This window comes from Silene latifolia, chromosome X (genome assembly GCF_048544455.1).
Source record: "Silene latifolia isolate original U9 population chromosome X, ASM4854445v1, whole genome shotgun sequence".
In the NCBI taxonomy this organism is placed as follows: domain Eukaryota; kingdom Viridiplantae; phylum Streptophyta; class Magnoliopsida; order Caryophyllales; family Caryophyllaceae; genus Silene; species Silene latifolia.
The window spans coordinates 263,366,840-263,438,928 of NC_133537.1; the positions used below are offsets into that span (position 1 = coordinate 263,366,840).

The following is a 72,089-nucleotide window of genomic DNA, read 5'->3' on the forward strand; positions in this document are numbered from 1 at the left end:
TATTATTATTATTATTATTATTATTATTATTATTATTATTATTATTATTATTATTATTATTATTATTATTATTATTATTATTATTATTATTATTATTATTATTATTATTGTAATAAGAAGGTGGGGTTTTTAGAATCCTAGCTTATTTTTATTTTTGTTTTAGCATTATTATTATTATGTGACGTACTATTATTAGAAATGAATAAAAGAGGTTAATTGGTTATGAAACCGTTGTGACTTTCCATTTATTATTCTTGTCGAATTCCAAATGCGATTGCAAATGTCCTTCTATTTACATTTTGAAATTAATGGGTTTTATCCTGTGAATGATTGCCTATGTATTCATTTAAAAAATGAAATCAAACCCTTGCGCGTAGTTCGAATAAATGTAAAAGAATAATTGTTCTAAGCAAGAGCTTGTAATGAACTTAGAAGATAAGCATGAGCTTTTTACTTACTCTGAAGGTACAGTTTAGTTTATTCGATGATATGAGGATGAGAAATTTGTCAAAATGCAAGAGCAGAGTGACATTAGCTTATTTCAGCTTGGCCATGGGCCGTTTATTTAGTGCCACAAGAGCGACACGTGAGGTTACGCGAGGCGCGTCTTTGTTCCTATTCTAGGCATAATACCGCTTTAGTTGGTCAAGGTTTGTTGGGTTGGAAAATTCATTCCCGTCTAGGTCTGTGATTCTAACCGCACCCCCTGGAAGTATGGGCTTGACTAGAAATGGCCCGGCCCAATTAGGTTTGAATTTTTCCCGTGGATCGACAGGTAAAAGAGCTCTAACCGACTTGAGTACTAAGTCTCATTCCGGCTGGGGTTATCTTCCCGATTATATCAATTCCCCAGGCAGAAAATGGCCAAGGAGATGTCACTGTATAGAGCAATGAAGGAGGGACATGTTGTACATTCCCGAAGATTTGGCAGTTGTGGCAATGTCTTACATATTTGATGCAATCGGATTCCATTGTGGTCCAATAATACCCCAAACGTGTGATATTCTTTGCCATCATGGGCCCACTTATGTGAGGACCACATTCTCCATCATGGACTTCTTCCATCACTTTCCGTGCCTGTGAATGATCAAGGCAACGTAGGATTACACCAAGAGGTGTTCTTTTGTATAACTCTCCTTGCATGAGAACGTATTGGGAAGCTAGTAGGCGTATTGTACGTTGTCCCCTTTTGTCCATATCTGGTGGATAGGTACCGTCGAGCTTGAAATTTAGGATTGCTTGGAACCAGGGTTCCTGTGTAATTTCCTCTTCATCGGTGATTTGGTGGACGTAAGCTGGCTCTGACCGTCGCTCGATACATAAAGGCATTTCCACCATGTCATCTGGCATATTAATCAAAGATGCGAGTTTTGCAAGAGCATCCGCAAATTGATTTTCTTCCCGAGGTAGGTGTAGATAGGTCACGTGATCAAAGAATTGGGCAACTTGGTCTATTCTGGCTTGATAGGGTGATAGGCTTTCGCTTCGGATTTTCCAAGATCCCGTAACTTGATTGATGATCAGGGATGAATCCCCATGTACTCGGAGGTTTTTAATACCTAAGCTCACTGCCGCTTGTAGTCCAATGAGACAAGCTTCGTATTCTGCTGCATTGTTTGTCACCTCGAAGTCGAGTTTGACAGAGATCGGTGTATGCTCGCCTTCAGGAGAAATGAGCAACACTCCTATTCCAAATCCTCTTAAGTTTGATGCTCCATCAAAGTAAAGGTCCCAGGAGTCTACATCAGTTTGGAGTATATCCTCGTCTAGAAATAACCAAGTATCTATTGTTTGTGCATCATTGATGGGATTTTCTGCGAAGAATTCGGCAACGGTGCGCCCTTTTATAACTTTTAGAGGCACGTACTTGAGGTCGAACTCTGAGAGCATCAAAGTCCATCTTGCTAGGCGTCCATTGAGGACGGGTTTTTCGAAGAGGTATTTGACTGGATCCATTTTGGAGTATATTTTGACGGAGTAGCTAAGCATGTAATGGCGTAGCTTCTTCGTTGCCCACACAAGAGCGAGGCATGTCTTTTCGAGCTGTGAGTATTTGCACTCGTACTCCAAGAACTTCTTACTAAGGTAGTAGATAGCCCTTTCTTCCTTTCCTACGGTTTGAGCTAGCATGGCGCCCATGGCTGTTTCGGTTACTGTGAGATACAAACCAAGAGGTTGATCTCGTTGAAGTGGCATGAGCACTGGTGGTTTAGCCAATATCTCCTTGATTCGGTCAAATGCCTTCTGACAGTCATCATCCCACATGGTGTGATCTGTTTTCTTGAGCTTCTTGAAGATAGGTTCACAAATCATGGTGAGTTTCGATATGAATAGACTTATATATTGCACTTTTCCCAGGAATCCTCTGACTTCTTTTTCTGTTTGAGGTTGTGGCATTTCGATCAGAGCTTTGATTTTGGAAGGGTCTATTTCTATACCTCGTTGGCTAACGACGTATCCCAGGAGTTTGCCAGATGTTACTCCGAACGCGCACTTCTGAGGATTGAGCCTCATGTTGTATTTTCGTTGCCTTGTGAAGAATTTGCGAAGGTTCGCAATGTGCCCTTCTCTATCCTTGGACTTGACAATCATGTCGTCTACGTATACCTCAACTTCTTTTTGCATCATGTCATGTAGGAGTGTGGTCGCGGTGCGTTGATATGTAGCTCCGGCGTTGATTAACCCAAACGGCATGACCGTATAGCAATAGGTTCCCCATTGAGTGACAAAGGCGGTCTTATGCATGTCTTCTATGGCCATTTTGATTTGGTTATAACCCGCATACCCATCCATGAAGGATAGTAACGCGTGGTCTGCGGTATTGTCCACCAATATGTCGATATGTGGTAGAGGAAAGTCATCTTTAGGACTTGCCTTGTTTAAGTCCCTAAAATCAACACAAACACGGATTCTCCCATCCTTTTTGGGTACAGGTACTATGTTGGCTACCCAGTCAGAATACTCGGAAAATTTGATGAACCCGGCTTTGAATTGCTTATCGACTTCTTCCTTAATCTTGAGAGCCCATTCTGTTCTCATTCGACGAAGTTTCTGTTTCACAGGCTTGAAACCTGGCTTAATTGGGATTCTATGTTCGGCAATATCCTTGTCGATCCCTGGCATGTCTTTGTAGGACCAAGCGAAAACGTCTTTGAACTCGTTTAGGAGGTATATGAAATCGGCCCTTTCGGTAGAGCTCAAGGCAGTCCCTATTCTAAGTTCTTGGGGTTCTAGTTCGGTTCCTACATTGATGGGTTCGGTGTTCTCTATTACTGGCCCTCCTTCCCCTTCCTGTAGTATTTCTTTGGCTACGTAGGGAGGTATCTCAATTGAGTCTGGGTCTTGGTCATCCTCAGTATCATCCTAAACAGAATTGCACTTAAGATAACACAAAGAGTAAGCAGAACCTGATTTATTCATATTAAAGTTTGAGAAAAGTTGAAACAAAGAAGCCATCTGATCTGTGGTCAGTGGCGGTAAAGGGACAGTTGTTGGGACATTTCCCGAACTACTATTACTATTTGAGGCTAAGCTAGGAGAAACAAAGGGAATGGGGATGACGACAGGAGGAGACTCCTTAGTGACTTCGCTAGACTCTGACTCCGACTCTGACTCCGACTCCGACTCTGACTCGAATTCATCGTCTTCTGGTTCTCCTTTGAACATCTCTCCTTCTCCAGTGGCGAGCTTGAAGAATCTTCCTTGATTGTTGGTCTACTTGATTGACTTTCTCCATCCTTTCTGCTGATTCGCGTTTGTTTCTGTGATTAACGCGGTAGGGTTGAAATGGTCGTCTTGAAGTATCATGGTAATGATCTCATCCTGCGCGGCTCTAACAAATCGATCTTCTCCAAACAATAGACTAACAGCTTGTTCATCTAAGCAAGGTGCTTGGCGAGCTTTGACGGTAGGAACCGTTTCTGGAGGAATGAAGTAGCAATCGTGAAAGATCTTGATTCCGGCTAGCTTCCTTTCGAGATAGTGCCAAGGTTCGGGAAATCCGTGAAAGAGTTCTAGACTTCCTTCTTTAACAAAGTATCCATTTAGGGTAGGGAGATAGGGTCGCATTTGGACTCCTACGTACTTACGGTTTTGAACTTGAGCAAGCATCTCGAGAACTTCCTCTTTAGTGGGTTTGTACCCTAGTCCAAGTGGTATCCTTTTTGAGTTGCCTTCCTTGTAGGGTGCGAAGGTGTTTTTTCGGATAGGGTTCAAAGGCATTCCAGGGAAGTATCCCTGGGATCTGAGTATGTGGTTGACCACCAAGTTGGAGTAGGGATCGTATAAGGGTGCCAATTCGCTTTCTATGACACTTATGCTTTGAAAGCCCCCAAGTTCATATACTGGATCTATAAGGACTTGATTATTCGACTTCTTTTCGATTATTGCCTTGATGGGTGACGAAGTGATCGTCACCACTTTGACATTTAGTGGGATCTTGATCTTTTGGTGAAGGGTGGATGTTACCGCTTTGGAAGCGTGAATCCAAGGTCTTCCCAGAAGTATGTTGAAGGAAGCTTCGATGTCCACTATTTGGAAGTTAACCTTTCGTTCAATTGGCCTGTGGCTATGGTTAGGTTAACGAGTCCTACTACCTCTCGTCATGTACCATCATATGCGCGAACACCTTGATTGGTAGGGATCCAATCCGACTCTTTCATGCCTAATTTGTATGCCGTTTTGAGGGGTATCGCGGAGCCATCATGAACCAAGGTCATTGGCACATTCTTCTTTAGACAAATGACGGTGATGTAAAGAGCCAAGTTGTGACTAGCGCCAAAGGGTGGCAAATCTTCGTCTGAGAAAGTAATAGGATTACTTAGCTTCGGTGATTCTTGGAAGACCAAGTTGACTACATCTTCGGGTGTGGAGTTATGTGCTACATTTAGTTTGGCCAAAGCTTGCAGTAAAGCTTGGCGATGTGGGAATGAGCTTGCTACTAGTTGCCAGACTGAAAGATCAGCCTTTGTCTTCTGTAATTGCTTGAGCAAATGATCAGTGGAGTCATCTTCGTTATCATTTGGTGTGACAACGTTGGTTGGACCGTTTTGAGTAGTGCTTTGATATGGACGCCCCGAACGAGTTAGGTGGTCCACATCTTGGTCTTCACCATTTTGGACTATTTTCTTGACTAGGGAGTGTTCAATGAGATACTCGTCTTCATCGTCATCGGCCCATACTCCATTGCTTGTAGCTCGTTCCCTCATTCTCATGATTTCGTCTTCTAATTGTGTGATTTGGTCGACTAGTTTATCAACCACGACGACTATTTCTTGCATAGTGGCATTTTGAGAGAAAGTTAGTGGCGCATGTTCTTTAGGTGTCGCATTGGGGTTATGTAAAGTTGTCACCACGTTTTCCAATTCCCAAACTTGCCTATCCACACTCCTTGCCCATGCGATGAAGTCGGCGATGGTAGGGGAAATGGTAGAGTAGAACCCTTCATTCTCGATCGCGTAGATCTCATCTTCAATTGGAGAAATGAGGTGTGAACAATATAAGGTAGATTCTTCACTTGTGATCACTAGAATTCCAAGAGGATTCTGAGTGTTGTTGGGCTTACCTCCCGGCGGTATTGGTAGTCGACCATCCTCGATCATGTCTTGAAGCACATTTTTCAATTTGTAGCATTTTTCTGTGTCATGCCCCTTACTCCTATGGTATTCACAGTACGAGTTCTCATCCCAGAATTTGGATTTCTTTTCGGGTTCGGGAGTAGGTCCTATGGGTTGGAGTTTGCCTTGCTTCATTAACCTCTTTAGAGCATTGGAGTAAGTGTCCCCAAGATTTGTGAATTTCTTTGGTGGGGTAGTCTACTTGGATGGCTCGAGAAGGTTAACTTCATCGGTTTTGCTAGTGGAGCCGTAAGAACGACTTGTTGAGCCTTGATATCCTCGACCTACCATTTTGGACAAGAGCCCTTTACGGATGTCATCTTCAATCCTCGTTCCTAGTACGGTTAAGTCCTTGAAAGTTTTGATGTTTTGGTACCTCAAATGATTGGCATAGATGGGTTTTAGATTATCCACGAACTTCTCCACAAGGGTAGCCTCATCCAGGCGTTCAACTAGTTGGGTTAGTCTTCCTCCACCTACTTAGGAAGTCGGTGAATCCTTATTTGTCATTTTGGGTAAGAACCTCTAAAGTGCGCATGTTAACTTGGATCTCAGCATTATCCGCATATTGCTTAGAAAACTCGATTGCGGCATCTTCCCAAGTGGCGATCTTCTTGTGTTCTAAAGAGTAGAACCATTGCTTTGGGATGGTGTCAACAGATGAAGGAAAGATCCTTAATAACATCTCGGGTTTGATGCCTTTGATAGACATGTAATCCTTAAAGGCACGGATGTGGTTCAAAGGGTTTTCGTGCCCCTTGAATTTAGGGATATCCGTCATGTTAAAGTTGGTTGGCAATTTGGAATTTACGGCCTCATACTTGCGGTTATTCTCCCTATAAATGTCATGCCCTTTAAGATACATCAATTGCTCCTCTAAGTATTGGAGTCTTTTCTCAGCTGCAGTCATTTCCACGGGAGGGTTTTCGTCCCTGAAGTCATTCACGAAGTCGTCCACTACTTCACTTTCTTGAGGAGGCAACCTCCCCTCTACGGTGTAGATCCGGCCCTCGATGGTGTCAAGGCGATCATACACTTGGTCTTGGGTAACTTGGATTTGAGCTAGCGCGGCTAGGATTCGATCATTACCATCTTGAAGTTGATTGAAGTTTACGTCACTTGTTTCAGGCATCTTGAAAACTGGATAAGAGATCGACGACGAATCAAAACACGATCGACCATCCTAACACACTAACTAAGAGAAGAAATGTTTTGACTTGTGAAGTGGGTGTGTGCCACTTGTGTTGAGTGAGTTTTGAAGAAATGACAAAGTTCGAAAATGTATGTCCTAGTCAACTATAGTGTAGTTGTAGGAGTGGACTCGAAGTGAGGTTTTGAAATGGGGTTGGGCCCGAAATTTTACTTGACAAACGGACAGAGTTTTGACTTGGTTTTGCGCTATTTAATGCCCTTTCTCGAAATTTTCATTAAAAAAAGGGATTTTGATTTTACAAAAATCGTCATGGTTTCGTTTAGAAATGGTGATCACGTAAGGTACGAACATTTATACAAGCATTATAATGGGATGCTGAGTGCATTTAAAAGGGTTTTGGTTTAAAGGGTGGGTTGCCATACCGAACAATCAAACCCGAAGTCTGTGGAGAGGCTCGTACCGAACAAGAGTAAGGCCGATTCCTAGTCCATTTCCTCAAGTAGTGAAGGTCCTTGATACAAACAAGAGTAAGCATCATGGTATGGATGACGTCAATCGCTATCCATCATTAGGCCCAAATAAGAATTAGGACCGTTTAGACGGGACGATTGGTCGAGTGGGTTGGGTTGGGCCTAGAAAGGCCGAATAAAATGGTCTAGGAAGACCGAGTTATGAACACCGACAATTGGCTTGTACAAAATATTCCATAACCTTGTTCAAGTTTCACCATTTTGGCTACACGTAAGTGTATTATCCCCAGCGGAGTCGCCAAACTGTGGACATGGGGCCACGGGGGCGCTTGGGAAACAAGCATTTGCATTTGTGGAGTCGCCACCAATTTATTGTGGAAAATTGGAAACCGTTCGAATACCTCGTGCCATGTCAAGACACAAAGTAGTGACATGAACACCAAGAACTCGTTACCCTTAGCATTCTATGTCTAGAATGACTCTCGTGGATGCCAATGAACACGGTTGTTCACAGAGTTCTGGAGTAAGGGGTGAGGGTACGTATTAGGAAGCTCTTTTAATCGAACACCTAATCCCGCCCGCCTCGATAGCGGCCTCTACTAATGATTAGGGAAGTTATTCATACTCGATATATTGTCGATTATATGCATGCAATGCAACATCCAAGTTTTAATCCTAGCATGTGAAGATTAATGCTAAGTCGGTGAACAAGTAATTTAGCAAACAATTTAGTCAAAGTAGGAATTTATGTTCAATTACATGTGAAAACATACAAATGATACAAAGTACAATGATAAATACAATAGGAAAATAACAATAATAAAAATTACAATAATTACAATGGGTTGAGCGATTTATGTCGAAAATATCTTTAAAACGGATAATTTGAGAAAAAGGAAGAAAAGGATGAATTAACGAACAAAATTAGGGTGATAATACGAATAATAGTTAATTATACGTAAGCTAGTTAAACAGTCAAGAGCGTAACGGCGATTCGAGGCGTAAATCAACACGGAACAGCACAAGAGATGAGGCGCCCTTTGGAAGAGGCGCAAGCGATTCTTTGCGTCACATTCCAAGGGTGAGTTCTGGCTGTGAAGCCGGAACTGCAAATCGTTAATGTTAATCGGTGAGTTTAAGGATTAATTATGATATTCGACTCGGATGAAAGTGATTTAATGGATTAACTACATGTGAACGAGTCATAAAAGCAATAAAACATGGATGAGACGGAATTATGATGAATTATTTACATGAATGAAAGATTGATTAGTGACATGAGTGAACTAAATAGGTTAAATATGACGAATTAATGACAAATTAACGACGAATATGCGATGAATATGACAATAGACAGATGAAAATATATCAAAGATCGAATTCCAGAAACTCAATATGAACAAATCGAATTTCTACAGCCCGGATTGATTTTAATGACGAAAACCCGCAAATATGAGATTATAAGGGATTTAAGTCGGGATTTAATGATTAAATTAAACGTATTAATGATGATGAATTATGTACATGTGAAATTATTATGCTTTTATGTCAAGAAATTGAAGAACAAACGAAAACAAATAAAAGTAAGCGAATTTACAGAGGATGAAGGAAGAAGAAAGGAAGCAGGAACTGCGGCAGCCTCACGAAGAGGCGCAGCAGGTGCTGCGTCCCTTCGAAGAGGCGCAGCAGTTGCTGCGTCCTTTCTCGACGGTTATCTTCTGGTAATCCGAAAAAAGGGTTTTAAACGAGGTTTTATAAATCGGTTTTAGAAGTGCTTTCGACATAAATCTTACATTAGTGATACAAAAAGTAAAGAACAATAAATAAAGAAGGATTTACACCCTCAGACTTACATGTTTGACGAAACGAGATGAACTAAGTTTACGATTAGTGATGCTCGACTCGAATGTAACGAAAGTGCCCTCGTAAGAGGAAAACGATTAGATTAATTAAGTTGATTAGTTGTGGAGTTGGTCAAATTGGTCGGTCATGCAAACGAGGCTGGTACTCAGAAGGATCCGAGCTTACGTGGTCGAATGTTCAAGCACGTAGACGCCAAAAAGTAAGAACGTGGTCTAGAATGCAAAGGGAGAAGAGAAGGGCGGACACTCGCGTGAGAAATATGAGGAGCGAAGGCTCCTATTTATACTAATCACGTGGAGAAAGTAGGGTTTTCGGAGAGACTTTGGAAGTGAATCTCGAAAAGATATGAAAAAGATACGAAAAACACGCAGAAAAGGGCTTGGGAAGAGGCGCAGCAGTCACTGCGTCTCTTGGAAGAGGCGCAGCACCTGCTGCGTCTGTTCCCAGGTGGTTTCCTCCTGCGGAAGAAAGATTTCCGTGTTTAAATTATGGAATAACGGATTAATTCTATTTTCCTTAATATTTTGTATGAATATTACGGGAAATTGTTTACCAAAGATTAAAAGATTATGAAATATTTATAAAATATGGAATAGAAATATCCGGAACATTCCAGAACATTCTGACTCGGGATTTAACGGTTTATCAGAAAATGAAGACGGTTTTAGGCCCGGACTCCAAATGTACTCTAATTACTGTCAAAACGACCGTATCGGTGCGTAGATGACAACTAAGAGGTAGACATCAGTGTTTGAGCAATCACTTGACGATAAACTTACGAACTGTCACAAATCATTCCGCGTACCAAACATGCGGCCCAATCATCACCGGATGGTTTGCGGGAGGTGCAGAAATGAGGTATCTACAATGGGGTGCCTAAGGATATAGTGTCCGATAGGGATGCGAGGTTCATATCACGGTTTTGGAAAGAGTTGCAGGAAATGATGGGAATTACTTTGAAGATGAGTTGCATTTCATCCTGCGACAGATGGCCAGACAGAGAGGACCATCAAGACTTTAGAGGACATGTTGCGAGCTTGTGTTATGAATTTTGGTGGTAGCTGGGAGCAGAGGTTAGATTTGATTGAGTTTTCGTATAACAACAGCTATCACACGAGTATTGGCATGGCACCATTTGAGGCATTGTCTGGGAGGAGGTGTAGGAGTCCGATTTGCTGGGATGATAGTGTTGAGGCAGTTGTTTTGGGACCACAGATGGTACAGGAGATGGTTGAACAGGTTAAGCTCATTAGGCAAAGGATGAAATCGGCCCAGGATCGACAAAAGAGTTATGCAGATCTACATCGTCGTGACATAGAGTTTTAGGTTGGGGACAAGGTTCTTTTGAAAGTGTCTCCTATGCGTGGGGTCATGAGATTTGGTAAGAAAGGGAAGCTAAGCCAGAAGTTTATCGGACCTTATGAGATTTTGGATCGTGTGGATGAGGTTGTTTATCGGTTAGCTTTACCCGCTGCATTGGATAGAGTGCATAATGTGTTTCATGTATCTCAGCTGCGGAAGTATGTTAGTGATCCATCACATGTGTTAGAGGTAGAGAACATCGAGCTGGATGAGTCCTTGTCTTATCTTGAGGTGCCCAAACAGATTCTTGATCGTAAGGTTAGGAAAACCAGACACGGTGAGACAATGTTGCTTAAGGTTCTTTGGTCTAACCATGAAGAAGCGGTATCCGTCTCTTTTTGATCAGGTATGTGTGGTTACGGGGACGTAACCATGTTTCTTTTAGGGGGGTAGGAGATGGTCGCATAGAGTTTTTGTGTGTTTTATGTTGGTTTTAGTACAGTTAGTAGTTGCTTCGAGTCAGTTTGGGGTGTTGGTTGGGAGTTTTGTTTTGAGTTTTATTTTGAGTTTTGGTTATGTTGTTGTGTCGGAGTGGTGTTAGTGTGTTTTGTTTTGTTTGTGGTTTGAACTTCGGGGACGAAGTTCTTTTTAAGAAGGGAAGACTGTAATACTACGGTTTTATGTGTCTAAGGGTACTCTATCGAGTGGGGCTTACTCTGTCGAGTAAGTAGTTTTTGACGCAAAACAGTAGACTACCTGTAGGGTACTCGATCGAGTAAGCTTGGCACTCGATCGAGTAAGGGTCACTCGATCGAGTAAGTGACTTACTCGATCGAGTAAGTGTGTTTTACGGGATGAGTTTGACGGGTTTTGTTAATGATGCGAGATTAATATAAAAAGGTTTATTATTAGTTTCTTAAACACTTTTCAACATCTTAAACTTTTCAAGTGACGATTACAAGTTGCGTATCTTGCTTCTCTCGCATCATTGGAAAATTCCTAAGCTGCGTTCGTCGGATCATCTTGTTCTTTACATCGTTGCGATCGTCGTGTCGAGGGTAAGTTCCTTGTATAATTTATGTTGGGTTTCATTGAGTTTCTTTAAAACCCTAATTAGGTATTATTGGGGGTTTTGGGTGGTTTATATGAATATGGTAGTAATTGTATGTATATATGTCATAGGAGGAGGTTTCGTTGAGGAAAGATTCTGATTTAGCTGCTTGATCGTCTGTTGGTGTTTGCTTTCCAGGTAGGGTTTCCCTACTCAGTATTGGCTACATAAATTGTTGGTGATTGTTGTTGTGATTGTTGAATAAATATAATGTTGGATTGGTTTTGATGATGTTGATAGTATATTGTTGATTGATTGTGTAACTATCTGTGATCTTCGGGGTGCGTCCCTGGCTGAGTGGAGTCACTTGCGGGAGTGGCTTCATGCCCTTGATTCGCCCCTTGTGGTTCCCGTCACAAGGGGATGTGCACATTAATGAACTTGGTTTATCGCTCGATGGAGATGAGCGGGGATTTGGTGGGAACGGCTGCGGTCCCCCACTGGCGGCGTGGAGTACTTGTTGCGATGGGTACTCTGGCAGGACTACACACTTTAGTGTGTAGTCAGTTGTGTGGAGATTGGAGATGGAGACTGGAGATTTGTTTGAGCTGTTTGTGATATTGTTCCGTTATGGTATTTGTTTTATGTAATCAGTACTGACCCTGTTAATTGTTTTAAAAACTGTGGTGATCCATTCGGGGATGGTGAGCAGTTGTTGAGTAGGTATGATGGCTTATGCGAGGGATAACTGGGATGGAGTCACCACCGGTCTTAGAGTCTTCCGCTGTGTTTTATTTAGTGTTTTGAGTACTTTGGTTTTTGGAAAACAGTTGTATTTCCTTTTACAGTTTTTGGAACCTTGTTGTATCACCTAAACTTTATTATCATTTAAATACGTTTCGTTATTATCTATTTGAGTATCATTGCCTCGGGTAACCGAGATGGTGACGTTTTCATACCTTAAGTGGTCCTGGTAAGGCATTTGGAGTATGGGGGTGTCACATATATAGTCAACTGATCAATATTAATCGGTAATGATTGGCTAACTAGAGTTTGACATTACTATCGTTTGACGGTGGTGATCAGTTGATCCCTTAAGGTCACACCTATAGGACAATTCCCTTAATAGAAAAGTTAATTTATATAATTGTATACCGATACAAGTTAATTAACTCCTTAAAATTGAACAATTTGTTTTGTGAGTGAGAATGAATATCTTATTATAATTTGATTAAATAAGATTCATTTTAGTAATTAATAGATTTTATTACTAAAATTGATTATTGTTTATGAAACAATTAAATTAAGAATGATTGATTAATTATAATTGCAAAATGTTGTGAATTATATTTATATGACCTATTTTAGATACTTGTAATCATGTATTACTAGTTAAATTGTCACAAGTAATTTATTTATTATAAAATGATATTTAAGGGGTTAAATATGCATTAAAATATCTATGGGCATGGTGTGTGACACATGACCTACCTATTTACATTTGACAATACACAAACTTAAAATGGAGTCCATTTTATCACAAGAGGCCGAAAAAATGGAGGGATTAAGGAGTTAGTGGATGTTTTATTTTAATGATAAAATAAACATAATGATTATCTACACTAACTAGCCTTCACCCTACATTTTATGGGTAAGACAAAGGCCATGCATTGGCCATTCTCACCTCCTCTCACCCGGCCTCCCAAGGCTCAATAAGAGCATCTTTTGCTCTTATTTTTCATTCCCACAATTTTTAGGGTTTGGTCATATTAAACCTCTCTTATTCTCTCTAAAATAGTTTTAGATTTCATAAAATTGTTGAACCAAATTCTAATATTACATTACATTATTACTAGTGTAGTAAAACAAATATTATTAGAATTATTAAGGATAACTAGTATATTAATCTAGTTAATTAATATATTAGTATTAAGGCTTTTTGTTTTGGGTGCAACAAGAGGAGAATCTCTACACTTGAGATTTGTTCTGGAGGATCATCCATTATCTTTAAGTTCAAGAACAAATAAGGAAGGTGTCCTTATTTGTGCCCAAAATTTCAAACCATATACAATGTAAGAAACATTGTTTTCTTCTTTATCTTTTCTTTTGTTATGCATGCACTAGATCTTAAATGACTAAAGTTAAAATGTTAATAGTTCACCCTTAGAAATGTCTAATAATAGGTATATGAACCTAACATGAGCATCACTAACTACATAATATTTGTGATTTGCATATTTGTGATATAAAACCATTTCTCATCCATGTGGATTGTGTTACTCATCTCTCTGATTTTGATTTCATTTGTTGGCGTTAAATTGAGATCTATTGTTTCTCGTGGTACCTGTTTAACTACTAAAGACCAAAGTGAATACTTCAATCTCTCAGTCTTGCCTAAAACTATCAGTTGAAGATATAGTGAGCTTGAATTGGGTTTAAGTAAAGAGAAAATTGTTGATTACAACCTTTTAAAAATTATTTTTTGTAAATTACTGCCAGAATATCATTTCTGATGAGAAATTACCGCCAAAACAGTTACTCCGGTGGAAAATTGATGCAAATTTGAATTTTTGTCACTTAAGTTTATTTTTTAAGACGAAAATACCCTTACCTTCATCCTTTATATTTCATTATGTTCATCCCCTTCATCATAAGTATTTCACAACTCCATCTTCTCTCTAGTTCTCCATTTTTTCAATAATATCACCTAATCCAATTCGTCCATTTTCTTCAAATTCTATCCTAATCAATATAATTGAATTCTATTATTTCAATTTTGACTTAAAAATATTGGTGTTCTTCATCATCAATTTTCTCTAAATTGAAAATAATTAGGGTTCTTCATCCTTTATATAGTGTTGAGAAAGATGAGAGGTTTTAGGGTTAATTGAGAGGTAATAAGTAAAATGAGAGGTATAAAGAAATGATATGGGTTAGTAGGATTTCATATAGGAAAGGGTATATCGGTCACATTTTGACAAAATTCACCGGAAACGTTAACTTGGAGCAATTTTCGAAAAAAAGTGATATTATGGCTGTAATTTACAAAAAAAAAATATACTCCCTCCTATTCTACATAAACTTCCCTCTTTCCTTTTTCATCTATTCACAATACCTTCCCTATTTCCTTATTTAGTAAAGTTTTATACTTATTTTAATCACCTTACCCCACAACAATACCCCACCCCACCCCACAACAATACTTATTTTAATCAACTTATCCCACAACAATACTTATTTTAATCACCCCACCCACAATAATACCCCACAATACCTTTTCTCTCTCCAATTACTAAACCCCACTACAATACTTTACCTTATTTTAATCCTTCTCCTTAATTCTAGTGTCCCCCATAAATAGGGAGGTTTATCTAGAATAGGAGGGAGTATAAGACTGTAATTTACAAAGAGTGATTTTTAAAAGGCTGTAATTAATAATTTTCTCTTAAGTAAACCTCCATTTACCCATAAGTGGACTGTCCTCACTAATGCACCAATTTACTTTGCAAGCCTATCCATGGTATCTTTAAGAGCAAAATCAAGTGTTTTTATGTGCTCAACATTTGATAAAACCATCTTCCTATCTTTGTTGCCTATTCTTTTATTATTGACTTTTAGCATTTCACCTACTAATCTTGGTTTGCTAGCAAGTTGCGACATGCTAGAGATGGTTCTTCTCTTAACATGCCACTTTTCACCAGCTTCCAACATAAGGCCACGAGTAAGCTTACAATTTTTTGAGTGTTGAATTAAGAAGATTGCTACTTCTGGCCTTTGACAGTGTGACAGACACTTTTTTACCATTTGAAGAAGAAGTTTATTGTTGTTTTGGTTGTCAGAATTTATGAAAATGAAAATTATCAAGCGTAAAGGTTGTGTTTGTTGTTTTGTTAATGAATGCCGGTAATAAAGCAGATTTCGGATCCCTGCGACTAATTTGGCGGGACTTTTGAATGTTTATTTAAGTAATTTGGTGGTGATATGAATAGCGAAAGCTTAACGAACTTTATCAAACTTGAAACTTATCACGTGATAAGCGTGATAATTTAATAGAAAATAACGAATATTTAAAGGGGATATTTGCTCAAGTTAGACCTATAACTTGAACAATGGTGATTGCTTCGCAAAACCTATTGCTAACAATCGAGTTAATATTTGAAACGCGTCAAACAAGAACGAGGTTTGGAACAAAACACGTCAAACAAGAACGAGGTTTGGAACGAAACACGTCGATCCGGATTTCACAATTGCAACGCAAAAGTTGCGGTTTTTCTTATTCAATATTCATAATCTGACTAATACATTGGCAGCTATTCGATCTTTATAGGACTCGAATAAGGCTGTCTTTTAAGTCACATGAACTATCTCCTAATGATATTATTTGCTAAATAAGATATAATATAAATTAAGGAAAAAAATAACAACTAATTAATCTGATCAGTTTTATTTTGTATCGGATGGGGTATTTGAGATCTTGTAATTTTTGTTGGGAGTCATTTGTGGGTAATACCCACATTTTGATTAATAAAAATTTAATTTTTCATTTGTTGTAGTTTTTATAGTAGTTTTCTATTTCTTTCTTAATACTTGTGCATAAAGCATGGAAAGTGTAGTTGAATGGAGGGGGCACTATTCAGTAATTCAGCTACTCTATAGATGGGCGTACGTGTTACAGAGAACTATAACTTTTAGGGCTCGCTTAGGACGGAGGTAATTATTACGGGAGTAATAGAGGCTAAAACAAGAAGAAATAGGAAGAGATTGGTGATTAGTAGTGACTAATAGTTGTGGAGGGTAGAAAGAGGAGGTGAGAGAGGAATTATGGAGGTAATACATTACTTGACAGGGGAGGTAGCTAACTATTACTCCCTTAATGTAGGGTCTATTACACTATTTTCCCTATTTCTATCTCCAACAACTATCACTTTCCTCTATTTTTTAATTCATTTAGACTCCATTACCAAGTAATAGTATAAAACGATATTGTTTTTTTGTTTTTTTTTTTTTAGTGTAAAACATCCGGTTAGCCGGGTTGGACCACTAGGACAGTAAATCTCTCCATCACGAGTTTTAACACTGCTGTGTTCTCAGGGTTCGAACACGAAACCTCTAATTAAGTTAGAACAACCCTTTACCCGTTAATTTAAAGTGCCCATGATAAATATCATATTGTTAAGCTGCTCCATAAATTATGGCTTTACAAAATTAAAAAATCAGCCGTATTCTTTCGTGCATTGCATAGATGCAAGAAATCCAAAAAAGAAAAAACAATAATAGACAAAGACTGATTACGTAATTATTTGCATGTTCCTCTAGATCTCATTTTGGTTTGTGGGGTGCATCAAAGCCATGAATGCTCTTTAGAGTCTCAATATCTCTAACTTTGACGGAAATAACAATAAAATAACACCACTCTTAAGTCTCAATGCTCCCAATAATCCCCTTATTTAGACCACTTCAAATCTTCTATACGTTAACACAACATTAGTTTTTCTTTTTTTAAAAGTTTTAAGCTGCAATGCAATGTCTTCCTTAGATTGTGCATTCATGTTTTAGTCTGTCACTACTGTTTTTATTTGGTAGATTTCACTTTTCAGTTTTCATGACAAAGGGAAATCAAGCCATAAACTGTAATACGTGTATTACGTCTCAATCATTTATTTACATTTACTCAGGACGGACCCGGCATGTTTATATAGCCCGTGCCAAAATTCTGTAATTTACTGAGCTAACTTTCCTGGATTTTTCCTCCTGTTTCACCAACTTTCATTTCAGATTCATAGTAGATATACTTTATTCTAGAAATTCACAGTTTTCCCTTTCTTTTTTTTGTGGGCAAAACTTCCCATCATTCCTTAAAGGGTGACCCATCATTTTTATGTGATTTGAGTTTTCTTCTGATAGTTTGAAGCCTACTCAAAGTATCTAATCTAACCCACTTCAATTGCAACAAAACTTGATCTTGGTACTTCAATTTTGTACTCTATAACTCAATTTATGATCTGGGTTCCTCTCAAAATTACCAAAAAAACATCTCAACATTTTTAATTTTTTAGGTTTTGTGGGGTTTAACAAAATGTTGGCAATTAATGGACTGTTCTTTCCAGTGATTGGGACAGCAACATTGATTACATTCATGTTTATGTCATTTGGTGGAGTTGGTAATATGTTTAAGCAACAAAATTATAGTTTTGTAGCGAGAGTTGGACACCAATTAATGTTGGATGGAAAACCATTTTACATAAATGGGTGGAATTCATATTGGTTAATGGATCATGCTGTTGATGATTTCAATAAGCCGAAAGTTAATGAAATGTTATTAGCTGGATCTAAAATGGGTCTCACTGTTTGTAGAACTTGGGCTTTCAATGATGCTGCTTACCATGCTTTGCAGATTTCACCTGGTCAATTTGATGAGCAATCTTTTCAGGTACATTTTTGCATGTTTATCTCGCAATTTGCACGAGCCCTTGACGTACTGGGTAATGTTGTTATTGCTGTTGATTAATGTTTTATTACTAATGTCTTTAATTGGATGCCTAAAGATCATGATTTGGTCTGCATGATATTCCCTCCGTCCTCATCATAACATCATTTGTTTACCTTTTCCATTATGGGGTGTATAAGTCAATGGTTTACCTTTCTATTTTAGGAATGCCTTTGAGGGGCAATTTGATCTTTCACCCTCAATTTTGGTCTGATTTGGTCTGCATGATAGCACTTTTCTGAAAAAAATGACATTAACCTTAGTCTGACAACGGTCGTATATGTGGCGGAGTAAGGGGGTTGGATTTAAGTGGCCTTACCCCAGTGCAGAAACACCTACTGTTTCAGGATGTCCAATAGCAAAATCTGAAGGATGCTATAAAATAATTTTCAGATATTTGTTTTAAAAAGTGATTTCCATATTTCCAATGGAGCCAAAGACTCATTACTCTTTGGTTATGGATTATAATGGAATAAATCAAAATGGCTCACTAAAGTGGCTGCGCTTCTTTCTTTTGTGAAGTGGCGGTCCTTCGATGCAGTTCTCGACACAATTTTCATCTTGGGTCATTCGGAAACAGCCTCTTTGTGTTGCTAACACAAGGGTAAGGCTGCGTACATCCGACCCCCCCTTACCCCGCAATTTGCGGGAGCCATTGAGGCACTAGGGTAATGTTGTTGTTGTTGTTGTTGTTGTTGTTGTTGTTGTTGTTGTTGTTGTTGTTGTTGTTGTTGTTGTGTTGTAAAAAGTGAGGAATGAATGAATCTTGATCTTGTCTTATTAAGGGAGTTGGTATTAAATAATGTTGGAGTACATGATTGTTATCAACATTTTAAAGCTTGTTATAATGAGATGAAAAGAGTAATGTGGTATGTTAATCACAATTGTGGTAGTTAATCATTGCTTTTGTGGACCGTTACGGTCTTAGGTAATTAATAATTTGCTGTGCAAAGAGCCAAAGAGGAGTTGATTTAATCATGTGCTTCTTATCACTCCAGAATTCTGAAAGTTAATTTGGTCTTGACATAATTATGACTTGCGACGAGAATTTGGTCTAAACATAATCATGGTGATCATTGGTTCTTTGTTTGGCTGTTTTAGTGTCACTTATCAGTAATACAAAGCTAAGAAAAGATAATGCATTATGTATGAAACTTTTCAGTTATCATAAAACACAATTATATACTCAAATTGCATCAGCATTTTGACTCACTGGGCTGATGGTTAGTGCTATCTGTTACTGACTGTTGTGCATTTGCAGGCATTGGATTACGTAATTGCAGAAGCGAGAAGAAATGGAGTGAGGTTGATCCTAAGTTTAGTGAACAATTTGCAAGCATATGGAGGGAAAGCACAATATGTGAAATGGGCATGGGAAGAAGGCGTTGGAATAAGCTCATCGAATGATTCTTTCTTCTTTGATCCATCCATCCAAACCTATTTCAAGAATTATATCACGGTACCTTCCTTGCTTGACTTTGATGATCTCTCCTATTTCATGATCCTTGAGTACATGAGCTCTTTGCTTTATAATTCTCCTTAAGACTTATTAAATCAAGGTATCTTAGATACCTATGTTATTTTGATAGTTCACTTTGTCCGGTCTTCGCGTGTCCAACATTCCGACAAGACATGACACGTCACTTTAGACCAAACATGAAACTCTTTTACAAAACTGGGACATCGCGTTACATGTGAGTATGTGACACTTACAGCCAAGTAGAATTAACATCACCAGATACTATATTTTTTAATGCCTTGCTGAGATTGTATCAAGGCGTCCTAGATAGCATCTTTGTTGATGTCTTGACTGTAATTATGAATTTACACGTTATTCATGTCTGCTACCAAAGCCAATTACAATGGCGCGTCTTAATAGGAACAAGATATGAACCATTATGGAACCTTCAAATCAAGCTGACACAACGAGCCAACGAGGAACCTCTGAAAAAGCAGAATTAATGTTCTTTTGAGATGCTTTACATATAACTTTATCAATGGTGCAGACTCCATTCTTTTTGTCATTCATTGTTTGTTTCAGATATGTGAATCGAAAAGATTAGAAAACAGAGTTCTGTGTGAAATACTTACTTTTACCAACTGTGGTCATGCAGTCTTTTAGGGTTTTTTGGCAACTGAAATGATTGCATTGTACAAACCTTTGAGTTTTGTCCAGTAACCTTAATTTTTCTCTTTTAACCTGTTTAGACGGTGCTTACAAGGAAGAATACCATCACTGGAATTGAGTACCGGGATGATCCGATTATACTTGCTTGGGAGTTGATTAATGAACCACGTTGCATGTCTGACCCTTCAGGTGACACGCTACAAGTGAGTTTCTTAAATCTCCTTACAATATTGAATTTTCTGTTTGGTATAATTCCTGTTCTCTGCCAAACATATTCTTTTGCAGTGTTCTCAAATTGATTCTATGCAAAGTAATAATCCTTAAAATGCAAAATGCTTTTGTGGCCTTACCCTGCGCTAAAACTGGTCATAATAGAAATTGCGTCAAAAACTACATCGTGTAATTTTGTAACACTGGAACGCACAAGAGGCATAACCAATTTATTGAACTATTTTGTTTTATTCCATCACAATCAGGGAACGCAAAATCACCTCTGTAAACGATCAAAAACAATCTAAGTCTGACTTGCATCATTGCGTAAGATGACTACTGAAATATAACTCAGTTTCTTCTATGTTTTGGCCTTTTTGAAGCAATTAGCATTTAAAATTGCAGGAATGGATCAAGGAAATGTCGAAGTTTATCAAAGCAATTGATGAAAAGCATTTGGTAACCATAGGCCTAGAAGGCTTTTATGATTCAAAGAATTCAAAATCAGCTCTGAATCCTTCTGAATGGACAGGGGCAACTGGATCCGACTTTATCCGCGACAATGACTTACCTTCAATTGATTTCGCTTCAATTCATGTGTACCCTGATCAGTGGTGAGCATCTTCTGTCGGGTCTACGTATAACTTATAACGCTCAATTTGTCACTACTTTTGCACCATTTCTTAATTGGATCTAATGTCTACCACTCCCCTGAAAATAAATCATTTTAAGAAACACTACCTTTTAGTGAAATGTTTGCGAATTGGCCTCTTTCAATTGCTGTTTTGTCTAACACTACTAAAACCCAGATTCTGGCCCAAAATCATATTAAAAGTTTTAATTCTTTTATTACTCTCTTTGTGCTATTTCATGTATAGTTCTGCAAAACTTTATATTGGGATTTCACTTCTTCACTGAGAACCTGGTTGTAAATGAGCTCATAACTTTACCGATTTTCAGGCTCGCTTCTGAAAACCTTGAAGACAAATTGGAATTTGTGAAGAAGTGGTTGTTAACACACATTGAAGACGGTGATAAACGACTAAAAAAACCCGTGGTTCTCACAGAATTCGGACTGTCAAGCGGGAACAAGGACTTTGACCCTTCACATCGTGACAAGCTTAATAAACTTGTGTTTGACATCATATACAAGTCTGCAAAAAGGAACAAGGCTGGAGCCGGTTCATTTATTTGGCAGTTTTTTGTGAAAGGAATGGAGGAGTATCATGATGATTTCGGAATGGTTCCTTGGGAAAGGCCATCCACTTTCGAGTCAATAGTCGGACAGTCTTGTAGGTTGGCTCGACTGCAAGGACATCATTCTAATTTCCAGGGTAGTTTCAGAGACTTGTGTCAACAAATTAAATGATACTCTCAGACTTGTACCAATTCCTGTTTGTATCTCCGCGCCTTTTGTGTGTTCCTGTGGTAATAGTTTGAGCTTTCCGAAGGAAGATAAGTAGGCGAGTTTTTTTTGTGAAATGTGGTTTGTTCCGCATTGACTAGATTAGAAAGGTTGGGTATATATATTACATGCCCTATATCAATATCAAGTACTAGTAATTTAGGATGTTGGTTCATGTGATCAATAGTATGTATAAGAAGACTTGGACAGCAACACAGCATGTTTCTGTTATATCTCCGTTCTACATATATTTAAATCTCAAATACAAAAGTCTTAGATTATGAGCTTACTGAGGTCATCAAAGTCAAAGAGATTTGGCTTTGTACCAATTCTATTCACTGTTGCGCATATTTGCTATTTAAAATTAGGATTAATTGATGGGATTACTCTAAGCTATTAGGATGCTGCTCAAAATACTCTAAACCATGTTTTAATTACTAATATATACCCAACAATTAGACAGACACTTTCGCCTATATTACAATACACTGACGGGTGACCTGATAAGCAGGTCACCTTTGTTTTTAAACATCTTTTAAACTTTTCACGGTCTCTTTTAACCCATCTTTCCCAAGAAAAAGATTGTACATCGGATGTACTACATCATATTTAATGACTTTTTGAGTTTTTGTGTATTTTTTTCGAGTATTATAGAGTTTATAAATTACATTTTAGTTTTATAATGTCAAAAATCAAATTTTTTTTAGCTTATATGTAATTTTTTTGAGTTATAATGTAACCTTTTGAGATTAAAGTTTAAGTAAATAAACTCAAAAACTTTAAAATAAAACTCAAAAATTTTAGATTAAAACTCAAAATTTTTATATTAATACTCAAAAACTATAACAGATGTAAGTATAATCCACTTACTGTTCTTTCCCTCCTACCTTCTCAACTAACCTCCATTAATTCTTCAAGCTTGCGGATTCGATTATTCCGGTACTCAAGCATGTAAAGCATCAAAAGAAGAAGGGTATGATGTTATTTTAATTAATTGTAATACTGCTGCTATTATGATTGATCGTAATTTATCAGATAGAATTTATGTTACCCCCTTAACCCCTGATTTAGTTGAGATGATTTTAGAACATTGTTGCCTACAATGAGTGGGGAGACACCTTTGAATTTATCCGTTGCGTTGGCGGCCGAAAACGGTGCGTTAGATAGATATGGTGTTGAGTTGATTGGTGCTAAGTTAGATGTTATTAAGAAGGCTGAGAATATGGAGTTGTTTAAGGATGCTATGAGAAATATTGGGGGTTAAGACGCCTCTTTCCGGTATTCGGATTACTATTGATGAGTGTATCGCGATTGGTAATGAAATTGGTGAGTTTCCTTTGATTATTAGGCCGGCTTTTACATTAGGTGGGATGGGAGGGGGTATATTGCGTATAATAAGTTTGAGGTGATTTGTAAATCGGGTTTGGCTGTTTGTTTGATGAATTAGGTTTTTGTTGGGTTGGAAGGAGTATGAGGGATTTGGCTGATAATGTTGTTATTTATTTGTTCTATTGATAATATTGATCCTATGAGAGTTCATAATGCTCAGACTTTGACCGATAAAGAGTACCAACGACTTAGGGATTATTCCATTGCCATTATTAGGGAGATTGGAGTTGAGTGCGGTGGTTATAATGTTCACTTTAGAGGGGAAGTGACAAGGGAAAGAGATTTACCGTTGTCAATAGAGTATTTCTATCAATTAATCCTTAAAATTAAGCATTTGTTCAAATTAGTGTGATCATTGTTTTGAAAGTATTTCATCTATTCCACTAAATTAGTCCTATATGACTTGTTCTTCTCCTAAAAGAAGTCCAATGAGGCTAACTAAGATCATTAAAAAGATTTCTGCGAAAAATAATGCGACAAGGAGGATGTGTGTGTTTCTTTTATTTATTTATTTTAAAAAAAAAGTCAACGAGGGACTTCAAATTTCAATTATGTGACAATCAATTATTACACTCGTGTTTCTTTTTTGGTGAAAATGAAAGTACTTTTGTTCCATCCAAGTAACTAAATACAATAGTTAATTATGGGTGACCATAATTAGTTACACACATTACACAATGAAGTCATATATCAAATTAAATCTCTTCGCCTCAACCATATGTCATCTCTTCACTGCAAAGGCAGTTTTAGTTGCCCTCTAATCCGACCTTTGACATTAGTTCTGAGCTGTTGCATCAAGTGCCCAGGAGTGATCAAAACTTGGTGAATTTGAGCTTGACTTCTTACATGCCATATCAGGTACATCATTCCAGCCAGACAATTTATTGAAGCTTGGACCTCTTTCTCATTCGCATTCACCACATGACCGTATATTACCCTAACCAGACATTCTGAAGGTTCAACATAGCCTTGCTATAAGCACCCCCACTACAGGTGTAACACCCCCTTCTTGCCCGACCAAGGCAACGGGAGGATGTTACCATCTCGGTCTCCCGAGGCGGTGAAATCGGAGTTGCACTTAAGAAACAATTTAAATAAATAAAGTATTTAGTGAATTACATAACCATAAGTGAATAAATGAAATAAATGATAGAACTCATGACTACTATGCTACTCTAATGAGATGACACTTGGCTTCAAGTCCAAAGCTGTCCCGTCTCCCACGTGACACCAACTCAACCTGCTCCCCATATGATCGGAAATATCATATGAATCGACACAGACCACCCCGAAAATAGGTGACAATTACACAGACACACAAACGTCAGTTTCAATACTTTAATATGAGACATAACATAGTAAATAAATATGCAACATGCTAGGATGTAAAGAAAATACAAATACCATGCCGGTACCGGGACACGCCCAGACATACCCATATCCATCGGTGCCAGGAACACGCCCACGATACCACGCCTCACCATAAGGTACCGGGACACGCCCAGACGTACCGGGTCCGGAAGCCAACCGGATCCCCTGCCAGACGTCGTGTCTTACCACACGAGTCCCTCCTAACTCAAGTCATTAATGTGCACATCCCCCTTGGAGTGGGAAGTTCTAAGGGGCGACCCGAGCGCAAGACGGTTTCTCAATCGTCTTACGTGTTGGAGTATGTGTCCTCAACAATAGCGCGATCACATATTTAAATCTCATGATAAGAATACATAAGGGATGATACATTACATAGTCAACTGATCAACATTTATCGGTAACGATTGGCTGACTAGAGTTTGATGTCACTACAACAAATCCCTTGCATTTTTGATGCTTATAAAGCCAACTCTCGACGCAAAAAAGCGTCGATAATTATATTCTCGATGCTTCGTAAAAGCGTCAAAATTTTTGCCGTCACTATTTTTTGACGCTTTTTAGCGTCACCATTATTGACGCATTTATGCGTCAATAATAAAAACTACGCTTTTAAGTGTCATTCTATGGCATAATCACGACGCCAAAATTATATATTCATGACGCTTTTAAGCGTCATTTGTTCATTTTCTCTATAACAAAATTGTATGCATCAATTTTGTTTTACTCATACATCACGATATATATTTAATCAAAGTCCTTGCACTATTGTCGACCAGGGTCGTCGTATAATATTGTAACAAAACCTCATAATTAATAATAACCAAGAAAATTAGAAAAAACTCATATAATAATTAATTAGTAGCTAGTTACTACAATTATTATATTATTCAATCATGCCAAAATAAAAAGTGTTGAGTAAACTTAATCCAAAATACATATTAAAACTCAAGTTATCAAACGGTACTAGAACAAAAAATCTCTTGATAAAATAATTCGATGCGATAGTTGTAGTAGCAGATAACATTCCATCTCATTATTCCGGCGCGACTTGACCATCCGAAGAATCTGAAACCTACAAATTTCAAATGAGCTTGTCGATTTAGTATTAGGAAATAATTCAGTTTCAGTTTAGTTCAAAAAAGTACAATGATCATGCTAACATAAATGTAATGAAACTGCGAAGCAACATTAGCTAAACATTAACATTAATAGTAGCAACATAAGTGTACAGCTTAGAGATGACAATTCTTTTCTTGATTCAAATTTTTTTCCAAAGAATGACAAATTTGAAAGTCTTAGGATTTTAATCTGGATTGTAGGAGAGCCTTTTTGCTCCGATTGCACTCGGGTAAGCAAATAAGGAGAACTATACCCTTCCTTTACCTCCATCCAAAAAGTGTTACTCAAAGTAGCTGGGTATCCAAAATAGATGATAAAACAGTTGGCAAACTACTCGCTGAATAAGACCATATATGTAGTACACTTGCCAGGGCAACATCAGCTACTATTGAACTAACCATAACAGAATTTTTTAGGAGTAGCAAAATCTTCCTGTCATCGAGTGAAAACTCTATCGCTGTTGCTATGCTGATGTTCACGAAACGAAAGCCGCCTTAACACGCAACAGAGAACAAAACCAGGGAGTCAAATTACCACTGCTTGAGGCCATAGTTTTTACTGAACGAAATGCTACAAAAAGGTTTCTTGTTCTTTAATCAGAATGCAGGAAGAAGCCAAAGCTGGCTTCATGCTCTAATACTACAAGTAAGCTTGTAATGACTACTACATCACTGAAGGCGTAGAGAAAACCACGACACATATGAGAGGTGACTATTATCTACATTTCCGGGTACTCCCAGGAAGGTTGTGGAATTTCTTAGGTATCAGTGTATCACGATAGTATCTGTGAGCTATATACTGACAGAGAACATAGTATCAGTATCAGACCATATTTCAGTATACCATTCTAAGCAGTGAAATTTCAATTGTAGCATCATGACCCTACCTAGTAGCAACGGACTTCACAGATGGATACACACATGGTGATAGAACAGTGAAACAAGTAAAAGGTACCTGTGTATTAGTTGCATGTAAGATATTTTTTGCAAGGTTTATGACCTCAGTTGATGTTGTTGCGGTGCTTAGAACATCCAGGACTTTCTTCAGCAAGTCTTGATTCGTATTATGCATCTTCATTATATATCTTGATTTTGCTTGACCAACCCTTTATTTAACTCGATCAAATCAGCCACTTTTCTTTCCATATTCTGTAATTTTAACCCGTTACTTTCACCATTATGGAACTTCTCTTTCCTTAATATACTACGAAAACCAAATACATCACTTTGTTTCACACCAAATCCATAACCAACGGGACGATTGGGGATTTCTCCCCCCGTACATTAGCTTGTTGAAAGCTTCATTCTCAATTTGTACACGAGGCTTTGTATTTGAATATATATCAATTTCTGTTTGAACATTAGCATCTGCATCATCCTATACTCAACAAAATCAAAAGTATAAAGCTCATTAAAGCAACATTTTCAAGGAAGATATATCAAACAACATCACAAGTTTTTATGTTTACCAAAAAGTCTTCAGTTACTGTGTCTTTGACAAACGTTCCGTCTTTCTTTTGATGAGTACTCCTAAACATTTCCAATACACTTGGTTCCCTATTATTTCTCTCCTCCTGTAACACAATATCAACAAGATGATATGGCTAAATATACTAACAAATATAATGTATGGATGTGTTAAATTTGGATTGAAGTCATACAAAAGAAGCTCGTATATTAGCATAGCTTTTAGCTCCGGATGTATGAACATGATTTTGAAGTGCACGTGCTTCTTTTCCACAATCTGAATACCTCTGCATCCAAATTAAAATCATAAATAATTCTACATCAGGCACATATGCGGCTAAGTACACCATTATGTCACCATTCTTTGCTATATACCTGTCCCTTTCCGTACCAATAATCAACCAAATCAATCCAACTGTCATGAGGATGTCCAGAAGGCGCAGATTGGTATATCTGTTCTTTTGTCAATGTTGTAGGTTTAAAAAGCTTCTTCTTTAAGGAATGTCTATATAATCTCAAGCTTTTACCCGTGCGCTTCAGAATTCCTTGGTCGTAGCAATCACCATTGGGTATAACAAAACGGGACTTGGAAGAAAAAAAATAAAATAAATAAAGACATTATAGTAAATCACAATTTGTTGAATGAGTGCATCGAGGACAAGCATCATAACCCATAGTACTCCATCCAGATAACATAGCATATGCTGGAAAGTCATTGATAGTACTATGCAATGCTGCTCTTAATTTAAAAACATTCCCCTCGTAAGCATCAAAAGTATCAATTCATTCCCATAACAATTTCAACTCATGAAGTAAGGGTTGCATGTACACATCAATATCAATGCCAGGACTAGTTTTACCAGGAATGATACATGACAGTAAAAATGATGAGGGTTTCATGCATAGCCAAGGTGGTAAGTTGTAGGGTATCAAAATAATTGGCCAAGTACTATATGTGGTATTCATCAAACGATAAGGGTTAAAACCATCAGTCGCCAAAGCTAACCTAATATTTCGAGGATCGGATGCAAATTGAGGATAACGAGAATCAAATTCTTCCCAAGCTAGCCCATCAGCAGGGTGCCTAAGTTTTCCATCTTTCACACGACTTTCATGGTGCCACCTCATGTCTTGTGCTGTTTTAGGCGACGCGTATACCCTTTGTAGTCTAGGAATTAAAGGAAAATATCTCATTGCCTTGGCAGGTTCTCGTTTCTTTAGGTGCCCTTTTTCTTTTTCATTGTTATTGCCTACCTGACTTGCGATTTTTTTCCATCTTGAAGTGTGGCATTTATGACACTCTTCTTTTTGTGAGAATTCCCCCCAATACAACATGCAATTAAATGGACAAGCATGAATCTTTTCATATCCAAGACCCAAATCATTGATAATCTTCTTTCCCTCGTAATAAGTTGATGGGAAAACTTTAATTTGTGGAAATGCTTCCAATATTAGTTCAAGTAGTTTATTGAATGACTCATTAGACCAATGAAACATACATTTGATGTGAAACAAATGCAATAGAAATGACAATTTTGAGAAAGTTTGACAACCATCATAAAGTTCTTCTTCTGCAGCTAATAACAATCTTTTATGTTTTTCATTTTCCTCAATGTTGTTTTCCCTTGGGCTTTGATTGTAGTCATCATACTCATCATCAGTTTCCATATTATCATCATCATTAGACTCATCACTACAACTAGACTGAATTTCTTCAGCAGGATGATTATGATTATCAGTAACCCATGCTGCATTTAATAAACCTTCCATATCATCACGACCCACAAGAGACCCTACGCTACTGCTCCCCACCTCAAACCCGTGCATATGATCAAGAACATCCCCATTACCATGCCATATCCAATTTGTATATCTTTGATAAAAAACTTTAAATAAAATATGTTCCTATACTTCCTTTAATGTCAATCAACAACGTAGTTTACAGCTTTTACAGGGACACTTAGTCTTTCCTTCCAGGAGATTTTCTTTAGCTAACTCAAGAAATTTCAAACACCCATCTATGTATCTATCATGATCATTTGGCAATTTTATCCAACTAGTATCCATGTCTACACAAAATAAGATCAAAAGTTCATAACTATTAAAATTATAAGTATAGAGCATAATACAATTCAAAAATAACCAACTTAGTTAAAATTTACAAGAAACATACTATAAGTTAAGTGTCTGCATGAATTATAAGTTCTAAGTTCTACATGAATTATAAGTTCATATCCTATCAGAGTACAACATAAACCTACTGATATGCTTAAATAAGGAACAAGTAAACCGCAAACTCATATTCTCAAATAAATATCACTGATTAAAATTGCTAAATTGCTTCCAAGGGCACGATCGATCAAGGAAAAACTAGAATAGTACATAACGGATTAAAGCAATGAATTTAGCTGAAGGGGTTAACTTGAATTCACTAGAAAACAAAATAATCACACAACTATTTAAAGAATTTGAATTATTGCAAATTTTGGCTGAAGCGGTTAACTTGATCTTTCCTATAACTCACGGACAAAATTCGTTCGCAACTGTATGAAAAAAAAAACTGATAAATAATTGAATCCAGTACTAATTCATTTTAGCCAAACGTAAAAATAAAATAAAAATAAATAAATTCACCTCAATATCAATATCAATATCAACTTATGCAAATGAACATAGATTAAGATTAACAAATAAGTATGAGCTGATTCAGGGTTATGCTAATGGGAACTGATTACTAAATCCATGCTTGAATTTGGTCATCTTCCATGTGCATAGGAAAGATAGGAAAGATGTCACCTGGCTCAAAAGAAAAAAAAAAGTACGAGATAATAAAAGAAAACACGCCCGAAGAAAATTAGAAGAAAGAAAACACGAAAGGAAACAACTGCTTAATAACAACAGTAAAAGCAAGAGAATTTTTAAAAAAATGTGAAAAGAACCAACAGCGTAATCAGAAGGCAGAAGAAAAAAAGTGAAAACAGAGCAGAAGAGAAAGAGAAAAACAAAGTAAAGATAATAAAAGATGGAAGAGAAGCAGAGGTTGAAGAGGAGTAACTTCAGTAGAAAGTTGAAAGAAGTAAACGGCTGATCAGGTTGTATAAAAATAGGGTTGGAAGAGTGTTGTTTTGTAATAAAATAAAACTTTATTAAAAAGGAGTTAGGGTCATGTGACTATTTATGAAACAAAGCTTGTCAGCGCCTCCATTTAAAAAGGTGCGCCTTTTTGCGCCTAGGGCATCACCTTGAGGCGCTCGCCTTTTAGGGCCTTTTGAACATAGGCTCGCCTTGTTGTTGTAATACCCTAGCATCATCGCCTACCCTCGCCTCCCGCCTGAGGCGCGCTTTTTTAAACTAAACTTAACACACACAAAAGTGTGCATTCATATATATAGAACATTGTTTTTCAACTAACATGTAACCTTTCCCTTACTGAAATTTAGTATAAATGGACACATGTATTTCAGATAAAACAAAACAATTTTATTTCCACAAATAATTGAATACAGTACCATCTAATTTCCTTCAATTAATTCATGCCTCCTCTATGAATACCCATCCATCTCAGGGAAATTATTTCCACATATTCATGCCTCATGTATGGATACCCACCCATCGTATAATAATTAAGACAAGTAAAAGGAACAATGGAAGGGGGTGTGTTTACTGAAAATTTGAACTTTCATATCTATTTAAGTGAGGGGGTATTTTCTTTCGTTAACATAGAAACTCACCGGAAAGGGGCAATGGTAGCAATTTTATGCAAAAATGCTTAGTGAGGTAGTAAGTTTTAAAGTTTTTTTATAAGGTAGTTTTAAAAAATGTATTTTATAAGGGTGTAGTAATTAATTTACCCTTATTAAAACAACCATAAAATATGAGATGGAAACTGTGCAGTGGTCATGATTATTAGGATGATTATTAAGACATAAGATAGAAGACAGATAAATATGCAGCTACTATGCAAGGCTTTAACTACCATTTAGGAGCAAGAAAGCTGTCCTATGTAGGGAGGTTGGTTCTAGTTAAGGCAATTCTGAATACTCTCCACTCTTACTGGGCATCTATCTTCATCATTCCAAAGGCAGTAATTAGGAATATTGAAGCTATATGCAGGAACTACCGCTGGGACAGTAGCACTGAATACTAGAGGGCTCCCTTGGTATATATCAAAGAAAAAGAATGGATGACCTACAGTCCTAGCTATTAGCTATGAGTTAAGCTGGGCATGGAGGAAGATATGCAAAATTAAAGAGGACATTAATTACTGCTGGATATGTAAATGATATGTGGTTTGGCCAAACCAAAGGGTATTCAGTACCTGAGTGCTACAAATGACTCAGAGATAAACAACCTAAATGCAGATGGGCAATGGTAGTGTGGAATCCTTGGTCCATACCCAAACATGCTATGCTTGCTTGGCTAATATCTAAGGAGGCGAATACTAAAGCTAAACTTCACAAGATAGGGGTTTGTGATAATTCCAAATTTTGTATGTGTGAGCAAGCACAAGAGAACCAAGATCATCTCTTCTATAATGCAGCTATAGCAACAAAAATGCTATTAATAATCAGATGGGTATGAGATTACCTGAGAGTCGATGCTTGGAGTGGTGCAAGAGCAGAAGGGGAACAAAGCTACAGCAAGGTGTGCAGACCATGATAGTAGTTGCTGGTAATTACCATATATGGTACCAGAGAAATCAAGCTCGAGTAGAAGGAAAAATGGATCGACCTAATATAATTGCTAATAAGATAAAAGCGGAAGCTATGCGCAAGAAGCTCAAGCTACATATCAGTAGCAAGGATCGAAATTGGCTAGAACGAAGGGGATTGATTAACGTTGAGGCGCAGGACAGAAGTACTGGAAATGAGGGGGGCTGATATTCGTTGTGTCTTGGCTATCTGAACAGTCGAGGCTGTTAGTGTTGTCTACCTTTGGGTTGTTGGCTTTAAAATGTTTTCCTTTTGTTGGTTTTAAAATGTGGACTACTAGTTAGTCAGACTAGTTAAGAGGGGCCTCATATCTATTGTATATTTGGACACTTTTTAGGATATATTATACTTACATTATACCAAAAAAGATAGAAGACAGATACCAAATACTAAAGCTACTCAAAAAAACAAGAAACTCGCACAAACATCGGACGACAATAAAGTTGTGAAGTATGACCAAAGTTTATGAAGTATGGGCAACATATCAATTACGTCTTGCAATCGGGATGTAGAAGCAATGCACAACAGTAGCTTTTATAGCACCTGTAGTGCCTGTAGTTCTACTCAATTCGCCATTCTGGTAGCCGGTAATGCCGTCTCATCTTCCTTATACTTGCAGGTCATTCATCAACGATTTACGGGTGTGTAATGTATTAATAACATGTACTACTATTATCGATAATGCCGTCTCATCTTCCTTATACTATTCTGTATTTTATCATACATTCATCACATTGATTTACTACAACTTTATCTGACACTTGGATTACATGAATGAAATGGATTAATTTTACTCAAGTTACTTGCTATTAATAATAAGAAGCGTAAATAGAAGTAATTAAAATGTATTATTGCTGCAAATTAGCTTGATTAAACAGGTCCTCCCATTGATCTAGTGATATGAGCAATGAAAAAAAAATCAATAAAGGGACGCGAGAAGCTTACAAAAATACAATTACATTCATACATACAGAACCACCAATGTTATTCGTATCACCAATGCTCATCATAATACCAATGTTTTTCATCACCAGGGGACATTGATCATTTACAATACGATTCACACAAAACATCAATAAAACAAGTTCAACTTACGAAGGAATTCAACATTAGGGTTAAGAAAATAACATATTATTCTGTACCATGATCAAAATCATGATATATATATGATGAAACAAACTAAACACAAGTAGATTGATGCTTAAAATTAGAAACTAACCTTGCTTGGTCAATTAAAATTTGTAACTGGAATGAATCGCCCCAATTAAATTGATCGAAATTTCAATTTGATTGTGTTTTGAGAAGGTGAATCGATAGAAGTGTGAGATAGGAAATTGTATGTGCAGCAGTTGGAAGATGATGAAATTGAAATCGGATGGAGATGACGAAGAGATTAATTAGGAAATAATGGGAGAGATGGGAGACACAGAGTCGCGATTATCGTTTTAGACGGTGAAGTTGAATATGTTTGGCGGTGGACTTTTTTAGGTATAATATTTTTAGGTAAATTAAAAATTGCGCCTATGTATTTTATTAAAGTGACAGTATAAGGTGTCAAAAAGGGACGGGAGTTGAATATTGGGTTCGACGCCCCATTAAAGCGTCAATGCGGAAGTGTCAAAAATGCAAGGGATTTGTTGTAGTGCGTTACTGTCGTTTGACGGTGGTGATCAGTTGATCCCTTGAGATCACACCTATATGATGGAACCCAAATTATTAACTAATCAAATGTATTTGATACAGGTTGATCAGTCCCTTATATTTATATATATTTAGTTGTGTGAGTTTGTTGAATTCGAGTTTAGAACTCGAGTCAACACAAGTTTATTATTCAATTATGCGATGATTGACTAATGAAATTTTATCTTATTATAATGTGATTAAATAAGATTTAATTTAATAATTAATCGTTAATTCGTTAAATTAATCGAGGTTTTTGTATTTTTAGAGGTAGAGGTTATTTGTTGATTATATTTACAAGGGATTGTAAATTTATTAAATTGGACATTATAAGACTCATTATATTTTAATATAATGACATAATTATCACTTAAGAGTTTAGTGTATATTAATTATTAGTTTATATTATATAATTGTTATATGATCAAACTAATGCTTTTTTATGTAAGATAAATAAATATATGATTCTTATATTTGTGTGACAAACATTACAAAATCAAAATGGTCCATTTTATACCCATAGTGGCCGAAATGCATATGTTGTTGGACAACATTTTTATTTTTGCATTTTGTTTAAGAGTTTTTTTGTCAAAAACTACCTACTCCCTCCGTACCACACCAAAGGTAACGTAGGGAAAATTGGAGTATTTAAGAAAAAATGGAAAAAGTAAGGGTAAAGAGGGAAAAAATAGGTGGGGTATGTAATTGTGGGTTTAATTGTGGGTTAATAGGTGGGGTATGTAATGACATTTTGTGTAAATATCAAATGGGTATAAGGATAACTTGGTAATGTTGTGAGCCAAATAAAGAATGTTACCTTTGGTGTGATACGTCCGTTTATAGTAAGTGTTACCTTTGGTCTGGTACGAAGGGAGTAATATTTACCTCATTTTCATAAATACTACCTAAAGTTTTTAATTTTGCGAGAAACTACCTAAATTTTCTTGACTTTTGTCGGACACTATTAAATTGAAAAATCTGTTCAAATTAGACAAAATTCTAACTCGATAACATTATTTTTGGCATTAAACATACATTATTTACTATACTTAACCACCGCCAACTGTTTTGATTAGCTACTAACACATTTATTTCAATTTTTTTTTTACTACAATTTTGACTAGTTTGGCGAGATTGTGGCTAATTTGGACAAAATTATGATTAATTCGATTGGCATTTTGACTTATTTGTCGGAATTTTAGTTAATTTGGAAAAAAAATTGTCGAATTTGCTCATTAATTTCAATTTGGTAGTTCTCGACAAAAGTAAAAAAATATTAGGTAGTTTCTCGCAAAATTAAAAACTTTAGGTAGTATTTATGAAAATGATGTAAATATTAGGTAGTTTTTGACAAAAAACTCTTTGTTTAATAATCAATATGAATGTAATTATCACCTACTTGCATGCTTATGACAAACCTACTCTAAAGTACTCATTACCTATTAAGCATGCAAAATAAAATAAGAAAAAGAAATTGTCCACTAGTGGATGTTGGGTGCCATTTTTTGGGAGCCTATTATGGGGCACTTTTGTTGCTCATTTACACTAGTTTTTCATATTCAAGCTTCTCTCTAAAATCTCACAACCATAATATTATTATCTCAGTACTAGAGTAGTAATAAAATAAATATTAAGGGTTTTTTAGTTTTCTTGTAATATCTAGTTAATATTACTAGAAATAATTTGGGTAAAATCTTGGGTGCAATCAAAAGGAGAGTTTTTACTTTGAAACTTGGAGGATCATCCTTTTATTCATAGCTCAAGAACAAGGTTGGAAGGAGTCCATCCTTGTGACCATTTTTCCGTCACATACAAATGTAAGAAAAAATTGTTTTCTCCGTTTACTCTTATTTTGTTTGCATGTAACTAGATTCACAACATCTAAATTAATTAGTAATTTAGATCTACATTAGAAATGTATATACAGAGGGTTATAGAACCTAACAATTGGTATCAAGAGCTTTGGTTGTTGCATGCAAATCGTTTTTTGAGTTTTTTACGAGTTATTTGATGACTAAAATAAAAACCGGAAAATTTGTGTAAATATGAGAAATGCATGAAATTTTGGATGCATGTATACATTCTGGTCCTAAAATATTTTAGGTAATTTTAGATGCTTTATGGAAGTTTATTGCTCATTTTTATGATTTTTAGTATAATAATAACATTTTAGTGAGTAAAATGGTGGTTTATTAACTAAAACTAGTTAAACTTCGAATCTGACCATGAAATTTTAATAGGATCTCATATGCATATTTTGCTTATTGTATGTAAAATTTGAGATTAATTTGATTAATTTTGCATGATTTATGATTTTAATGGTTAAATTGGATTAAATCGAAATTGTATAAGCAAAAATAGCTAAATTAATTTCCATGGCATGAGAAAATTATTTTAGGTTGCATCTATGTCTTTTATGTCATTTGTAAGATTAGAAAATTTATTAGATTAATTTTCGTATGCTTTAGGTATTTTATTTGATAAAACCGATAACTCGCAACTATTTTTTTCTCTAAATTAATTCGAAATTTTTAACCCACATTTTTTATATTATGAGGGTCATGGTAATATTCCAGAATGTTCAAAATTTAAATTTCAAAATTTTAGATTATTGTAATTGAATTTGAAATTATTTCATAATTGTTATGATAAATGGGGTTAAATATGAGCAACAATGTATAACCAAGTTGGATTATTGTCAAATTTTTAGTGGAGACTAATATTTGAGTCCTAAGACAGTTAGGATAATTAACTTGGCCTTAAATTTGATTTAAGAATTATTAAGTGATTTTAATAAGTTAAAAATCACGCACTTCCATAAAAACCGAGCTATATACGATATAATCTAGTAAGGCGATTTAGCACATTCATTTTGCATGTTTAAATACATATATTTTGTTGCATAATTTAGGGATGAATGTCATTTAAATTTATGTATTTTTTTGAATAATGTATTTTGTTTTAGTATGGCCTTAGTTTTTAATCGGTATTACCCGTAATGAAAGGATATATCGATTTGGTTGTAATTTTAATGTGATTTCGCATCACCGTTTTATAATTTAATAGAATTATTTTATTACATATGTATAATAGGAATAGTTATGTATTTTATTATTATTTTATAATTCCGGAGATTCCTAAAGACGAAGCCATTCGTAAAGGAGTTCCAATCAAGACGGTGTTTCCTTGGGAGACGTGTCACATGAAGTTCAAGGGACCAAAGGAGCTGGTTTCCGAATATGTAATAGATTATTAGATTTTCTATTTTAGGAAAGGCCATACTAGGAAATTGTTTTTCTTTACATTTTCTTTTTTATACGTTTGCATGCATGCCAAATCGCCATAACATCTCATGCATATTTTTATATCGAATCATCAACCTTGTCAATTATAATTATCGATAGATCACTAATTTAGTTCACTTAAAAGAGATAGATAATAAATTGACAAGACCTTCACATTTTATAAAATTGAGACTTAGCCTTACCAAATAGTAGGAACTCATGAATCCCAATTTCATTAGGGGTACAATACGGTATTGAAATATTATACCAGGGTGCTTTCTTTTAACGTTGGGTAAGTGGGGTAATAAAATGTTATTACATTTCGAAATTTGGTTGATCTCAACGGAAGTATTAGAGGGACCGTTGTCTCAATAAGTCCGGGCTAAAGATGAACTTAGTGTAATTTCATCGACCGAGAGTTCTAAGTGTAGAATCGGTTAAATGAGTTAACCCACCAAATTATATTAGTAAGGATGTAGAGGGCCCATTGGCTCACAACCGAGTTAATATGAATTTGGGTCTTGGAATCGTCTATATAATTGGGTGGAGGTCATTATATAAATGCTAAACTTGTTGAAAATATTTTACAAGTCTAAAACGATAAATGTTAATTATTTCCTTCATCTCCGTTTTTGTAGTTATTTTTCCGCAATGGATTCATCTAATTCTTATACACCGATCACCATTGATTCATTGCTACAATCATTCAATGAAAAATGCTCCATATATGACAATGTACGACTAGAGAACTACGCTTTGACATTGGTGAGGATGAGAATCTTTGCTACCTTACCCTTTCCACACCTCCCACTCCCATTATCATGCCCACCACTTTGGTGAGAGAATCTTGTTAAGATAATCTCACTAATTCCATGGCATCCTTGTTTGTAGAAGCAAGGAGAAATAAGAAATTGAGTGGGAGTTCTAGCAAGAATGTCCTTGCAACTAAAAGGAGTAATGGTAATTTTAAAAGAAAGGCAAAGACGGATAAGAAACCCAAACCCAATAATGGAATGGAAGTGGATAGTGGGACTGCCACAACCAAAACCAAGAAGGGTGCCCAATCCTACGATAAATGTCATTATTGCAATGTCATGGGTCATTGGAATCGAAATTGCCCCAAGTATTTGGGAGATATCAAAGCTGGACTTGTTACTCCAGTCGGTAATGTCTCTTCCGAGATTTATGTTATTGATATTAATTATACATCCACCTCAACGTGGGTATTGGATACCGGTTGTGGTTCTCACCTTTGTAATCATTTACTGGGGTGTAGACACCTCAAAGTTGTCTACTAGCCTTACGAGTACCCGATGATGAGGCACAAATTTAATGACTAAATGAAAATCGACACTGCTATAATTTACGGCTCTTTACGCTTATTTTCCTATAAATCATACAGAATGGCCCAAAATCATCCATTAGCCCTTTCATTTCTACTTAGCCCACTTTTTTTATTAATGACATAAACCACTCATAAACCGTCTATCCCTATCCAACCTGCAAAGTTATTTAAAATGGCATAAAACCATTTATAAGCCTGTGTTCTAGTTTTCCCAACTTAATATCTCATTTTATAACCAAGCCTTAAAATTAGTTACCCATCTTTTGTTAATGGCCCAAAGTAAACAAGGCAACCCACCTTGTTAATAGTCGATGTAGTACGTAAAAAGATAAATAAATATTCTCAATTCATATTGCCATACGCAATTACGTACACAAAAGGCTTTCAATACGGGTTGGGAATTCGAGGTTAAGTAAAACAATTGTGGAGATAGAAATTGGTGAAACGACCAGACTTAAATTTGTTCACCGAAAGCATGCAACGTTGACTTTTTAGCCTAAAGTTCTATCATTTGTTATTCCTAATCTTAGTAAATTACAACCTCCAATAACTATAAATATTATTGTAGTCCATTCGACACAAGGATGGACGAAAATATAGAAGACATACAACAAGAAAATAGCGAAGGGAATAACCAAATGGACGAAGCTCACATACAATATCACAAATACCGTTAACATTAATTCACCCAGATCCATAAATTCAATACTTTCTCATACACCGTCTCGAATACTATCTCAGCTTCAACATCAAACCTTTTACAATAAATCGTCCCACTTTTCATATAAGCGCATAAGAGCCGTTAATTTACGACAAAGTCGAAATTCATTAATAGTCAACATCCACATAGGCCTGAGGGTACCGATTCAAATAAGTTTTCTTTACTCTCTTTATTTCAGTCTTTTATTTATTTCTTTGTTTATCATATATTGTATATAAACTAACCAATTTAACTTGTCTTTGTATATAATTTGTATCTTTTTCGTATTCTTTTATTAATTTCGTCAAATATATAATATTACAAATAAATAGTAGAGGCCGTCAGTTTGATGGGCAGTCCGGGTGCCTAGCACCTTCCCTGACCGTACCTTTACCCCCGAATCCGCAATCTTTGGTTCAGACCAGAGTGACAGATCAGTCCCCATACCAGGGATCAAAAGGGGCATTTTCCGTTTAACTTATTTTTGTATGTTTTTTATAAAACCTACTGGCGACTCCATACTATTTACTTATATTTCAAAAAAGAGATTTTTTCAGGGATCTCACATTGGCGACTCCGCTGGGGACTAATAAGCGGGTAAGACTTGAAATTTATTTATAATATTATATATTTGACGTTTTTTTCTAATTTATTATCCCGTATAAATCTACTAGCCTCGTTACAACTCCATCTGTTTCGATCTGTTGATTAGCGTACAAAGCATATGAAAATAATTTGCCCAACAATGAATTTGTTAAAGTAAAAAAAAAAGTTGTATGTACGTATAGTGGCCTTTTCATGCAAATCACGGATTAATTCAACTAATTTCACTCGTGCGTGTCTCATGCTAGCAAAGGTGAGGTTCTTTTACTACTCTGTTTGTCATACAATCTCATGGTCGTTGTATACTTTGTTAATCATGCTTATTTTGTACGTTTTATACATATTATTTCAGACAAAAAAAAGCATAGGCTCTCCGTACGCCAATATTATGTCATCTTAAGCTACCACTATTCACCCTCGGTAAAGTGCGTTGTATACTTAGAAGGTCCATTCGACCGTCTAGGCCTTACACGTATTTTCCACCTCATGACGTCGTGTATTGACAACTCGCTTGGTCCATATGACTGGGTGAGCACAAAATCGAGAGATACCATCGCGGTATTTTAATGTCTTGAGTACCCAATTTCCTACCCACAAACCTAACCATAGATCCCGTAGATCCTTTGTTAGGATATCTTGTGCGTCTTACTTGTAAATGCTTTGACATGTATAATTTCTCTTGTATGATACGACAAAAAAAATCTCAAAAAAGACAAAAAAACGGTAGTTTAATTTGCATTTGCTAATTTGATATGGACGTGTCTCAGCTACCGATAACTACAGTAGACATCATGAACGTACATGTGCATTAATAAATTGGTCTAAACATTGCATTGAGTCCTTACACACTGATAGTAATGTTTTGTGTCGATCTAAGAGGGTGATTTTATCACCCTCGTGTCTTTTAATATGGGTCTTTAAGTGTGCTTTTCCTAGTATTTGATAATCGGTTATGATGTGGTAACTTGTGAATTCTACCCCGGTTTTACAATTGATTTTGATGCACGGAACCCGAGGGTCATGGAGAACCTTTCAACGGTCAAGACAAGGCACAATCGGCTCACATGTGGCCTAATATCCAGCTGGGAGAAGTGAGGAGTGAAGATTAGAATAAATGAGAACAATTGAAGAGGTCTAGTTCTTGGAAATTAGAAGTCCAAAGTGCGAGCCCATGCGCAGGCTGCGCAAACTAGGGGCGCAGCTGCGCACGATTGCGCATGCAAGAAGAATTTTGGCGCAGCCTGCGCAGCTCTGTTTTACGGGGCTTTCTAATCTTCTTTTGGGCTTCTTAAGTGGAAATCTTTTTAGGTTTTCGTGAAGCCCTATATATACCCAAGAGTTTGAAGACCTAAACATCATAGAGAACATCATATCATCTCATCTAATCTCATCATTTAGGGTTTGAATCTTGAAGACTATGGAAGGCTAAATCCTTCCTTACTTGGTGTAATCCGTTTCAAGTCTTCAACTTTATCATTGTATTGATTCTCTACTCTCTAATCTTTCTTTTATTTCAATTTCTAAGTTTGAATGCCATGATGAATGTTTTGTTGTGAGAAGTGATCACTCTTGCCTCTTTAATGTTCATCTATTGCTTGATTGTTGCAAAGTTCCTTACTTTTGTGATAACTTGTTGAAGCACCTCATAATTATTGTTATCTTGGCTTAGAGTATCAATATTTGTGAGTAGAAATTGTTTATATAATTGGGTTTGTTGGCTTAGACATGCTCTTTTGATATCCCATTTAGTTTCCTCTTGGTTGTGTTCTTCATGCTCTTGGTTACAATTCTTACATGGCTTAGTGTTGGAAATTGTAGTTTAAGTAGGATTATAATTGTTGGCTTAGATAGCGGTGATCAATTGCTTGAGGATTGTTGTTGGGTAAATGAATTTGGAGAGAAAAGAGTCATACTTTGAGAAAAGTGGAAGCTTGTAGGATTATACCAAGTTTTCATCTCATATTATTGTTGTTTGCATACCAAGTGTTTGTTACCTTGTTTCATAGGAAAAATCACATCTCTTTCATTTTGTCACTTGTTTTCTCCATGCCAACTCTCCTCTTATGTGTCTCAATTGTTGTCCATTGTTAATATCCATAGTTTGTACATAGTCTTGTGTTTTGTTCATTGTCATTAGTCTAATACAAGCTTTTAGTCTTAATCCCTTCTCTTGGGTTCGACCCTTACTTCCCTTTACTACTATTCTTATGGCATAGTGTAGAGTCGAGTTTGGTTTATAAATATCTAATTTGGTAGCTTAATTCTAGCATTTACCACACCTAGTATTGTGCTAATCAAATTTTGGCGCCGTTGCCGGGGAAGGGCAACTTAGCTAAAAGCTTGAGTTGTGAAATACATGTTTAGTTGTTTTTATCTTCTTTTTGTTGTTAGAGGTAAGTGGAAGTTCTAATTTGTTTGTGTAGTGTCAAGGTTTATGAGTAGTTCCCCACAAGGTGGTGAATTCACTCCCGTTGAAGAAGACTCATTCGGGGCATACTCTTGGTTGTTTACAAACCCGTGGTATCGAAGACAACCTAGGGAAACCCAAGTTGAAGAAGAACCACGTTCGGTAAACCCGATTGAAGTAGAAAATCCTAGAATGGCAAACGATAATAGAACCATTCGTGAGATAAGAGCAAGAAACTACGATGAACAACCATTATGCATCACATACCCTCCTTTGGGAGCAAATGCCAACTTTGAACTTCAAGGTTTTTTCATTCACAACTTACCCAAATTCCATGGGCAAGCGGGAAATGATCCTAACCGGCACTTATCGAAGTTTCACATGATGTGTGAAGGAGCCATCCCAAATGGAGTGACGGAGGACCAATTCAAGCTTCGTGCCTTTCCGTTTTCCTTGATGGATGCGGCTAAGGATTGGCTTTTCTATCTTACTCCAAGGTCCATATGTACTTGGAAAGAAATGAAAGCGGCCTTCCTTGAGAAATTCTATCCCGACTCAAGCCACAACCGTGCAAAAAAGGCAATCATCACCATAGAGCAAGACCATGGGGAAACCATGTATGAATATTGGGAAAGATTTAAGAGGTTGGTGGCTCAATGCCCATACCATGGGTTGAGTGGAGATGACCTTCTTGTTAACTTTTATGAGGGTTTAGGCCAAGAAGATCAAAGGATGGTAAATTCCGCCACCGGGGGAGGTTTGGAGAATTATTCCATAGCGGATGCGAAAGAGATCATTGAGAGACTTGCCTCAACCACAAGAAATTATGGTAGAAGTCAAAGGGGATCAAGAAATGCATCTTCAATGGGAACCTCCTCCTCTTCTACTCAAAATCTTGAGCAAAGTGTGAACGACCTAACTCACCTAGTGAAAAACATGATAGGAAACACTCCAAACAAGGAAGGAAGTCAAAGGAATCAAGTGGAATGCAACTATTGCCAAGGTCCTCATTTGGAGGAAGCTTGCCCCATTATGATAGAAGAAGGAATTGGGGTGGAAAATGTGAGTGCAATGGGTTATGGAAATTACAATGTTAGGAATCCTTCCGGGGGAGGATATTACAATTATGACCCTAATGGTAACACCTACAATGTTGGGAGTAGAGACAACCCTCGTCTTGGTTGGGGTGATAACACTCCCAAAAGCTTTGTTAATGGCCAATTCAATCACTTGAAAGACCAAAATTCCCGACAAGGTCAAGGTTCCAATTTTCAAGGAAATAGGAATGGCAATTCCAACAACCAAGGTCGAAACCAAAGCCAAGGTCAATCATTCCAATTTGGCAATCAAGGTAACAACACCAATTCTCAAAAGGAACCAAGTGTTCAAGACTTGCTTAAGAACATTTTGCAAGAGCAAGTTAAAACAAACAAGAGGTTTGACAAGATTGATGCCGACAAGAGTGTTAGTGATGCCAAGGTTGCCAACCTTGAGGTCCAACTTGGACAAATTGCCCAAGAACTTGCCAAACAAAACCAAAGGAATTCCACTTCTATTCCCTCCACTACATTCCCTCCTAGGAAAAATGTTAGTGCTATGACATTGAGGAAGGGGAGAACTTTAGAATATCCTCCAAAGAAGAAGAAAAGGGCCAAGTCACAAGAAAGGGTCATTGACATCGAAAAGCAAATTAAAGAAGAGCTTGTGATTGAACAAGAAAAAGGGACATCTTCAAAAGCTAATGAGGAAGAAGAAAAGAATCCTTTGAGCATTGACAAAGGAAAGAAAGGAAGCACCAACACCAAGGATCAAATTGAGGAGATCGAAAGAGAATATGAACCGGAGGTACCATTTCCTAGTGCCCTTACAAATCCCAAGAAGTTTGATAAAGACTCCGATCTTTATGAAACTTTTAGGAAATGTGAGGTCAACATCCCTCTTTTTACTATCATTAAATCCGTCCCTAGGTAATGCAAAGTTTCTCAAGGAAATTTGCACCCTAAACGGAAGCCAAGGAAAGGAGTTGAAAGAGTCACGGTTAGTAGGCATGTCTCGCCAATTTTCAAACGAAATCTTCCCAAAAAGTGTGATGATTCGGGCATACTAACTATACCGTGCTCAATTGGAGGCAAAGCTTTTGCTAGAGCTATGCTAAACTCGGGGTCCTCTATTAATTTCATGCCTTACTCCGTTTATGAGACCCTAGAATTGCCCCCCTTGTCTAAGACCAATGTTGTGATCCAATTGGCGGACCGCTCTACAATTCACCCCAAAGGCCTTGTAGAAGATGTGTTAGTAGAGGTTGATAAGTTCATGTTTCCGGCCGGCTTTTATGTTTTAGACATGGAACCGGACTCCAAGGTTACACCCCTTTTGCTAGGGAGGCCTTTCATGAGAACCTCTAAAACAAAGCTTGACATGTATGATGGAAATTTGACCATGGAATTTGAAGGGAAAATCTTGAAGTATAATGTGTATGAAACAATGAAAAAGACCGATGATTTGAGATTTTGCTACTTTCTTGATATAATTGAACCATTGGCAAATCGAGTCTACCAATTGAGTCATAGGGACCCACTTGAAGTGGCCCTTACTAACAATGTCGAGAAGGAAGGGTTGCGGTTTTTGTTGTCTCATGATGTGCAGGAAAGTATAGAGGCATTGGAGAAGGAAGAACCATTAGAAGAATCTATAGAGGAAAAAGAAATGAAATAAATTGAGGAGGAAATGCCGAGCCAGGGCGCAGCCTGCTTAAACCTAGGGCGTAGCCTGCGCAGCTCACCAGCGCAGCCTGCGCAGTTCCCAGCTCCACTAAACCTTGTTTTTCCTCTTCTTCTTATGACTACTAAGCCAAATTCCTTCCCCTAGAGGCCTCCCTTGAAAGACCAGTCCCCTCCATTATAAAACCACCCACTCCCAATATAAAACCACTTCCCGACCACTTGAAGTACATTTTTCTTGGGTAAAACAACACCCTACCCCTCATAATCTCAAACCAACTTGAGGGTGACCAAGAGAAGAGATTGGTGGATTTATTGCACAAATACAAGGAAGGGTTTGAGTGGAGCATTGCGGATCTTAAGGGGATAAGCCCAAGCGTATGCATGCACAAGATCCGGTTGGAGGGAGAAGCAAAGCCGGTTAGGCAACCCCAAAGGAGGTTGAACCCGCCAATGATGGAAGTGGTGAAAGAAGAGATCATCAAATTACTCCAAATGGGAATCATCTACCCCATTAGCTATTCTCAATGGGTAAGTCCCACTCAATGTGTACCGAAAAAGGGTGGGGTGACGGTAATCGAGGGCAAAGAAGGAGCTTTAATTCCCACTCGGATTCAAACCGGGTGGAGGGTTTGCATCGATTATCGCCGCCTAAATGTCGTGACATTTAAAGACCGTTTTCCCTTACCCTTTCTAGACCAAATGCTAGAGAGGCTAGGGGGGAAGGAATTCTATTGTTTCTTGGACGGGTACTCCGGGTACTTTCAAATCCCCATACGCCCGGAGGATCAATCCAAGACAACATTCACATGCCCTTTTGGAACATATGCATACCGAAGGATGCCCTTCGGTTTGTGTAATGCTCCGGGTACATTTCAACGATGTATGGTGAGTCTTTTCTCGGATCTTGTAGAAAGAGTCTTAGAAGTTTTCATGGACGACTTCACCGTCCATGGAGACAACTTTGAAGCTTGCTTGGACCACCTAACTATGGTCCTATCACGATGCACGGAGTCACACCTTGTGTTGAATTCGGGGAAATGTCACTTTATGGTTAAAAGCGGCATCGTGTTAGGACACATAGTCTCAAAGAGAGGGATTGAGGTGGATATGGCTAAGGTGGAAGTAATCAAAACCTTACCATATCCCACTAATACTCGGGAGATAAGGTCGTTCCTAGGACACGCGGGCTTCTACCGTAGATTTATTAAAGACTTTTCCAAGATCGCTTACCCCTTGTGCAAGCTTTTGCACAAGGATGTGGAGTTTGTTTTTGATGATGCTTGTAGGGTGGCATTCGATTTTTTGAAAGAGAGGCTTGTGACGGCCCCGATAATTCAAGCTCCAAGATGGGACCTTCCTTTTGAAATCATGACCGATGCTAGCGATTATGCCCTTAGCGCGGTTTTAGGCCAAAGGGAGGGGAAGGTAGCTCATGTGATACAATATGCTTCTTCACTTTTGAATGATGCTCAACGAAACTACACCACCACGGAAAAGGAGTTCTTGGCGGTGGTGTATGCCATTGAGAAGTTTTGGGCTTATCTCTTGGGTGCTAAGGTCATTATTTATACCGATCACAAATCCATAAGGCAACTCGTAGACAAGAAGGACACCAAGACAAGGCTAATGAGATAGGTTCTTTTGTTGAGTGAGTTTGACATCGAAATCAAAGACAAGCAAGGTTGTGCCAATGTGGTAGCCGACCATTTGAGTAGGCTTCACATTAATGAGGATCTCGTGAAGACCATGGGAGTAGTGGATGGTAGCTTACCACATGAATCTTTGTATGCTATGAAAGCCGTCGAACCGTGGTATGCTAACCTTGTCAACTACATGGTAACTAGGAAATTTCCCACATCCTTATCTTCTAGCCAACGCCATAAGTTGAAGAGTATTTCCCGCTACTACATATGGGATGACCCCTACTTGTGGAAGATGTGCTAAGATAACATTATCCGACGTTGCATTCCGGATGTGGAAATCCCTTCAATCCTCCAACATTGCCATGAGTACGCTTGTGGAGGGCACTTTGGTCCTCAAAGGACCGCCCGGAAGATCTTAGAATGTGGTTTCTATTGACTTAATATTTTCCGGGATGCCCAAGCTTATGTGAAGACGTGTGATCGATTTCAACGATGTGGTAACATCTCTCGACGGCACGAGATGCCTCAACAACCTATCCTCTTTTGTGAAGTATTTGATGTGTGGGGGATCGACTTCATGGGTCCCTTTCCGAATTCAAGTGGGTTTCTTTATATCTTGTTAGCGGTTGACTATGTCTCAAAGTGGGTGGAGGCGATCCCCACAAGATTTGATGATGCCAAGACCGTGTCTAGCTTTATTCAAAGCTTTATCTTCTCAAGATTTGGTTTCCCTAAGGCTATCATAAGTGATCGGGGGACGCATTTTTGCAACCGGGTTATTCAAGGATTGTTGAAAAAATATGGAGTCCTTCATAAGGTCTCCACCGCTTATCACCCTCAAACAAACGGGCAAGCGGAAGTGTCCAATCGTGAGATTAAAGGGATCCTTGAGAAAACGGTGAACCTGGACCGGAAGGATTGGAGCCAGCGGTTGGATGACGCATTATGGGCATACCGCACGGCGTACAAGACTCCTATTGGCATGTCTCCCTTTCGTCTCATATATGGGAAGACATGCCACCTCCCGGTGGAAGTTGAGCATAAAGCCTATTGGGCTATCAAATCTTTCAATCAAAGTGTGGATGAAGCGGGGTTGCACCGGAAGTTGCAAATTCAAGAAATGGAGGAAATCCGGTTAGACTCTTATGACAACGCCGCGATCTACAAAGAAAAAGCTCGGATATGGCATGACAAGATGATATCCCAAAGAAGCTTTAAGGAAGGAGATAAGGTCCTTGTGTTCCAAAATCGGTTCAAACTTTTTTCGGGCAAGTTGCGATCCTGGTGGTTCGGTCCTTACATTGTCAAGAAAGTACATCTACATGGGGCGGTGGATGCAGAGACTCCCAACTCGGGAAAGTTGATCAAAGTTAATGGACAATGAATCAAAGTCTACCATGAAGGAATGCAAGGCCTTGAAGAAGAAGAAGAAGAGATTCGATTGGAGGATCCCGTCTACCATGACTAATCCTCAAGAAGCATTATGTCGAGCCATCGACATTAAATAACGGCAAATTTGTAAATATTCTATCTCAATTTAATTGCTTTCCTAGTGTAGTTCATTACCGTACTTTATTTCCTTGCATGTTAATTTCGTTTTAACTAATTTAATTTGCATTGAAATATAAGAAGCACTTGAGGTTTGTTAAATGATGTAGTGATTTGCATAAACCCTCTCGGAAGGCGTGCCCAAGAGGAGATGAGAGCCTGGTTTAATGTACAAGCTCGTATGAAGAAGACAAGAAAGGGGAACAAGGGAAAAAGGAGCCAAATTTGGCTAAGTATGAAAAATGGGAATTAAAAGAACAAAGAGCAAAACTGCGAACTGGAGCGCAGCCTGCGCAAAGGGTCAGCGCAGCTGCGCCCGATTGCACAGGCAAGACAAAATTTTGCGCAGCCTGCGCAGGTCTGCAAATCTGTTCCCTTTATCTCCTTTTTACCCGTCATTACTCATCATTCAAGCACCCCCCTTTCATCGACAAAACCCCAAAATCCCCTCTCAATCATTCCAAAACCCATCAAATCACCATATTTCATCAATAAACCTCAAATCTCTTCACCAAAATTTTCACATAGTTCGATTTTGTCATCAAAAACACAATCAAAACACCAAATTTCTGACAAAATCCCCAAATCTCCCAAGAACCCTAAAATTTTCCGGGTCAATTTGAAGCTTTTACAAGTGGATTTACGGGTCACTAGGGGGTTTTTACGCAACATCCATCATTATTCAAGCAAATTTGAGAAGTTCCGGGGAGGTATAACGACTTTCCCTTACTTTCTTTGTTTCACATTAGTATTAATCCGATTTACATTAGTTAGTTGGGTTAAATTCTTGCTTTTGTTGATTATTGTGGATTGTTGGCAAAGATTTTCTATTAGGGAAGGAACAATTCGACAAAACCACCTTAAACAATCAAGTTTTGTTGAGTGCACATAAGGTGTTTGTTGAATTGCCCCTTAGAAAATTTTTCAGTTTTTGGTTGTTTGAAGTGTGTTTTGAAACTTTTGCTGGACAAGAAAAATGGTTTTCGGAATTGGAAAAGGGAAATCAAAGAAGAGAGGTGAATCCTCCCATCAAACACAATCCAATGAACCACCACCACCGCCCAAGCCTTTTCGTGGGGATGAGGGGTTGCCCGCACAATACAAAAACTTCTTCAAAGCCCTTGAGAGCAAACCATTACATATATCCAAATTTCTTCACCCCGGAACATTGAGGGACATGGGAATTTACGACCAAACACTTGCTTTCCTAACCAAGGTGGGGCTTGAGCGTTACATGAACCTCCAACTCAACACTTACCCCGCCTACACTTTGGAATTCCTAGCTACCTTACATGTCATGGGGGAAAAGGAGAGTGCAAGGGTAAATTTTCGATTGAGTAAAGTGTGGCATTCTCTGACTTTCGAAAGGGTGAGGGAAATCTTGAGAGTCAGTAGACCACCCTCCCCCGTTAACCCACAAGGAACGGCGTTGAATGATGTATGGGTTGGACTCACGGGGAAACCTCATCTAACCAACAATGACAAAACCTCCGCAATCACCAACCCCTCCATCCGAATCCTTACCCGGATGATAGCTTGTTTCTTCTTTTCCACGGGGGAGCCAACAAAACTCAATGATGGTGTGCAAGAGTGCATATGGGCGATGTTACCCGAGGGGGAGGGGGTACCGGATTGGGCAAGGCTCTTTGTGGTGAGTGCGGCTAAACATAAAGAAAAAAAAGGGGGGAGTATAAATTGTGGGGGATTAGTCACTCTCTTTGTGGCTAGTTTGGTTGGTAACATTCCCGAAGATCAACCTATCATGTGGGGCAACAATTTATACAATGAAGCGGGGTTGGTTGAGACCCACATGATTAAACTCTTGGACACTCTCCCATGGAATTGTTATTGGTTGGGAGAGGGGGATGTTCAACACATGAAATTACTAATGAATGGCCCCCTTCCAAGTGGGTTGAGAGCCCGAGACTTCTATTGCCCCGCCGAGGGAAACCTACCCAATCCACCACCACAAAGAGTGCGAAAGAGAAGAGCCGTAGAGCCATCCCGTATTGCCCAACAAATGGAGGAACAAGAGGTTGAGATTATTGAGGGGGGATTTCATGACACCCGCCACATTACTTCATCCTACCAACCATCTCAAGATACCCCTATGTATGAAGCCGGGGGTTCCTCAACTCCCACCATGGAACCTTGGCAACATCAAATGTTTAAATACTTTGAAGATACCCGGGGAACCTTGGAAACAATAAGTGGGAGGGTTGAAAGCTCCCATACTTGGCAACAACAATATGGGCCAAGGTTGGAGAGCTTGGAACAATTTCAACATGTCTTTGAGGAGCAAAAAAAGTTGGGGGATGAAGCCGGATTGGCTCAAAGAAGAATGCTTGAAGGGAACGTCAAAAGGCAAGAGGAGTCTTACACTTGGCAACAACAATAAGCCAAGGTTTGGGCGGAGAATCAAGCTATGTGGCAAAGCCAAAATGAGTGGAGGGAACAAGTGAGTCAACAATTTGGGGTGCAAAATGAAAGGCACCACCAATACGTTGAAGATTCCTACCACGACGCCCAAGCTCAAGAGGATTCCTTTGGCCTCATTCGAGGCCTCTTTGACATGTCCCTACACCATCATGAACCTCAATACCAACCCATCATCAATCAACAACAAGTGGATGACGCCCATGAGAGGGCAAAGAAAGAAAGAGAAAGAAGAGAAAGAAGAAGAGGAAACCGAGGGGCATATGAGCAAGGTGAAGGCTCGGGCCCCTTCCACAACAATTTTTGAAGAATTTGGCACTCCTCCACATTGAGGAAAATGTGAGATTTAAGTGTGGGGGAGTGAGTGAGTGTAATATATGTAAAATTGCTTCTTTTTGTCAATACAAGAATGCCAAAAAAAAAACGAAAATCCCGGCTAGGTGAAAACCCACAAGGGTGGGCACCTAAGGCAAGATTGGGAAGGTGGCCGAGGACGGAATGAAAACCCGAAAGGGCGTTCCGGGCAAAATGAAAAATTGAGTTGCGAGCCACCATGAGAGGAAAGGAAAAGCTAAGGTGAAAACCCGAAAGGGCACCTTAGGCAAAATGAGGGATTTTCAACAAAAAAATGAAAAAATTGAAAAAGTAACACCAAAAATATGGAGGGACAAGAAGGGAGTGATAAGGAGGGTCTTGGAAGGAGGATAGTTTTAGGACTTAATTTCTTTTTGTGTCACAAAAATTTGCTTCAAATTGGTGGTTTTTTCGATTGGCTACTTGAGTTGTTGATTCTTAAGGGTGGTTGGCCAACCAAGTAGCATGATCTTGCATTTCTATGGAGTGATAAGGGGGTGTTATAAGTAGTGATGAGTTGTGATTGATAGGAGGATGAGAGGTCACTTTGCTTTTGCCTTGGGATAAGGCAAGAGTGACCATTATTACCTTGGTGATATAAGAAGGGTGGAGTTGAGTGATGAGTCGGGTTGGTGGTGTGTCGTGTCCTTGTTTGAGGGAGATATAAGGCGGGGGAGCGAGTGAAGAGTTTGTGTCAAAATTGAGTCAAGTTCTTTTCTTCTTAATTGGTGGTTGTTTAAGAGGGAGATATAAGAAGGAAGAGGTAAGGGAAGAGTGATCATTCATTCCCACACTCTCTTGTAGACTACATATTGGCTTATTTCGGGTTTTGCTCGGGACTAGCAAAAGTCTAAGTGTGGGGGTGTTTGATAGTAATGTTTTGTGTCGATCTAAGAAGGTGATTTTATCACCCTCGTGTCTTTTAATATGGGTATTTAAGTTTGCTTTTCCTAGTATTTGATAATCGGTTATCATGTGGTAACTTGTGCATTCTACCCCGGTTTTACAATTGATTTTTATGCATGGAACCCGAGGGTCAAGGAGAACCTTTCAACGGTCAAGACAAGGCACAAGCGGCTCACATGTGGCCTAATATCCAGCTGGTAGAAGTGAGGAGTGAAGATTAGAAGAAATGAGAACAATTGAAGAGGTCAAGTTCTTGGAAATTAGAAGTCCAAAGTGCGAGCCCAGGCGCAGGCTGCGCAAAGTAGGGGCGCAGCTGCGCACGATTGCGCAAGCAAGAAGAATTTTGGCGCAGCCTGCGCAGCTCTGTTTTACGGGGCTTTCTAATCCTCTTTTGGGCTTCTTAAATGGAAATCTTTTTAGGTTTTCGTGAAGCCCTATATATACCCAAGAGTTTGAAGACCTAAACATCATAGAGAACATCATATCATCTCATCTAATCTCATCATTTAGGGTTTAAATCTTGTAATAATTTAGAAGACTTTTTTATACAAGTTTTAATCTTTCCTTGTATTTTGGGTTTATGAAGACTATGGAAGGCTAAATCCTTCCTTACTTGGTGTAATCCGTTTCAAGTCTTCAACTTTATCATTGTATTGATCCTCTACTCTCTAATCTTTCATTTATTTCAATTTCTAAGTTTGAATGCCATGATGAATGTTTTGTTGTGAGAAGTGATCACTCTTGCCTCTTCAATGTTCATCTATTGCTTGATTGTTGCAAAGTTCCTTACTTTTGTGATAACTTGTTGAAGCACCTCATAATTATTGTTATCTTGGCTTAGAGTATCAATATTTGTGAGTAGAAATTGTTTATATTATTGGGTTTGTTGGCTTAGACATGCTCTTTTGATATCCCATTTACTTTCCTCTTGGTTGTGTTCTTCACGCTCTTGGCTACAATTCTTACATGGCTTAGTGTTGGAAATGGTAGTTTAAGTAGGATTATCATTATTGGCTTAGATAGTGGTGATCAATTGCTTGAGGATTGTTGTTGGGTAAATGAATTTGGAAAGAAAAGAGTCATACTTTGAGAAAAGTGGAAGCTTGTAGGATTATACCAAGTTTTCATCTCATATTATTGTTGTTTGCACCCCAAGTGTTTGTTACCTTGTTTCATAGGAAAAATCACATCTCTTTCATTTTGTCACTTGTTTTCTCCATGTTAATTCTCCTCTTATGTGTCTCAATTGTTGTCCATTGTTAATATCCATAGTTTGTGCATAGTCTTGTGTTTTGTTCATTGTCATTAGTCTAATACAAGCTTTTAGTCGAATATGAGAGCTCCTTAATTCAACTTTTTTTTTTTCCAATTTAATTCATGCTTCTTTTCTTTTCATTCTTTTTCTCATCTTTTTCTTTCTTCATTTTTTTCATTCTCTTCTTTTCTTATTTCTCATCTTTCTTTTTCACTTCTTTCTTTCATAAACCAATTCCGGAAAATAGCAATTTCGGCAATACCAAGCTCACAAAAACTAAAAATTAAGCATATCCTAAATGAGCACCCTAACACCAATGACATAGCTACTAGCTTAACAAGGTAGGCAAGTTTAAAATGTAGCTAGATAAGATGTAAACATGTGTAAGAAGGGGCTAGAAATGGGCAACAATGTCAATGTAAATGGCTTCAAAATGCAAGCATATTATGAAAGTAATGCTCATAAGAGATGAAATAAAAATCATACTTGTGCGTTATTGATATAACACACACACCATAAGGAGACCTACACTCACCTAAGTGAGACCGGAAATGGATGAACCGGTCCAAGGAGGCTTTACCTTACCATCTTGTGGCTTGCCAAAAGTCAAGATCAAGCTTATTTGGTTCAAATTTCATCTTCCACCTACTATGTCCAGACATCCCCATGTATGGAAAACCCGTCAAAAGCACGACTCATTAGCTTTAAAAAGCTACAATATGGGAAATGCAAAGAGGAAAGACATTATGCATAAGACAAAAGGGTGGACACAACAAACAACTTCTCATGAAATTTTTTCAATTTTTCAATTTTTTTTGGATTTTTAAATATATGAAAGCAATTAAATAACAAGACGCACTAAATCCCTCCCCCAAGCTAGAACAACACATTGTCCTCAATGTGTAAAACAAAGAAGATACCCAATAAGGGGAGATGGGATGACACATGCGAAAATAAAGGAAGGAAAGATAGCGTACTAAAGTGTAGACGCCTCCCCCAAGCTAGCTTGAAAACGGGGTAAGGTCCAATCCAAGTAGCAAAGTACCTACAAAAGACAAGCTACTACAAACTAAAGCAAGCTAAATGTCTTATTGTCCTAACTATTACATCAAAACCAAATTAAAATTGCAAGTGTCTAAAAACTATAAATTGTCTTAAAAAAACATAAATAGAACAAATTTTCCTAAATGAATATCCATCGTCCCTTAAAAAGCATGTCAACGCCCTTAGAAGATAATCATATTCCTGGGCATGAGCAATACATAAGCATATGTAAGCAATTGATAAGATATAAGCATGAAAGATCAAAGGCAAGAAATGATTAATCTTATCAAAATGCCCATGAGAGATTTCAAATAGAACCACCGTACTCCACTCGTCAGCAAGAGAAGGAGCATCATGCTTAAGACCATAAAATGAACCGTAAGTGCAAGTATTATAATCATGAACGGTCTCAAATTGGTGGTATGAAAACTCTAAATGGTAGGACTCATAAAAAATGGGGGATGCATCCCACTTAACCTCTAAATTAGCAGCACTAAGTCCTCCATCAACTTCGAATGGGTCAACTATATCTCATGTGAAAGGATTTTCAAAGGTTTCACATGTCTCGGGTAAAACCTCATCCGTTTCACTATGGTCGGGAACAACATTATCCATGATGAGTGTGTTATTTACTACAAGGTCAATGTTATCAACATGAGTCTCTAAATTTTCAATTGGAATGACATTAGGGGGACTTTTAAAAGAAAAAGTCGGGCTATCATCATCGTCATCCAATAATTCAAAATCATTAGATTGAAAAGACTCACATTGGGGAGGTATAAAGGCAAAATGAGAAAAGATAGGCTCACGTGGTCTCGGTTTCTCTTGAGAAAATTGTTCCAAACGAGCCTGTAACACTTTGAGCTCCTCTTGCTTGCGCCACACATTGTATTGGCGTGTGTCATTGAAAATTTGAAGTTTGTTATGGGAAATTAGGCCAAAGCCCAAAAATTTGCTGAAAGAGCAGGGAGCACCTCATTGAGGCGCGAGCAACCTGGCGAGTCAAGGGAGCTTCCCTATTTTCCTGTAAAAGACGCGAGGATGGTCCGCATATCATCCTCATTTCGTCTTCAACCTTCGACACAAACAAACCAAAAAAACCGCCATTGTTGGTCTTTAGCTTGCTTCCATTCGTGCCATTATCAACAATGTCATCTCAAGGTATGTATTTCCTCTTGAATCCATTTAAATTTGTTGGTCTTTTAGCTGAATTGAATTAGAGCGAGAATTTTGCCCTAGAAAATCGATTTGGGCGTTTTTGATTGAGCCCATTTTGAGCGAAATTGATGATTGTATTAGGTTAGAAACCTGTTTAGGAGTATAGGGGTGCTTTTAGTTTGCATTTTGGTCCCCGTTCCCGCTCCCTATGCTCGAAAAACGTGAGTGAGGCGAAGAAACCGTCTCATTTCACAATGCCAAGGTTATTTGCTTGAGTAGTGGGTCCCACTAGGTTTTATTGTAGTCGGGAAAGACCGTATTTGCCATTGTGGACTTTTGTTGGGTATTGTGGGCAAAATTGGAATTTTTGCCTTTTGAAGCGGTCTTATGTCTGACGGAATAAGTGCCTGTTTGAGCTTGAATTGAGTCAGTTTGCCTTAAAATGGACCTTATTGGTAGTTTAGGTCGCTTTGAGGCGTGATAAAATCATGTTGCCTTGTTGTGGTCGTTTTTTGAAATTTTGACCGGTTTGCGCTCAAATTGGCGTAGGAATTGCCTTTTCGAGCCGTAGAAAAATATCCCATTGTATTGGGAGTGTATTTTGATTTGTTGGCGGACCTTGTATGGGTCTTGGGGTGCCGTTTTTTGTTGTGGTTGTCTTGACTCGTCTTTTGCTTGAAAAGAAGTGAGAGTCGTTTTTTTTGCGTTTTTTTTGTAAATTGTTTTTGTTTGGTTTCTTTTTTTGGATTTGTCCAATTTACGCCGTCGTAATGCCGAGATTTCGGCTGACATTATTTATTTGCCTTTGATTGCAGGGTACCATTCGGGGCCTACGGGATCTGTTGTTGAGGCCTTGGAGGAGGAGGATGATCCCGGAGGAGGAGAGCCGACTGTTTTTTGTTACAGGCTTGGTTGTGTTTCTTCCTGGCGGCCTTTGCCCAGCCAATGATCGGGTATCGATCGTTAGTCATTGTCTGCAGGGGTTCAGATGTCCGATGAGTGGGGTTCAGTACGAACGTGTTATCCCATGTTGCCACTTTTGATCGTCGTCGAGTTCTGGTGATTGGGGGTCAACATCGGGGTAGTGTCCGTTGTCATGGTCCCCTTTTGCTCTTGAATTCTGATGGTTGGAGGTCAACGTCGGGGTAACGTGCTGAGTTACGATCCTCGGTTGTCGTGTCATCCGAAGTCTGCCAGGCATCATTTTTCTTTTTGTTATGGAGGAGGAACGCGGTGTTACCGTCATGGTAACCACCTCTGCTTCCGCTGTTTCTCCTCTGTTCCCCGTGTTGCTCCTTTTATTTTCCGATTGGAAGGATAGGGAGTGCTTAGTTCGGTAGGTGGCGGGTAGCCCCCAGTTTGTTATCTTAGGCCAGTGTCTGTATGATAAATGTCTATACTCTGGATCCTGTTTGTATGGCCAGTCGTTTGTATCAAACGTGTGTCGATGTATTTTGCGTGAGGCGGTTTGTATATATGTGTTTTTGGATTGTGGTTTATTTTGTGATTTTTTGGCTCTTTTGTGTTGTGTTTCGGAGGAGCGCTGTCGGCTGTCAATTCTCCTTTTTGCTTCGCACTAGTTCCTGCATCGTTAGTGTTGAAAAACAGGCAACAGGTAGCACGTATGCATAAACGTAAACACGTAAAAAGCATTTGATTGAAAACAAAGATTAACCACGATGCCACGATGTTAAAAATTGAAAATTGAAATTTGAAATGAATTTTGAAAATTTTCGCGACAAGTCGTCACGTCTGGACTCCGAAAGGAATTGATTTGAAATTTTGAGCAATTAACTCGTGTCGTGAATTAAATTTCATCGAGATTATTAAAATTGATTTGTGACTCGAAAAATTCAAACTCAACCGCCATGGAAGAATTTTAGAAAAGATTTTTACGAGTATATTTGATTTGGTTTTTGTGAGGTCAAGACTCGAATTTGTGAGCGCTTGAATTTTCAGGAAAACTGATGTCATGTTATCAATTCTCGATTTTTATTTTTGCTGGAAAAAGTGCGAAAAAGCAAAAAAAAATTTCGGAATTTCGACCGATTGGAATTTCAACTGACATGAAAACGATCCGTCGCGGATCGGGGCGACTAGCCCTTCCCCCCTTAAAAATAGAAAGAAAAATCCGTATGTTTAAAGTTGCGTCATGGAAACCGTGTCAGATATCGTAACACGCGAAAACAAGAAAATGTGAGTGTGAGGAAACACAAAATGTCCTGGATCATCCCGAAGAGGCGCGAGCGTTCTGGCGGGAGGTTTGAGGTGTCAGGAGAAAACACAACTTGAAAGAGACATGTCAAAGCGGGAATCCTAGGAGAAGGCCTAAAGAGGCGCGAGCGGCCTGGCGATGGGAGCCAGCTCTCCCCTTTTTCTGAAAAACGCGCTGATTATTTTTGTATAAATAGTGATGTTTGCGCTTCATTGTTTCATCATCCGAAACACAAAAACATCTCTATAAAACCTCTCCTTCTTCTTCCACAAAAATATTTCATGGATGCCTTTGAGAATGCGTTGCGACAATGGTGCCGGGATTTGTCGCCTCCCGAAAAGTACCAACTTATTTGCATGGGAGTTGGTCAATTGTTGGTGCTCCGTCAAGTCAAGGTGCAATCCTCATTTCTCGAAGCATGTTCTCGGTTTTGGGATTCGAAACACCATGTTTTCGTTTTCCCGAAAGGTGAAATTTGTCCTCTTGCCGAAGAAGTTGGAGCCATTGGTGGGTGGCCGGGTTGTGTTCCGGTGCTTCCTCTGACTCGGTTGTGCTACAAGGAGAAATTTCGTTCAATGTCAGGCTTGTCGACAAGTCAAGTCAACTTCCTTCTTGCTCCACATGGTGTGCACATGTTGGCTCTTATCAACATCTTTTCAAACCGATTAGACGCCAATGTTTCGGAGGTGGCTAGGAGAAGGGCTTTTGCCTTTTGCCTTATCCATGTGTTCCTCTTTGTTGAGGCTTTGAAGAAGGAGGGGCCGAAATGCTATGGTAGCATGACTCTTGATCATGTGGTTGAGCAAATGGAGCATGGTAGAAATCCATCATGGTTTGTGCTTGGCGAGATCATCCAAGCTTTGGACAAGGAAGGCTCTTGTGGTGAGGCTCCTTCATTTGGGTCCCCAAGGATCCTTTAAGTGTGGCTATTGGAGAGGCTAAGGTATGTAGAGCCTCCGGTTGATCCTTCTTCTTATTCCTTCCGTCACCTTACTATGAGGAAGAAGTTGTACCCGGATAGCTTTGCTTCCACCGAGGCTTATTGGGTCGTAATATTGGCGGAGGAGGGTCGTCCTCACATCCGTTGTGTGGTGCCATGGTGGCACTTGAGGTCCTTCACGGGGTTGCCCGCTTCCGGTGCTAGTCCTCGTTCTTTGATGGTGGTGGGTTTCAAGGTTGCCTCCTTCATTTATCCCGAAAGTCTCATGAGGCAAATGGGGCGTCAACAAAAGGTGCCCGCTCAAGATACCCTTGTCCAAGAGAATGTTTTCCGGAATTCCGAGCTTGTGGAGGTCTTCGAAAGATGGTGGGCCACTCGGCCGCTTTGGGAGGTACCAAACCCCGTTGCCACGACATGGGTGACTCTCGCTTATGTCAAGTGGTCAAGAGCTTCGTCCTTGGAAGAGAGGTCCAAATTCCGTAAGGACGAGGCTGTCGACTTGAAGTATCGAGAGGTTGGCAAGTCCAACCGTGCCTTCTTTGAGGATTATGTTGATGGAGCTATCCCCGATGTGATGAGACCACCAAAGAGGAGTTGCTCGGGTCCCAAAAATGTGGTGGGCCGTGCATGGGCTCGTTTCGGGCCGAACATGGGGTCTTGCACTAGACCGGAGGACGTTGCCATTGTAGATCCGTAGAGGATCCGTTCTGAAGAGGAAATCGGGCCAACAAGAAGAACAAGGGGAAGATATACCCCGAGGGAAAAGGCAAGGGTAGAATGGAAGAGTAAAGACCTCCATTACCCACTTTATTATTATGTTGTATTATTGTTGTGAGTTTTTATTATGTTGTACTAGCTATGTTTTGTGTGTTTTGTGATAGTTTTATTACGCGAGGTGTTTTAGTCGACAGCTTAGCTTTGACAAGTTGTAGACTCGTTGAGCTTTATTTGTTGTTGAAATTGTAATCTCTCCCGTTATTAATTAAATAAGAGGATTGCTTGTGTCAAAAATTGTGAACGCTTGTTTCTTCCATCCATTTTGTAAAGGCAATTCGATTTGAATCGTCCTAAACGTTTGCACTTGGGAAAGTGCAATTTTTGTAGGAAAGGGAGAAAGGCTTATTTTTTTATTTTTTGTGGGGAAAAGGGAATGTTGTTCCCTTTTCTCTTTTTTTGATGGGGATGTTTTTTTGTATGTGGGTTTTTTTTTATTATGGGGATGGTTGTATCCTTCCTGTGTAGGAAAGGACTGCCTACGTATCCACCTGGAGAGGTGAAATCAAACCATGATCGTAGTTCGAAATGTTCTGTAAATTTGATTGGGTTTTGTGGTTGTATCCCTCATGCATAAGAAGGACTGCCTACGTATCCACCTAAAGAGGTGAAATCAAACCATGCTCATAGTTCAGGGTGTTTTTGTGAATTTGTTTTAGTGCAAATGGATGTTGCCTTTGACAGATCAAAGGACATTCGAAACGGGCAAGGTGCCGCAACTTAGACTCGATAAAACATGCAATTTCAATTCAGAACGCGTTGAGGAACTTGACTTGAAAAAGGGTTAAGGTGAACGCCAGCTGTAAAACTAGGCTGAGGTCGTTGGTTGCTATATTTCAAGGGTAGTATTTATTGAGTTGGTCTAGGTTGGTCGGGTTTGTAAAATCCTCCCCGTCTAGGTCACTCAGTCTCATTGCGCCCCCAGAAAGTGTTTTCTTGACCAGGTATGGCCTGGCCCAGTTGGGTTTGAATTTTCCCCTCGGATCGACGGGTAGCGGTGCTCGGACCGACTTGACGACCAAGTCGCCCTCCTTAATGTTCCTGGGTTTTACCTTCTTGTTGAATGCCCGTTGTATACGTCGTTGGTATAGCTGGACGTTGTGCAAGGCGTTGAGTCGCCGCTCGTCTAGAAGAGTGAGTTGCTCGTACCTTTGACGGGTCCATTCTGCCTCTGGGACTTGACTCTCTAACAGGATAAGTGGAGAGGGGACCTCTAACTCTACCGGTTGAACCGCCTCCATGCCGTATGCTAGGTAGAAGGGTGTGGCGCCTGTCGGTGTTCGAATGGAGGTTCTGTATCCCCAGAGTGCGAATGGGAGTTTGCTCGGCCAATCACGGTAGTTGTCTTGCATTTTCTTGATAATGGTGACAAGAGTTTTGTTTGCTGCCTCCACCGCTCCATTGGTTTGGGGACGGTAGGGGGATGATCGATGTCGTTTGATCTTGTATTTGTCCAGCAAGGCCTAAGTTTCCGCTCGGAAGTGAGAGCCTTGATCGCTGATGATTTCATGGGGTACCCCATATCTGCAGATGATGTTGTTTTGGATGAACTTTGCCACTTGTTTGGCGTTCAAGACTGCATATGACTGCGCTTCTACCCATTTGGTCAAATATTCGATGGCGGCGAGGACAAAACAATGCCCCTTGGTGCCTACCGGGTTAACTTTCCCGATGATGTCGATGCCCCAGGTCGAGAAAGGCCAGGGCGATGTCATGATGTATAAAAGGGATGGTGGTATGTGCTGTATATTGGCGAAGATTTGGCAATTGTGGCAATGTTTGACGTAGTTACGGCAATCGGCTTCCATGGTGGTCCAGTAGTAACCTAGCCGCATGATTTTTCGGGTAAGCATCATTGCACTCATGTGAGGGCCACATTCTCCGTCGTGGACCTCTCCCATGACTTTTTTGGCTTTGTGATGGTCAATGCAAAAGGAGGAGAATCCCTTGGGGTGTTCTTTTATATAGTTGATTTTGGTTTATCACGAATTGTGATGCAAGTAAACGGATGGCTCTTTGTCCTCTTGGGTCAGAGTTAGGAGAGAATTCATTTTTGGTTTTGTAGTTGAGGATGGCTTGGTACCAAGGTTCGACATGGCTTTCCTCGTCGTTGTTGATGGCACAAATGTGAGCTGGCTCGCTCCTTCTCTCGACACATAGGGGCATCGATGTCATGTCGTCAGGTATGTTGACGAGCGCGGCAAGTTTTGCCAGGGCATAAGCAAATTAATTTTCCTCTCGCGGCAAATGGAAGTAGTCGATTTGGTCGAAGAACTCGGCCTCTTGATTGATCTTTGCTCAGTAGGGAGCTAAGCTGTCACTTCGGATTTTCCATGATCCGGACACGTGATTGATGATGAGCGAGGAATCACCGTGGACCCTCAGTCTCTTGACGCCAAGTATGATGCCTACTTGTAAGCCGATGAGGCATGCTTCTTATTCAGCGGCATTGTTGGTGAAGGCGAAGTCTAGTTTGACCGAGATCGGAACATGTTCTCCCTCTGGTGATATTAGAAGGATTCCTACCCCAAAGCCTCTCAGATTAGATGCACCGTCGAAGTATAGGTCCCATGCGTCGGAGTCGGCACAAAGGATGTCTTCGTCAGGAAGTGACCATGTGTCGGTCGTTGGATCCTCGTTGATGGGATTTTCTGCCAGGAAATTGGCGACTGCCCTTCCCTTGATAACCTTGAGGGGTACAAACTTGAGATCAAACTCGGACAGCATGAGTGTCCACCTAGACAGCCTTCCATTTAGTACGGGTTTCTCGAAGATGTATTTGATTGGGTCCATCTTGGAGTAGATGTGGACCGTGTAGCTGAGCATGTAATGTCGCAGCTTCTTTGTTGACCATACCCTCAAGGCATGTCTTTTCCAGTTGGGTGTACCTTGTCTCGTACTCATTGAACTTTTTGCTGATGTAGTAGATGGCTTGTTCTTCACCGTCGACTGTTTGTGCTAGCATTGCTCCCATGGCTGTGTCGGTAACAGCCAGGTATAGGGATAAAGGAATCCCCGGTTGAAGTGGCATGAGGACAGGAGGCTTGGATAAGATTTCCTTTATCCTGTCGAAGGCTTTTTGACAGTCGTCGTCCCAATCGGTGTGATCGGAGGCGCGAAGCTTCTTGAATATTGGTTCACAAATAATGGTGAGCTTGGCAATGAAGCGGCTGATGTATTGGGACTGACCGAGAAATCCCCGAATCTCCTTCTCGTTCTTAGGCCGTGACATTTGTTGGAGGGCTTTGATTTTGGTTGGATCAATCTCAATGCCTCTTTTTCTAACGACATGTCCCAAGAGTTTTCCGGAGGTGACCCCGAATGCACACTTTTGAGGATTTAGTCTCATGTTATATTTCCGCAGACGAGCGAAGAATTTCCGAAGGGCACCGATGTGGCCGTCCCGTTCTCTTGACTTGACGATCATGTCATCGACATATACCTCTACCTCCTTGTGCATCATATCATGTAGGATAGTGGTAGCGGTTCTTTGATAGGTTACTCCGGCGTTGATGAGACCGAAAGGCATGACCGTGTAGCAATAGGTACCCCACTGTGTAGTGAATGCAGTCTTGTGCATGTCTTCCTCAGCCATGTTAATCTAGTTGTACCCAGCATACCCGTCCATGAATGATAGGAGGGCGTGCTCGGCAGTATTGTCCACCAGAATGTCAACATGTGGCAAAGGGAAATCGTCCTTTGGACTCGCCTTGTTCAGATCCCTGAAGTCGACGCAAACCCGAATTCTCTCGTATTTCTTCGGTATAGGAACAATGTTGGCCACCCAGTCAGAGTATTCAGACACTTTGATGAAACCAGCCTTGAACTGTTTATCCACTTCTTCCTTGATTTTCAGGGCCCATTCAGGACGCATTCGACGCAGCTTCTGCTTCACAGGTTTAGCTCCGGGCTTAATGGGTATCCGGTGCTCCGCAATTTCCCTGTCAATCCCAGGCATATCTCTGTAGGACTAGGCGAATACGTCCTTGTATTCGTGGAGGAGGTCGATGAATTGTTGTCTTTCCGAGGGGTCCAGGGTTGTCCCTATCCTAAGTTCTTGAGGTGTGTTGTCGGTTCCTACGTTAATAGGTTCGGTCTCCTCAATGACAGGGGTTATGGTTTCCCGTTTGTCAAGTTCTTTGGCTAAGTGAGGTGGGTAGTCACTCAAGTCAAATTCCTCATAGTCATTCAGAATTGCATTGAAGTTAAATTGAGACGAGTCGTAATCAAACTTAGCGTTCATTAAGTTGACACGAGCGAAAAGCTCAGAGAGGACAGACATCTCATGGTCGGTCAAAGGCGACACAGCAGAGGAGGTGGTCCCTAGAACAGGCTCCAGGTTGTCACCTTTCATGGGAGTGGGGGTGACCCTAGTAGACTCAGCCTCTGAATCAGCCACGACTTTGTGATAAAACAGCGGGAAGGGGACCTTGACTGGGACATCAGGAGTGTTAGGAGCTATGTGGACTCGACTCGACTCGGATTCGATTCTTCTTCACTTCCCTCTTTGAACATAGGGCCTTCTCCAGTTGTGATCTTGAGAATACGGCCTCGGCGATCGGTCCACTTGACGGTGTTCCTCCAGCCTTGTGCAGCTTTCTCCGGGTCAGTGTCGGAGATCAAGGCGGTTGGGTGATGTTGATGATGTCCTCATAGTCGAAGTGCTTGATGTTATGCTTTCCAAAGAGGAGGGTGACAGCTTGTCCATCGAGGCATGACGACGGCTTAGAGTCGGTTGATGCAGCTTCGGCGTTGTCGGGGATGAAGTAGCAGTCCTGGAAGACTTCCACACCCGGGTACCTTGTCTTGGCCACAGAGTCATATATCGGCTCCGGAAAGCCATGGTAGAGCTCGGACTCTCCCTCGAGGACAAAGTATCCATTGAGAGTCAGATGATAGGGACGGAGGATAACCCCGTGCTTCTTGCGTTTTCGAACTAGGAGGTTCATCTCTTGGATATCTTCATCGGTAGGTTCATAGCCCAGTCCGAAGGGGATGTTGGGGACCTTAGCCTGTTTCAAGGGAGGTAAGGTGCTCTTCAGTGGATTGAGGGGAAGACCCGGGAAGTACCCCTGGCGCATCATGATGCAGTTGACTGTGAGGTTGGAAAACGGGTCACAATCAAAGGGTTTTGATTCATCAGTTGGCATTCACGGCTTGGAATCCCCACATTTCATTATCATCCTCCTCAATGGCTCAGCAGGCAATTCCCTTTCTCATGACGACTTTGATCGGGGAAGCCGGAATCGTGATCGTTTTCCCGTCGGAGGGGATCCTGATTTTCTGGTAGAGAGTTGAGGTAACTGCCTTGACGGCGTGAATCCAGGGACGTCCCAGGAACATATTGAAGGAGGCGTCGATGTCGACCACCTGAAAACTGGTTTGCCTTTCCAGTGGTCCGGTTTTGACAATTAGAGTGATAAGCCCTGCGACCTTGCGATAAGTGCCGTCGTAGGCGCGTACTCCTTGGTTTGTCGGGACCAGATCAGCTTCCTTAATACCCATTTTGTGAGCCGTCTTGAGGGGAATGACATTCACTGCGGACCCGTCATCCACAAAGACCATGGGCACATTCTTCTTGAGACATTGTACGGTAATGTACATGGCAAGATTATGATTGGCTCCGAAGGGAGGGATATCCTCGTCAGAGAAGACGACCGGGTTGTTCAAGTCAGGGGTGTCGCTTGTCATGTGTGCCACTATTTCTTCAGGGGACGAGGTGGAGGGCACAGTTAATTTTCCCAAGGCCTGTAGCAAAGCCTGTCGATGCTCAAAGGATGTCGTGATCAGTTGCCAAATTGAGATTTCGGCTTTTGCCTACTGGAGCTACTTGAGGATCGAATGCTCGGGAGCCTTTGGTTGAGTGCCCATGTCTGGGACAACTTGGTCATTCGTTGTTAAAACGACCGTTGGATTGTTCAGGTTCTGATAGGGGCGTCCGGACCGGGTAAGGTGACCGATCCTCTTCGTCTTCTTCCCTGGGACGATATAGACATCCTCAACATCATCTCTCCAGATGCCATTAATTTCCAAATTCCGAGGGTACCTTGGAGGGGTATTCCTCGGTGGGCAGTTTTTGTGAGGGACATTTTTGTGGGGGTGATTCTTGTGAGGGTAGTTATTGTGAGGCTGATTATTGTGGGGGTAATTATCGTGAGGTGCATGCCAGAATGGTCGCGGGAGCAATCCATCCTGGTGAGGGTAGTTTTGGGCGCTCGGGGGACTCTCCCTCGGGCGTGGTGGTGGAGGATTGAAGATAAGTCGACGGTAGGCATCGTCAAGTCGGGTGATCCTTTCGGAGAGACTGGCTATGGCTTCCTCAACCTGTTGGAACATGGTGAGCATAGTGGCGGCACTGAACACAAATACCCCGTCCGAGGGATCTTTCTCCAAAGTATTCACCTCGTCATCAACTGGCAGGATGAGGTGTGAGCAGTCCAGAGTTGGCCCATCATTGGAGATAGCGTGGATTCCCAGAGGGTTTGTTTTGTTGTTTGGCTTAGTCGGCGGGGGTAAAGGCAGATCCCCTTTTTCAATCATGTCCTGGATGATGTGTTTGAGTTTGAAGCAGGTTTCCGTATCATGCCATTTCCCTTGATGGTACTGACAATAGGCATTGGGGTTCCAGAAGCGGGATTTCTTAGCATCGGTCGGATCCGAGGTGGGTCCGATTGGTTGTAACTTCCCCTGGTTCATGAGCCTCTTCAGGGCACTTGTATAAGTTGACCCTATATTAGTGAATACTCTCTGGGGGCGCACAGCTCTCTTGGCGGTTGGTTCAAGGAGGTTGACCTCATCAATCTTGTTCGTTTGACCATAAGGGCGAGATCCGGTTGATGTGGATCCTTGGTAGCCTCTACCAGTGGTTTTGGCTAAGACGCCCTTCCGGAGGTCATCTTCAATGCGTGTCCCGAGGATTTGCAGATCCTGGAAGGTCTTAATATTTTGGCACCTCAGTAAGTTGGCATACACTGGGCGGAGATTGTTGACGAATTTTTCCACTAAGGTTGATTCACTCGGTTTGCTGACCAGCTGAGTACTTACCCTCCTCCAATGGGTTAAGAACTCGGTGAATCCTTCCTTGTCGTTCTGGGTTAGGACCTCATGAGTACGGGTATTGGCTTGGATTTCAACATTGTCGGCATATTGCTTGGCAAATTCAACTGCGACCTCATCCCAAGTAGTAAAGTTCTTCGGATCAAAGGAGTAGTACCATTGGCGAGGGATCGGTTCCAGAGAGGACGGAAAGAACCGGGAAAAAAGTTCCTGTTTGACCCCTTTTATGGCTATGTAGTCTTTGAAGGCACGGATATGATTAAGTGGGTCCTCCACTCCTTTGAAATTGGGCACATCAGTCAGGGTAAAGTTGTCAGGTAATTGATCCCCAACAGGTTTGATGGGGTGTGATGTCGTCGGGTCACATCCAATCAAACACATTTATAATACTCAACAAACAACTAGTTAGCGGTAAGTCGAGGTCGATCCATGGGACGGTGTGCTTTGGGTTCTAAGTCTATCCATCTCAATTTATGCTAGTGTCACAATATGTTTGGGTTTGTAGTTGTGTCTAGACTAATGCAAGCACTAAAGTAAAACAAGCAATAAAAGGAAAGATGTAAACAAATGATTAAAAGTGCTAGGATATCATGGGTTCATAGGGGATTCATGGTGTTGATCATACAAACATGTTTACAAAGTTGCAAGCAATTAGTGTTGTGGAGGAACCGAGTTGGTTTATGTCTTACGGTTCATAGGAAGAGTTGGGTCCCGGAGCCGAATCGATTAGATTGTACAACACCTACAAGTCGACTTACTTTCCTCCTATTCAACTTCTATGCATGGTCTAACAAGACTCGAGTTGGTTTATATCTTACAAGTCAAGTTGAGTAGATAAGAGATGGTTGTAAATGCAAGGATTCATAGGCTTAGCATTTTATCAAACATAACATGTGCATAAAGTTGACATCACAACAAGCAAGCAATTTGATTATGAAAACATATTAGATTAAGCATTAATCAATCCCATGTTGGTTTCCCCTAATTATCCACTAATCCTAGCTAAGAGACTACTCACTCATTATCATGGGAAACATGTCATTAATGGTGTCAATCATCACAACAAGTATAAACATGATAATAGAATGAAGAAATGAACAATAAAGATTAAAGAGTAAATGAATTATACCAAACTTGAGATGATCCAAATAATAAAGCAAAGAATAATAGAAGAAACTTGATTGATTGATGAGGGGTTGTCAATCCTCCAATAATAACCCAATAATCTTCAATTACCTAAAAGTGATGAACTTGAAATAATAAACTTGAACAATAATTAAGGAGAGATTAATGTGAGATTTGTGGAAAGATTGAGATTAATCTATTCTAATCTACTCCTAATCTAATCTAAGAAAGCTTGATTTAATCTAAGGAAACTTGATTTTTGTCTAATAAAACTTGATGGTTTGATTATTACAAATGAGGTATATATAGTGGGGATTAGGTGTAAGAATTAGGGTTAACTAAGGGCTTAAATGATGATTAAGTCCCTTGTTGAGGAAACGCCGGTCTTTTTGGAAAGACTCCGGTCTCTAGGGAGACTCCGGTCTCTAGAAAAAGATGTGCATCCTTCCTTGAAGCTTGAAGAAGACGAAATGGGTCTGCCTGGGAATCCGGGCGTCTTTAGCACGGGACGGGCGGATTTGGTGATTTCTGCCCGGGCGTCTTGTGGGGAAGACGAGCGGATTGTTGGGAAGACGGGCGGATTGGTCTCGGGACGCTCGGATTCTGGGCTGTGTATTTATCTTTTCCTTATGTCTAGCAATCCGAGCATCTTGAGGGGAAGACGGGCGGATTGTTGGGAAGACGGGCAGATTGTTGGGAAGACGGGCGTCTTCAGTCTCAGGACGCGCGGATTGGCGAACAGTTTCTTTGTTTGAGCTCGGATTGTAAAACGGACGTCATTTTCTCATCCGGACTCCTATTGGAGTGATTCAAAAGCCTAGATCACTTGTTTTTTTTTACGCCGTTACATCTAGCATATTTTCAGAGCCAAAGGAGCAACCCTTGGTTTGGGTTTCGAGCAATTTCTTCTTGTAATGCCTTCCCTCTCGTCATTCTTACTTTTAACCCTTTGATCCTTCTATATACACTTTATTCCTATATCTTTGGTTATCATTATTGTCTCCTCTTCATACTAGTCCATCTAATATCAACAATAAGCTTCCAAATATGCACGAAAGGCGGGAATTTTCACCTTATTATCTCCTTTTCTACAAAACATACGAAATGCGCTAGAAAAGCAAATAGGAAGGTTTTGACGGATAAAATGGCCATAGAATGTTATAATAGTATGCAAAATAGGCTCAATTAGGGGACTAAATGTGCGCAAATAATGATCACATCAAATATCCCCAAACCGAACCTTTACTCGTCCCGAGTAAAGAGGTGACAAGAGCTAGACCTTTATTTAAACTAACCTACTAATATAACCGATATGAGACAATTAGCGGGTCTCACTCCGCCCCTTCAACTCACAACAAGACAACCATAAGGTAGGATGCCTTTTTGCAAGGCAAGGTGGGGCTCGCCAAAATGGCGACACATCCAAACATTAAAACACATAAAATCAAGTAATGGATGCATCTACAAAAGAATAGCCATTTTCCTCATCTAAGTGGTGGAAATTATCTACAAGGGAAGCAATTCAAGGGTACACACTCCTTCATAGATGCAATTTCTTCAAACTACTAAGCCTAGAAGGATACCAATAAATCACCTCCAAGTTGTGTCAAGCTAGGGTACCTTTGTCCTCAATCGTTAAATGATTTTGTCAAGAATAGACTCCCTATGGTGTTAGAAACACTGGAAGATCGCGGAATTCCCCCTCTTGCCTAGACAAGAAGAAGGATCGTCCCCTCTCTACCATGCACAAAAATGGATACGATGGATAAAGGGATCAATAGATATTTGAGTTTCACTTTGGGAGTTTGCTTTGTTTTTGTTTTTCCCCCCAATTTCTTGTGGCATTTGACATTTGAGAACACTTTCTTGCCATTTCTTTTGAACATTTTCAAAGTCACCCCATATGTAGTGAGGGTGGCTTATATTTGAAGCTTTAGGAGTCTATTTTTGCTCCTCTTTTCATTTGATGCATTTTGCAAACTTTCTTCACTTTTCATTTCATTGAACTCAAATTGATTTCTTTTTGTGCCCATTCCCTTTGATGACAAAATGTATGGTAGAACATGGATGAATGATGGTTGCATGGTTTCAAGGGTCACCTTGGAATAAACGGTAGCCAAGGAGTTATCACACCACAAGGTACTTTTGACTAGGCCTTAATCCATGGGTCAAAGGATACTAGCATGACACATCCTAGGGTGTTTTACGAGTATTCTAACAAGCAAAGTCTTAAGAATAAAAAGCATCTACTAGGGCCTATATACACTTTTCAAGCTTCCCAAGTAGACGGTTTCACAAAATTTTCTAACATGCAACTACATGCCATGATGCAACTAGCATATAAACATCCTAATGCAAATGATTCTACCAACTAATATGGCATATAAACTAAATGCAAGTCCTAAGTTCACATTGTTGTACCGCATCAATCAAAATAAAGCCACATAGTCATTAACATAAAGAGGAAAAAGGAGATTGATAAGATCATACCATGCGGTCTTCATATTCCTCATGTCTCGGATGTGGCGTACTCGATCAATGTGAACAAGAATGAACAAACACAATGTATATACAAAACAATATATACAAGACTACACTAAAAAGGAAATGAACATGTTTTTTTTGATTTTTTTAATTTTTAAATTTTTATGGGTTTTGTTTTTATGAAATTAAAAGACATATTTTTGAGTTTTTTCGAAATTTTTCAATTTTTATGTATTTTTGGAATATAAATTCCCATCCCCCACTTTATTTTGGACATTGTCCTCAATGTACATGTAGGAGTAGGAATGAAAAAGAAAGTACATATTTTTGGATTTTTTTGATTTTATGAAAATTGAAGTACAAATGCAATGATATGATATGAATGAATGCATGCTCTAACTAAATGCAATTCTATATGACATATATAACAAATGAATGCAAACTAATCTACACTAGATGATGCATGATTTAAACTATGGTCACTTATGATCAAACCTCCCCAAACCGATTTAAACACTATTTCTAGTGTTGAAAAGAATAGGATTGGTCATTAGTGTCTATGCATGAATTCTAGTCTATATGCAACTATCTACATGAATCATGTGAGATATATACAATGAAAACTAATCTAAATGAACTAACTGATGCAAATGTAATATGAAATATAATACAAATGCAAGCTAAATGTATATGTATATAACTAAATGCAAGTGTAAATGTAATGCAAAGTGAAAGGAAAGGATATCTTACAAATGGTGGTTTGAGGGAGGACTCGACCAAACTTATTCCTTGTTGAGGTCCTTTGTTTTGTCCATAGAGCTCAAGGCTCTTAAAAGAAGATCAAAAGCTTGTGAACAAGCTCCAAATAAGCATAAGTATGGGTTGCTCCATTTGAACATGAAATTTGGCCAAGGAAGCTTGCCATAAGTTCTTTCTTTCACCTTGTCCTTGGTACTAGAGCTTTCCCAATGCTTCAAACCAATAAGCCCATGATTCTTGTCAACACTAGGTATGAAGTATGGTTCACATTCGTCCAAAGACTTCCACTCACCACCTTCTCCTTCAATTTCGGTGATGATGATAGCATTTGAATTTATCAATCCTTCAAGAGTAGAAGGAGAATCCTCATAACATTGATGATGAGGTAGCTTTGGAATTGAGGTTGTGGGTGCCAAGTCTCCACAAGTAAGCTCATTTGCAAGTTTCTTCTTGAGCTTTTCCACCAAGTACCCTTTATATGATGATTTGACTTTTTGGAGAAGATCCACCATATCATCTCCAACAATCATAGGTTCCATGGTGGGTGCAAAAAGGTCTTCATGGTCAATAGGAGAGAGGAATTCATCTTCTTCATGGAAGCATACCTCAAACTTCTCAAGGATGGGGTCCTCAAGTGAGGCAATATCACAACTCCATTCCTCTTCTTCATTGCAAGACACATATTCCGCATAAGCTTCTTCCATAGGCTTGTCATCATCGCTATCTCCATAAGAATCATAAATGGGGGCTTCATTCTTCTTCAATAATTCTTCCTCCAACATCTCAATATTCACATCAAAAGACACATCTTCATACTCACAAAGGTTAAGAGTACTTGGCTTACTCAACCTCATGTCTTCCTCATCAAACACCACACTTTCATACTCACAAGAGCTCAAAGAGATTGGCTCTTTCCACTTCTCATTTTCCATATCAAAGGTTACTACTTCAAATTCACATTCATGATCAATGTCCAAGGAGTGGCGGGGGGTGGTTTCTTGGGATTCTCTCATTTGGGCAATTTGAATCTCCAACTCCTCACCATGGGCAACAATGCCTTAAAGAGCATTGTCCCTATTTTGGCTCTCCTCTAGCATTTGTTTGAAGAAGTTTTGTTGATCTTCCATCATTTGGAGAATCACATTTTGAATGGATTCATCTTCTTGTTGTGGGTGGGTGTGAAAGTGCTCATATTGTGGCATTTGGAATTGGTTGTAAAGTGAGTTTTGGGTGGATGGTTGTTGTTGATATTGGGTGTGGTGATTTTGGTGGGAAAAGTTGGGGTAGTAGTTAGGATTTTCATTGTACAAATAGTAAGGTAGGTTTGTGTTGAATTGCTCCTCAAACTCCCCATACCCATAGCCATACTCAAAAGATCCAACATATACTCCATGTACCAAGTCTTGGGTCATCATAGTTAAGACAAGGAAACAACTACAACATGGAAACTACACAAAAACGGTAAGAACAATCCTTGAGGAACAAGTTCCTCAAGGTGAAAGCAAAATCAAAATAGACAAACAAGTAAGAACTTAATCACATAGCACCATCCCCGGCAACGGCGCCATTTTGATGGGGTGTGATGTCGTCGGGTCACATCCAATCAAACACATTTATAATACTCAACAAACAACTAGTTAGCGGTAAGTCGAGGTCGATCCATGGGACGGTGTGCTTTGGGTTCTAAGTCTATCTATCTCAATTTATGCTAGTGTCACAATATGTTTGGGTTTGTAGTTGTGTCTAGACTAATGCAAGCAATAAAGTAAAACAAGCAATAAAAGGAAAGATGTAAACAAATGATTAAAAGTGCTAGGATATCATGGGTTCATAGGGGATTCATGGTGTTGATCATACAAACATGTTTACAAAGTTGCAAGCAATTAGTGTTGTGGAGGAACCAAGTTGG

At 39.3% G+C, this 72,089-nt stretch overlaps 2 protein-coding genes across 2 annotated transcripts; one reads left to right on the forward strand and one right to left on the reverse strand.

Moving 5' to 3' along the window:
• Positions 1 to 16,785: 16,785 nt before the first annotated feature.
• LOC141623953 (mannan endo-1,4-beta-mannosidase 2-like) lies at positions 16,786 to 21,973 on the forward strand. The gene is made up of 5 exons (XM_074440114.1): positions 16,786 to 17,884; positions 19,203 to 19,400; positions 20,150 to 20,272; positions 20,685 to 20,893; positions 21,240 to 21,973. The coding sequence occupies exons 1-5, from the start codon at positions 17,531 to 17,533 to the stop codon at positions 21,646 to 21,648; spliced, it is 1,293 nt and encodes a 430-aa protein (XP_074296215.1). The 5' UTR covers positions 16,786 to 17,530; the 3' UTR covers positions 21,649 to 21,973.
• Positions 21,974 to 26,735: 4,762 nt separating this feature from the next.
• Positions 26,736 to 27,745, reverse strand: LOC141620037 (uncharacterized). Its single transcript, XM_074437012.1, has 5 exons — positions 27,710 to 27,745; positions 27,405 to 27,614; positions 27,224 to 27,316; positions 27,032 to 27,136; positions 26,736 to 26,940 (listed from the first exon to the last, which is right to left on the reverse strand). Exons 1-5 carry the CDS (start codon positions 27,743 to 27,745, stop codon positions 26,785 to 26,787), a joined length of 600 nt encoding a protein of 199 aa, XP_074293113.1. The 3' UTR covers positions 26,736 to 26,784.
• Positions 27,746 to 72,089: the final 44,344 nt, after the last annotated feature.

What these genes read in the sequence shown, in the direction of transcription:
- LOC141620037 (XM_074437012.1), bottom strand. Translation starts at nt 27,745, where the DNA reads ATGACTTTCCAGCATATGCTATGTTATCTGGATGGA. An exon ending in TGCTATGTTATCTGGATGGA is followed by an intron (nt 27,615 to 27,709) that starts GTACTATGGGTT and finishes TTTTCTTCCAAG; the next exon opens with TCCCGTTTTGTTATACCCAA. An exon ending in ATTGGTACGGAAAGGGACAG is followed by an intron (nt 27,317 to 27,404) that starts GTATATAGCAAA and finishes ATTTGGATGCAG; the next exon opens with AGGTATTCAGATTGTGGAAA.
- LOC141623953 (XM_074440114.1), top strand. Translation starts at nt 17,531, where the DNA reads ATGTTGGCAATTAATGGACTGTTCTTTCCAGTGATTGGGACAGCAACA. An exon ending in TTGATGAGCAATCTTTTCAG is followed by an intron (nt 17,885 to 19,202) that starts GTACATTTTTGC and finishes GTGCATTTGCAG; the next exon opens with GCATTGGATTACGTAATTGC. An exon ending in CATGTGTACCCTGATCAGTG is followed by an intron (nt 20,894 to 21,239) that starts GTGAGCATCTTC and finishes ACCGATTTTCAG; the next exon opens with GCTCGCTTCTGAAAACCTTG.